Source organism: Trachemys scripta, chromosome 9, assembly GCF_013100865.1.
Source record: "Trachemys scripta elegans isolate TJP31775 chromosome 9, CAS_Tse_1.0, whole genome shotgun sequence".
In the NCBI taxonomy this organism is placed as follows: domain Eukaryota; kingdom Metazoa; phylum Chordata; order Testudines; family Emydidae; genus Trachemys; species Trachemys scripta.
The window spans coordinates 77,821,022-77,893,110 of record NC_048306.1 but is presented as its reverse complement, the minus strand read 5'-3'; the positions used below and the strand labels follow the sequence as shown (position 1 = coordinate 77,893,110).

General features: G+C 42.7%; 1 protein-coding gene and 1 long non-coding RNA gene across 5 annotated transcripts; one reads left to right on the top strand and one right to left on the bottom strand.

Moving 5' to 3' along the window:
- Positions 1-17,159: 17,159 nt before the first annotated feature.
- AADAC (arylacetamide deacetylase) lies at positions 17,160-57,988 on the bottom strand. 4 transcript variants are annotated; one of them, XM_034781856.1, is made up of 5 exons: positions 57,629-57,988; positions 29,149-29,371; positions 26,771-26,840; positions 20,773-20,944; positions 17,160-19,225 (listed from the first exon to the last, which is right to left on the bottom strand). In XM_034781856.1, exons 1-5 carry the CDS (start codon positions 57,764-57,766, stop codon positions 18,617-18,619), a joined length of 1,212 nt encoding a protein of 403 aa, XP_034637747.1. In that variant the 5' UTR covers positions 57,767-57,988; the 3' UTR covers positions 17,160-18,616. The 4 variants fall into 4 exon arrangements, with proteins under 4 accessions (XP_034637747.1, XP_034637749.1, XP_034637748.1 ...); XM_034781858.1 differs by lacking the exon at positions 57,629-57,988 and adding an exon at positions 56,623-56,785; XM_034781857.1 differs by lacking the exon at positions 57,629-57,988 and adding an exon at positions 53,045-53,357.
- Positions 36,490-46,788, top strand: LOC117882962. Its single transcript, XR_004647148.1, has 3 exons — positions 36,490-36,572; positions 37,919-38,025; positions 45,270-46,788. It is a non-coding gene; the product is annotated as an uncharacterized LOC117882962 (long non-coding RNA).
- Positions 57,989-72,089: the final 14,101 nt, after the last annotated feature.

The following is a 72,089-nucleotide window of genomic DNA, read 5'->3' as shown; positions in this document are numbered from 1 at the left end:
AGATCAAAAACTTATACATAATTACACGCACACACAAGCCATGTCTAAATATCACCACCACAGGAATGAGAGAAATAAAACTTATTTTATTACTCCCAATTTGTAGATTGTGACTATTGCTCTCAGTTAGCATGAACAGATTCAAAAGCGGCTTTTTAATTTTGCTTTCAAGTCACATCTCCTTTTAAGTGATTTGCATTTAAGATATTGGCAGATAGGATAAAATATAATTTTATACCCCACAGAGCTAACCTTTCTCTGGAGAGACGAGCCCCATTAGCTCAGCTAATATTTAAAAGCAATATGCTGTTGAAAAGTTACCTACACATCTGCTAAATATTTTCTTTATTCGTTTAGAAAGATGAATGGATTTATGTGAACTATACAAAAGTATTCACATATAATCACGATTTGATCGCATTTCTTTTGTAAGGTTAAGTCTGGCTTATTGATTACTGCAATAGCAGACAAACTATAAAGGATACTCCCATTACACTACCCAGTCACTCACATACTAAACAGCTGCTAAATATTTTGCCGCTTCAGGCAACCAGGTAGAGTGAGGCCTGAATAAACCAGCGGGTTTCTTCCATGTAGTAATAATGTACAGACACTCTTTTCTTAACCTGTGTACGAGATAATTTTTTTAACATTAGCTTTAATAAAATGTTATATCTTCAAGCCAAAGAAATGACAACATAACAACATCCTTTTCAGAAATGAACCTGTTTGAAAATGCACATACGTCTATAAAAATGTGCCTTTGCACATGCATGTGCACATTATTGACATGTACACATCAGGCAAAGTTTTAGTGTTGCTGGGTAGGTTTGTTTCTTTATTTCTTAATTAGGGTAAAGGCAAGGTGAAGGAAAATGGCAGGAAAGAGGGACTGAGTAAGGGCAAGGGAGAAGGTAAAAATGGAAGGGGAAAAGGGGTGAAATTGCACCTCATCAGCTGTCTAGCCATGATCAGCAGGTAGAGTTTATAGGCATCACAGCACAAATGATGGAGCTTAAGGGAATGACAGTAAAGATTTTTTTCAGGGAGTCTTCACCATGCATACAAGGTGGTTCAGGAGAAAGTGCAGAGCCATTTGAGGTAGACGCTTACTGGTAGATGATAAAGGCTAGGAACGCTTGCTGAGTGAAGGTGTGGCGTGCCATTGTGATAAATTAGTAGAGCCCCTAAGCAGGTCAGGGCTAAGTATTGCTTAGTCATCACTCTCTCAGAAAGTTGAAAGTAGTTGTTCTATTTTGATATTGTATCTTCAAGTTGACTGTTGGTATGTTATGTAAAGTCATTTTGTCCATTTCCTTTAGCAAATATCAGTTCTCTTTTATGCTTTGAATGGAACTAAAATGAAGCAGATTTAAAAAAGAAAAGAAAAAGAAAAGAGGAACTTTACTTATTTGCAGGTTTTCTGTGCCAAAATGTCTTTGTTTGTTCACCAGCATCTTTGGCTGATGTCAGAATAGCTAATAGAGTTTGTCAATTAATTGGAAACACAGAAACAGCAGGATGGGACAAAACACAGGGCTAGATGTATTATGCCTGCTATGAGGTCCGCACCAGGGACATATTTGTCTATTGCATTTTTTGTTTTATTTTATTTTTATTTACAGCTAAGGTTAGGGGCCTTTTTATCATTATTGTTTTACTTTAAATATTTATAAGTCAGAGGAGTTTCTCCTTCCATTACTATTATCACCATCATCATCAAATTTTGAGCCTGCAGTCCAGACTTTCCTCCTATGAACTGCATAGAGCCCACTACACATGAGAACATGCAACAACGTGCTGGTGCTCTGAAGCAAAGAGGCCACAGTCTGACCAAGCTCCCCTTACTCTTGTGTCAAACTGGCTAGAAGTGGCACCTGTCAACAAAAGTATAATATGATGACAAAAGGTTTATTGACTGAAGCTGCCCTCCTTGGGCCCACTTAGCCAAAATGGCTCCTTAAACCATTTGTTCTTAACTGAATCAAACAGAGACATTTCTATTGGTCACTTCTCAGAAGCTGATTTTGTATTCTCCCTTCATGAAAAAATGAAAGGCGCCCCTTCTGCAGAGCTCACCCAGGATTCCTTTCCCTCAGGGTGGATTCTCAGGGTCTCCTTCATGCTTCTTATGACAAATGCCTGACTCTCACTTTCCTCCTGCAGCAAAAATAGCCCACTGTCCCTTCCCAGAAACATTCCATTTGGCTGGTTCCCAACCCAAGGGAGTCAGCCAGCCATCAAAACAGCTCCCCAACCATATTAAGTCCTAAATGTCAGCCCTTTCATGGAGGAAAGTAATGGCCCTTTAGATGTATTATGCCTGCTATGAGGTCTGCACCAGGGACATATTTGTCCATTGCATTTTTTTGTTTTATTTTTAAAACAAGAACCATGATGATATTCAATGGAACCACTACCTCCAAATCAGTAAGAGAGGAATGCATTTGACACTCATGGTGTTTCCTGACAGGCTGAAACCACTCTCTTGTCTCACTGAGTTAAAGTTTAAATTTGTGTTGGGGACAGTTTTTAAGCCACCTGGGATTTTATCATTATGGTAACCAAATGCCTTCAGACTGCTTAAAAAGAGTTGCGTTGATGTGATGCCCGAGTCAGTGAGGAACAAAGCCTCCATTACAATGTGCTGGCTCAGCCCCAGGCACTGCATTACTGCAAGACAAATTCATTTGAGCAGCCTTAGGAGTACAAGATCAGCAGCAATGTCAGGAGGAGGATGCAGACCAACCTGTTCAGAGTGAATCTATGGTCCAAAATGATATTATCCCCATGGCAGTCAGAAAAATGTTTATCTAGTCTGAAACTTTTTTCCTCTGGGACTCATTTGTATTTCAGCATTTATAAATCACCAACCAGTTTTCAAAGAACTTGTTTCAGAGACCTGCAAGGATATCTTATTTCCTTTTTTTGAAAGACAATAGGCTGATGGGCTTGAGGTTTATGGATTTTCCATTACCAGAGTACTTCTAAGTCAGTGATTCTGGTAGCTGTAAAATAATTTCTGACTCGAGATAGGCAAATACTGCAAAACAAAACAGTACAATCTCCCCCCACACACACACACACACACACACACACTCCAACCCTGCAAATATTTGAGTTTTTAAATGAATTCCCTTCATGTTTGTTTCCCTTTTCATTCACTTTCTACAGATATTCTAGCAGACAAATTATTTGAAAAATGTTTCCCAACTCAGTGTGTTTTCAGCAAATATTGGAGACTATCTGTGGAAAACAAATATTGAACCAATAAATGCTGGTATTGGCACCAGGAAACAGATTATAAAAATGTCAAATTGGAACAAAATAACATTCTGACATTCTCCCAAACTCCAACCACAACTCAGACTCATGAGACCAAAATAAGATAACACTTAATTGTGCAGAACTTCATAACCCCAGAATACCTTTACTTTGTGTGCTGTGATCAGCAGTGAAATAGTTAATGTGGACATTTTGATAGCCAGTGTTAGGGTTCAGCATAAACACTCATCTAACATAAAAAGGGGCAGAGCTCACACTATTTTAGGGGCTTAATCTCCTTAATCCCCTAAAATTAAACTAAAGCAAACTAAGGCCACTTTGCTTGTGAATAAGAATTGGGGTTTAATGAGTTTTAACTTCACACCTTTAGTTCATTGGTCTTAACTTTTCTGAGTTTTCCAATGTAAATATGCCCTAGATCTATTGTTTTCAACTGTTGGCCAACATTACCACACTGATTCATATACTGCTTGCTTTTTGATTTTCATTTATTTTTGTATCCAAAATAACTAAAACCATTTTTTGTTAAAAAGGAATATCAGACTCCGGAGCGCAAAATTCAGCCACCAAAAAAAGGTTCCAGCTGGTTGAATGCACAGAAACTTGTCAAGTTTTATCTAAGTCTAAGGAGTTTTCTAATCCAGACAGGGAATTGTAATATACAGTATTGCCCAGCCAAAAATAACCATAGCTTAAATTTCAGCAATAATCAACCTTTTTCCAAACCAAGAATTGTTTGCACAATTCCATGACACTCTTGAACAACACGGGTTACTTTTAGTTTGTATCAAAATTTAAAAGTCTTTCTAAAATCCTTAAGCAAGTCACTTCCCTTCTCCATGCTTTTTTTGCCTCCCACCATTTATCTGTCTTGTCTATTTAAATAGTAAGCTCTTTGAGGTAGGGAATGTCTGTTACTATACGTTTGTACAGCATCTAGCATAATAAGGCCCTATCCTCAGTAGGAGCTTCTAGGCCATCCCATTATACAATAGCTGCTACTGTACAGTGTTAGCAAATTTAGTAACAGAAGGTGTAATTCTTTCGTTGCCTTCTTTTGTGATCTTCATTGGCAGAAAATACCAATACAATGTGGTCCATACACACTATTAAATGAAAAAAAATATTCCCCATCTTCCACGGTGTATTTATCCTGTGGAATTCAGAGTTGCAGGACACTGCTGAGAGAAATGGAAGAACAGCATCATCTAGTTCAGTGGCTCTCAACCTTTCCAGACTACTGTATTCTTTTCAGGAGTCTGATTTGTCTTACGTACCCTCAAGTTACACCTCACTTAAAAACTACTTGCTTACAAAATCAGACATAAAAATACAAAAGTGACACAGCACGCTATTACCGAACATTTGCTGACTTTCTCATTCTTACCATATAATTATAAATCAATTGGAATAGAAGTATTGTACTTACACTTCAGTGTATAATACATAGAGCAGTATCAACAAGTCACTGTCTGTATGAAATTTTAGTTTGTACTGACTTCAGTAGTGCTTTTTTTGTAGCCTGTTGTAAAACTAGGCAAATATCTAGATGAATTGATGTACCCCCTGGAAGTCCTCTGCATACTCCCAGATGTATGAGTACCCTTGGTTGAGAACCACTGGTCTAGTTGATAGGGCATAGTTTAAACTCAGGAGAGATGGATCTAGTTCCACTCTGCAACTGATTTGCTGTGTGTGATGTGAGGCAAGTCAGTTCGCCTCATTTCCTTTCCCACCCTTTTGTCTATCTTGTGCAGTTAGGGTTCGAGACTGTAAGGATCTCTCAGCTAGGAACCTAGGAGCTTACAGGATCGAGCCCTTGGACTGTAAGGTACCTGGGACAGTTACTGCGTCTTACAAGTTTGTAAGAGTTAGTGTTTGTACAGCACGGCAGCAGTTGGGGCCTGCCGGTGCTATCATAATACAAATAATGCTGAGGATAATAACCTCCACAGCTTATCTGCACATTTCCAAAATTCTCTAGAATTGGTCTGAAAACTGGAGTTCTTGTGAACACAGGGCTGCCTTGGAAGATTTCTAAGCATTCATCATTTCCGTCTGATAAGAAATGCCACAAGAAAGAAATAGCTGCTACTTCACTTCTCACTTCAGCACATACCAACATGTGTGCACAGACGCACAAAAATTTTAAAGAAAAAAAACAAGTTAACCAACGCCTAAAAATGACTAGGCTGAATTCAAATCCTGTGTGAAGATGTCCGTTCTACAGCACCAAGCACAATGGGATGCTTGTCTGTGGCTAAGGCTTCTAGGCCCTAATACAAATAATACATAACAGCTGAACAGATGTTTCCCCAACCCTAATTATTGTTAGGCAAATTCGTTAGCAAATCTGTGTAAAAAAAAAAAAAGTTTAGACATAGTTATATCAAAAGAAATAATGTCTGTAATTACACTAGCTTCTGTAGATTTGAGAGTCACAAAGGATATCGGTCCTTATATTTCAAGATATGAACCAATTGCCAGCTGGGATCTAAAAGGAGGTTTCACCAGATGCACACAGCCTTCCTCTGAAATGTCACATGAAAGCCACTGCTACAAGCAGCTATACTAAGCCTGATGGGCCGACAGTCTGGTCTTATATGACTATTCCTAAAAGAATACTTGGTCACACACTTCAGCCTATGTGTAAAGCATTCCGAGACATTTTGCTCTTATTACTAGTGCACTATGCATGTTTACCCACAACTTTGTCATGATTTTTAGTTTTGGTGTTATATACATGGAAATTTCCCAAAACTGTTTATGGCTACAGTGGCCTATTTTCCCATGAATTTATATAGCTTTTTTGTTGTTGTTGTTTTTAAGGTTGGTGCAAGTCCTGGGCCTGGTTTTAGGCTAAGATATAATCTTCAATTTTCTCCAGGCCACCAATGTATTAATTTACTCTCCTTTTCAGGAAAACATTTCATGTTATAATACTCATGTATTATAGCAGATAAACAAATTTAATGTATCACAGCAATGCTGTTTGTCATATACTTTTGTGGTATACTGTCCTCTACTGGCTGTTCTTTCAGCACTAGGTTTATGGCTAAAGTTATTGAAAATACAACTTGAATGGTTAGTTCTCACTTTGAATGACATCTTGGTTGTCTTTATAATAAACCCCAATCCTGCAAACTCTGAGTACTGGCATAATGTTAACAGCAGCAAGTAGTCCCACAGAACTCAATAAAAGAAGAACAGGAGTACTTGTGGCACCTTAGAGACTAACAAATTTATTAGAGCATAAGCTTTCGTGGACTACAGTGGGCTGTAGTCCACGAAAGCTTATGCTCTAATAAATTTGTTAGTCTCTAAGGTGCCACAAGTACTCCTGTTCTTCTTTTGCGGATACAGACTAACACGGCTGTTACTCTGAAACAGAACTCAATGTGCACTAAACATGCCATGTGGTAGTAAGCGTTAGCATGCAGAAAGTCTCAAAGCTGTAAGGTTCTCCTTTTCCAAATACTGTATATACCCGACTTTCAGAACACTTGATGAAAGCACGCACATTGAAATTTACACATACTTCTTATATACTTAGGTAAACTCTGCAGGGACCATCTTTCCACTCTATGTCTGTTCAGTGCCTACAATAATGGTCCTGATCAGGACCTTTAGTTACTACAAGAGTAGACATAATAAATAACATCAGTAAATCAGAGATTTGCTGATTTACGCCACCTGACAATCCTACCTAAAGTTGAGCAAGAAAGACTGAGCTAAACACAGACATGCAATAACATGTGACAGGGAACATAGAAGTCATACCAAAGCAAACTGGAGAGATGATACTCATCACCACTGTGTGGTTACTATGCTGGTACCCAAAAGATTAGGCAATAAAAGGTAACTTCTAACTGGATATTAACAGCTGCATTAACAGTTCCAAGAATAAACACAAACAGAAATTTCCCATGGACATTTTTTAATTCATATACAAACTTATATGGACTATGGCCACTCTAGTTTTTCATGTCAATGAGGCCTCAAGCCTTTCTCCATTATTAAATGCAGTAACTGTGTGGCTTTTGAGTTAAAAGTTCTAATTTCCTGAGCCAGTCAAGCTCCAGTGCTTATGCTTAAATTTGATGTACACTAATGAACATTTTTCTGAAGCCTTTATGGTAAGCATAGTTCATTTGACTGGCCATCTCTCTGAACATGTAAAAAAATGCTTTCACAGATGAATACTCTGCCAATGGGTTTTAGAGCTATATTTACTGTCTGTACAGTGCTTAGGCAGTACATTAAGTAGTATAACAGCAGTTTTATAATTAAAGAAAAAGAATTTGAGGAGATATTGTATTTCCCACCTCTAACCCCCCGTTTGCAAGTACAAACTAGTTCGCTTTTTTCCACATACAACCATCATTGTATAAATAATGCTTTGATGAAAGGATTGGACATGAAATATAGCACTGCACTCAGTAACTTCCACTTGAAGCAAGGTCAGTTCTGAGCTGATGGTTGTACAGTATCATTAAAACATGTCTGACAGTAAGAAAAGCTGCCTTCTGTTTTTAAAACTCCTTCTTAAAAGGAAGCACAAGATGCCCTGTAAGGTGGAGGATTGGAAGATCACAGAACATTCCTTTTGACTCTGGTTAGCCCTGCCAACTGCTAATTAGAATTTCACTTTTTCATTATGTAAATTTAATAGCAGTTTTTCCCTGTCAGAAAAATGAGACCTTTTTTGGAGATGGCACATACAGTTAAGTCAGAAGTTAGCATTGTCTCTGCTAGCTTGACTGTGTCAGATGTGTTTATTTATGACACATCTGGAACAATTCCCTTAGCCAGCTAAGCTACTAGGCCACAGTAGAGGCTTCCTTTTTTGTATAGGGTTTTCAAAAGCATCCAAATGCCTTAGCAGTCTCCTTGACTTTTAGTAGATGGGAAGGTCCCAGGTTCAAATCCTGCTATGTGATGTAACTGAGGCTTGTGTCCTAATGTATACAAGCACATAGAGTTAAGGTTCATGGTCCACATTAGTACTAGCATTTTCTAATTTTTGAGTGATTGACTTTGCAACCTGAATGTTCTTCCATGGGGGATTTTAATACAAGAATTCCTGGGGTGTGAGCTTTTGACTTAGCACCTGGGCTCCCGCGGCTATTGAAAGGGCTGGGGCAGTGGAAGCAGGGGATCCCTGGGCCCTTTAAATAGCCCCCGAGCCCCGGGCTGCTGCTACCCCAGTGTGGGAGGGAGGAGGAGGAGGGGGCACTTACCATACAGGGTGGGCTGTACCCACACCCTCTGCCCGCACCAGCCCCGCATCCCCTGCCCTGCCCGCAGCCAGCTCCTGCCTCCAGCCAGCCCTGCACCCCCTGCCCTGCCTCCAGCCAGCCTGTCTCCAGCCAGCCCCGCACCCCCTGCCCTGCCCGCAGCCAGCCTCTGTCTCCAGCCAGCCCTGCACCCCCCTGCCTGCAGCCAGCCCCTGCCACATCCCCTGCCCTGCACCCCCGTCTTGCCTGCAGCAGCCCTGCACCCCCTACCCTGCTGCTGCCCGCAGCCAGCCCCTCACCCCCTGCCCACAGCCAGCCCCTGCCACACCCCCGACCCTGTCTCCAGCCAACCCCTGCCGCACCCCCCTGCAGCCCTGCCCAAAGCCGGCCAGCCCCACAGACACCCCTTCCCGCACCAGCCTGAATTGACAGCTCTGCCCACTCCCTCCAAGCCTCCTTCCGGCTCTGCCCTGCCTCGTTCCTAAACCCCTGGCAGCCACCCCATCACTCTGCCTGCCCTGCACTCCGGGTTCCTGGTGGGGGTGAGTCAGCTGTGGCCCCAGCAAGCCGGGGAATAGGCCTCTAGTGGCAGGTGGCCTGCCCCCCCTGCCCTGCCTGTAGCCAACCCCGCATCCCCTGCCCTGTCTCCAGCCAACCCCTGCCGCACCCCCGTGCCTGAAGCCAGCCAGTCCCGCACTCCTCTATCTCCAGCCCTGCCAACCCCTGCAGCCCTGCCTGAAGCCAGCCAGCTCACCCCACACCCCCCTGTCTCCAGCCAGACTCGCACCCCTTGCCCTGTCTGCAGCCAGACCCTACCTCCAGTCTAGGGTTACCATACGTCCGGATTTTCCCGGACATGTCCGGCTTTTTGGGCCTCAAATCCCTGTCTGGGGGAAATCCCAAAAAGCCGAACATGTCCGGGAAAATCGGGACATGCGGGTCCGGCGGTGCTGGGCCGGGGGCTGGGGCCGGGCCAGGGGCCGGGCCGGCGGTGCTGAGCCACGTCAGGCTTTTTGGTTCTTAAATCGCCATCCAGGAGGAAATACGGATGTATGGTAACCCTATTGGTATAAAAAATACATACTGTGGCACATCCCTTAAATCAGAACTTTTTATAGGGAATCGGTTGCTAAGTAATGAAAGGCTTTTTTTTACATGTTTTTTTTTTTTTTAGCCATCCCTGCCGGGGCCCCGCCGAAAATGTTCGAATTGGGCCCCGCATTTCCTAAAGCCGGCCCTGCACAGGATGCAAGTGTTTCCCTCAGGACTGGCTTCCACCCTAAGTGAATGTGACTGGCTGTCACTACTCATGCACCCTGGGACAGTACAGCAGGCAAATCTCATTTTTAGCCTCATAAGTGGGGTGTTACAGTGTTTGTGCCATTGCTACTGTGCTTTGAGACCCTTCCGGAATATGACTGGCAGCAATGATTGCTAGAAGAGTTTCCACAAACATGTCAGGCTAGAGATGTGACTGTTTCACTGCTCAAGCTTACCAAGTATTTCCAATCTTGAAACCTCCTTTAGGATTCTAGTCAAGAAAATGTTTATAAACTTACAATTTGACTAAACTTTTAATACATATATAACTTAGTGCTGGTGGTTATACTAATTTTACTTGTGTTCTTTTAAGCCTGCTTCGGTTTTCCTTTTCTATACACTTGTATAGATCTCATTATTACTGTATTTACACACACACACACACACACACACGGGCTGTCAAGCGATTAAAAAAATTGATCTCGATTAGTCACACTATTAAACAATAGAGTACCATGTATATAAATATTTTTGGATGTTTTCCACATTTTCAAATATATTGATTTCAATTACAACACAGAATACAAAGTGTACAATGCTCACTTGATATTTATTTTTATTACAAATATTTGCACTGTAAAAATAAAAGGAATAGTATTTTTCAATTCACAATACAAGTACTCTAGTGCAATCTCTTCATCATGAAAGTTGAACTTACAAATGTAGAATTATGTACAAAAAATAACTGCATTCAAAAATAAAACAGTGTAAAACTTGAGAACCTACAACTCAGTCCTACTTCAGCCAATTGCTCAGACAAACAAGTTTGATTACAATTTGCAGGAGATAATGCTGCCCGCTTCTTGCTTACAATGTCACCTGAAAGTGAGAACAGGCATGGCACTGTTGAAGCCGGCATTGCAAGATATTTACGTGCCAGATGCGCTAAAGATTCATATGTCCCTTCATGCTTCAACCACCATTCCAGAGGGCATGCATCCATGCTGATGACGGGTTCTGCTCAATAACTATCCAAAGCAATGCAGACCGACACACGTTCATTTTCATTACCTGAGTCAGATGCCACCAGCAGAAGGTTGATTTTCTTTTTTGGCGGTTGGGGTTCTGTAGTTTCTACATCAGAGTGTTGCACTTTTAAGATTTCTGAAAGCATGCTCCACTCCTCATCCCTCTCAGATCAGAAAGGCACTTCAGATTCTTAAACCTTGGGTCAAGTGCTGTAGCTAGCTTTAGAGATCTCATATTAATACCTTCTTTGCTTTTTGTTAAATCTACAGAGAAAGTGTTCTTAAAACGAACAACATGCTGGAGTATCATCTCAGACTGCTATAACATGAAATATATGGCAGAATGCAGGTGTAAGGGGACTGTTGCCCCCTTACTAACATTCAGTGGGGTGTTTTGGTTGGCTAGCTCCCAGCACTGAAAGGGGAAGGGTCGATGGCAAATCAGGAGCCTGAGACTGACAGTCCCCAGGGGCAATGGGGAGAGGCCAATGCTCCAGATCAGCCTGATTGACAGGGTGGGCAGGCTAATCAGGGAGTCAGGAGGCCAGAGGGGGTCCCGTCCTCCGTGTGAACTGGAATGGCCTGAGTCAGACAGAGTGGGGCCGAGCTAAGGAGAGGGCAGGGGCCCGAGCTAAGCTGCTGGAAGCAGAGCTGCAGCCCCAAAGCCAGAGCACAGCCCGGAAAGAGCAGACCTGCCCTGGGACCAGAGCTGTAGCAACCAGAGCCAGAGGGGCCAGACAAGCAGCCAGGAAGCAGGTCAGAGCTGGGAGCAGAGTCACAGAAGCAGCCTGCAGAGCAGAGCTGTGCTGGGGGCAGAGCTGCAGCAACCAGAGCCAGAGGGGCCAGACAAGCAGCCCAGGGAGCTGAAGGCAGAGCAGCAGCAGCAGCCGTGCTGAGGCAGAGTGGAGCTGGAGCTGGAGCTGGGGCTGGAGCAGTCCAGAGCTGGAGCTGAGGCAGTCCGGAGCCGTGTGCAGTCCGAGTGCAGTGAGCAGCTGGGGAGAGTGAGGGGGACCCTGGGCAGTGGGCCCAGCACAGGGAGACGCCTCAGCCAAGAGGCCTTGCAGGCCAGACTTGCAGGGGGATCATAACCCCGACTGGGCAGGGGCGACGCTGGGAAAAAGGGTCCTGCCACCTAGAGCCTGAGAGCGTGTGGCCACCGCCAGAGCAAGTGTCCAATCCACAGCGTCTCTGCAGCACGGCCAGGGCCTGAGAAGCAGGCCTGGGACCTACAAGGAACAGATTGAACTGCCCTGACGTTCCAGAGACACTGGTTGTAATGTTCCCTGCCACAGAGCAGGGTGATGTGTTTTCCTCTAACCTTTCCCATTTTTCCTTATTCTTTTTTTAAAATTAATTGTTAATTAAACAACTTGTATTTGCTTTAAATTGTATGAAATGATCAGTGGGTCAGGGAGGTGCCCAGTGCAGAGAGAGTACCCCGGAGTGGGGACACCCTAGCCCCTGTCCTGGGTGACCACCACAGGGTTGGGGGTCGAGCCCCCCAGGAATCCTGGGCCCAGCCTTGTCGGGGTTTATGAGGACTCTGCCAGACAGGAGAGTGGAAGGGAAGTCCTCAAGGGCAGGGAGGCCTCTGGGTAAAGGAAGTGGGAGCGAGGACTCGGATCCTTTCGCTAGCCCTCTTCACCGGGGTAGTGCAGAAGCCAGGAAAATTCCCCACAATAGCGGGACCATTCCCCCGCTTACACAGGTAAAACACAGAGCAGGAGCATACAATTCTCCCCCAAGGAGTTCAGTCACAAATTTAATTAACGCATTATTTTTTTAACAAGTGTCATCAGCATGGAAGCATGTCCTCTGGAATGGTGGCCAAAGGATGAAGGGCCATACGAATGATTAATATATTTGGCACGTAAATACCTTGCAATGCTGGCTACAAAAGTGCCATGTGAATCTCTGTTCTCACTTTCTGGTGACATTGTAAATAAGAAGAGGGCAGCATTATCTCCCGTAAATGTAAACAAACTTGTTTGTCTTAGCGACTGGCTGAACAAGAAGTAGGACTGAGTGGACTTGTAGGCTCTAAAGTTTTACATTGTTTTGTTTTTGAGTGCAGTTATGTAAAAAAAAATTCTACATTTGTAAGTTGCGCTTTCATGATAAAGAGATTGCACTGAGGTACTTGTATAAGGTGAATTGAAAAATACAATTTCTTTTGTCATTTTTACAGGGCAAATATTTATAATAAAAATAAAATAAAGTGAGCACTGTACACTTTGTATTCTGTGTTGTAACTGAAGTCAATATATTTGAAAATGTAGCAAAACATCCAAAATATTTAATAAATTTCAATTGGTATTCTATTGTTTAACAGTTGGATTAAAACTGCGATTAATCATGATTAATTTTTTTAATCGCGATTCATTTTTTTGTTAATTGTGTGAATTAACTGTGATTGATTGACAGCCCTAATATATACAGACATACTTATAGTCTTTCCCTTACCTTGTAGCTACAACAAAATAATCAAACAAACATACTAATGGGGAGAGTCAAACCTGGCCATCTTCAAGTCCGCCTATTGTTCATAAAAGCGATCACCACACCTCCTACAGCAAGGAGTCACTTACAATTAAAGGGGACAAATAAAGTGTCTTAATATGCAAAATCTTTTCTTTTTATAGGGCAGGGAACAGTCATAATAGCTGCTTTGCTTAGCAGGGAAACTGGCAGGTTCACAATTCTCTCGTCAGCATGGTCCAAATAAACACAGCTAGTTTTCCTTTGTAATGGTGGGTTCTCTTTTAGCAGGGTCTAAAAACAGTATAGTTCTGAGCCTCCTTTTTGGTAGAAAAATAAGCATAAAAAGCACCCTTCTGAGCAGGGTGGAATAAAAAAATCCAGATCTTCCTTTACAGAAGGAAAGGGGAGGGGGAAAGGAGAGACGAGTGACAACCCAAGAGTCTTATACTTTTGGCTCCAGAGAACAAGAGTCCTACATCCTCTGAATGAACTTCAGCACCAGAGCAAACAAGTCCACGTACCCACAACCTCATCCCTCTTTACAGATGATTCAGCACAAAGCTGCACCAAGACCCTTTTTCCTAGTAAGGAGCAGAGCAGGATCTCCTTTCATGCCATCTTACCCACTTTCCTTTCTCCCAGACAATATCCTCACTGCCCTACCACCTCTCTCAGGCCCTCTGGCCTCAATTCTGATCTAACCACCTAGTGAAGCCATCCTTCAATCACTCTGCCCTTACCATTTCCCTATGCTCCTCCCTCACTCCTCTATTCCCCCCCCCCCCGAAATACCACCTGTAGTAGGTTCGCGCCGGGGCTCTACCCTCCGGGACGGAGGGGCACCACACCGACTCACTACAGCACAGGCAGTCAAAGCTCAGGTCCCTTTACGCAGGGGCTGAGCGACCCACAGTTCAGGGAGCTCAGGCCCTCAGGCAGGGCTGAGCAAACAATCAGCTAGCTCAGGCCCTTTGGTGCAGGGGCTGAGCAATAATCAACAGTTTAAAGTAGGCCCAGGCCCTGGATCAGGACGGGGCACAAACAGTCACAGCTCAGGCCCTTTGATGCGGGAGCTGAGCAACAGTCAGTTAAGGGGCTCAGGCCCTCTGGTGCGGGGGCTGAGCAACAATACACTTGGGGGAGGCCCAGGTTCCTACCTGAGCGTTGGGTGAGGGGGAAGCCTGCCACCCGTGAGTGGGGGTGGCGGGGGGGGACGCAGGTCCACCCACTTCATTGCGTCCCAGCCCGGGGCCCTAGCAGCGGTTACTGCCGCTGCTGGTCAGTGGGGTGTCCTGACCGAAACACACTGACATCGGCTCACATGTCTCTGCAGCCTGACTGGGGTCGGCTACCCCAGGGCTACTTCTGTGTTCCCCCTCGGGGCCTACCTCGTTGGCGACGCCAGGTTCAGGCCAGTCCAACAGCATCGGTTCCTCTGGTGCAGGGCTTGGGGGCAGGTCCGGCAGCTCTCCACCAGGGTAGCTGGCCCGGGGCAGGCTTGGCCAGTCCTCCTCGGGGTAGCTGGCCTGGGGCAGGCTTGGCCAGTCCTCCTCGGGGTAGTGGGTCCGGGGCAGGCTTGGCCAGTCCTCCTCGGGGTACCTGGCGAGACCAGCGCGGTGGGGTGGCAGGTGGCTCGCGGCCTGCGGCTGTCTCCCAAGCGGGAGCTTGGCCCGGGACGTCTGCTCTCTCTGCCAGCCTGGGCTCCACTGAGCTCTGCAGGCGGGCTTTTATACTTCCGGGTCAGGGCCGTGACCTCGGAGGGGCGGGCGCCGGACCCGGTGGCTCCGCCCATGTTGGGGTTAGGGGAAGTTCGGCCCTATGCGGGACGGAGCGGCGCCACACCACCTCACTACACCACCCCATGTTACCAACCCACTGCCCACCTATACAACGCTTCCTGCTACCTTCCATGCACTTTTAGTAGCTAAGAAAAGCCACACAAACCCAGTTACATTGTAATTAGAGTATGCATCTCCTAACCAAGCATAGTATGTCAATTAAAAGAAAAAAACACTAAAAACTATGGAAGTCACAATTGTCAAAGTTAGACTCAGGACTCCTAGTTTGTCAGACCACTCTGTTTTATTAGCACAGCGCTCTGCTAATACATTCAGATAATGTGAGCCCCCATGCAAGATTCAAACAGTCTTATTTATACAGATAAAAGGGTGCGAACTAAACAAAGGGACAGAGAGAGCAAAATTGTAAAATTTGCATGGGGCACAATATGCATATCCTGCTTCCTTATTAACTTTTATCCATCTAAGGTTAATGCTTCACCAGTTGCCCTTAAGTGGGGCAATTCATTAAGCAGTTAATGTCTGCTTTCCTGCCACATGGATTGCAGCATTTCTCATTTCTACTTAAAGGTACATACAGCATTCTTTAATTCATTCTATTTCTTTAATATATTCATTTCACTTTCACACCTTCTAAATTTAACTATACAATCCTGACCAATTTAACTCCAGTATTCAGTGACACAAAACCATAGATTAGAAATATTGGTAAGGCCAACCCTCTGCCTAATTCCAGTCTTTCCCTCTTTGTTGCTTTCACACCGAAAGCCTAACACTAGACACCTTTACACAGTGAAGGGACAAATCAGTTCTAATAGCAATGCCCTGAATTAGTGTTGTGTTGGGAAGTGTGTTTTTTCTCTCCAAATCCAACAAAATATTTAAGGCTTAAAATTAACTGATGTTTGTTTTCCAGCATAAGCCACATTGTATATTTTCCAGACTCTCAAGAACCAAAAAGCAAAGACAATGCAGTCTTTTTCTATCTAGGTCAGAGTTGATCACGTGTGCAAAACCAGCTGTGCTTTAAGACATTAGCACCTTGTAAGTCAGTATGTACCCAAATCTCAGTCCCTGCGGGGGAACAACCACTCCTCTGTTTGTTATTTGATTTCTTCTAACAGACTGAATGAGGAGTGACCTTTTCTAAACATTTTCAATCAGAATAATGTCATTTTATCAGCAGTGCTTTGGTGCTTGTGTGGATGAAAACAATTAAAAATAATAAGTAACAATGGCCATAAAATTCAGCGTCTGACTGCTGATCTCCATGTTTGTGGTTAGTTGTGCACCTCCTCCCTTTTTCCTGAGCTAATATCCATAAAGATCTATATCTATAGCCTCACTCTGAAACCAGCTTTTTCTATTGCTGAAACTAGAGGAAAGGCCAATTTCTGTTGTATACCATTTTGAGCAAGGATAATAGAATGGGGATAAAATATGACCTATTCAGAGCATGCCTTAGTATTTTTAGATGTGCCTATGACAATATTCTACCCCAAAACCAAAGTATAGGCAACTCCACTGCACATGATTATATCACAATAAAAAGGTCAGCCTGAAGATGTAGGTGAGCGTTAGCAAGATAATTCCTTGGAAAAACACCCAAACTTAACTGTCTAATTTCCAATGACAGAGAGCAAGAGAGAATTCTTCAGTTCCATCCAGCCTTCTGCTGTTGGAGAAGAGGAATCCTGCTTCTTGTGCTTGCAGCTATGTCTGGTTGTCAACATTGTACAAAGCTTTGTAAGGAACATTTCTCCAAATACATGGAGGGTTCCAGCTCTGAACCTACTATAATTCATATGTAATTCCAGGCTCTCAGCACTTTTTTTTGTTGATAAAAAGAAATCTTTTCAACCACTTTCCTTTCAGAAGAGACAAGAGTCCTCAAGAGTCATGGTGGTTAAGAGGTGCACCCACAACTCCACTGAAATCAATGCTGGAGGTCCGTCATCTAATAGGATTTGGCCCAAACTAGTTATATTGATTATTTTTATATATGCAAAGTGAGCTTCTTTATCATCTCCTGTAAATGCAAAGTTTGAAAGACGTACAGTACATTGTGGTAGAATCAAAGGCAAGTTTAATTTTGATAACAATAATGATGAAAATTGAGGAAAAATATGATAATCATTGCACACACATTCTGTTTTTATACATAGCTGTAAAAATGTTGACTTCTTGAAGACTGTGTGTTTTTCTTAGGGAGAAAATACAGCATGTTACTAGCACATCAAAAAACAATAAATATTCAAATAGATGCCACATGTACAAATAAACAACAAACAAACACTCAGGGCTGTGACTTTTCATGATTCCAAAACCTTTAGGACACATTTTTAATGTACAAAACATTTATGTTTGTGTTAAAACATATTCATGCAATATAGACTGACTGAGATTTGTGTCTTGTTTGAGTCCATATGATGTCTAAGCCTAGATTTTAAAATGTGCTGTGTGCAAGTGTTATACTAATGGAATAAATACAGCTAACTTAAAATCATAAGGCTTACCATATAATGAGTAATAAGAGAAACACAAGCCACAAAATGGTGTTATTGCAAGGCTGTAATCTTCAGCGTTTTATTTTTTTTTTTGATCATACAGTATCCAATGCTGTTAAATTACACTTTGTTTTTTGCAGTAAACAAAAAAGTTGATGAATGTGATTAGACAAAGTCTAATAATGGCACCAAAACCTAATTACATATTTATAACAACTGTCATATTCACAGCCATTCAAATTCAGTTATGTTTTCAACTGCTTCCTTGCATTCTGCCGAGAAGAGAAACATACCCACACAAGTGCCAGCTACAAAGGCTTCTCAGGCTTACACAAAATTGTGTCCTTACCTCAGCCATGGAATTTGGTCCCTGCCCTGCCCTTCATCTCCACCTCCCCTGGTACTCCAGACTCGTTTCTCACTAATGACTATGGGAACTGACCACCACTGATGATATTAAATGGGCTAACACAAACATTCTATTGTTAAGTGATCCCACTGATATCCATTCAAGGGTGGGGGGAAGGACACTAAGATGGATCAGCACACATACAGGCTTATGAGGCATGGAGCATGGATTGTAATAGAGAAGTCCTGAAAGATAAAGACACTTTGGGAAGTATGATTTGCTGTGATAGGTTAGCAGCAGAACCCATAGTATAGAAAGAAAGGAGGTGGACAGAGTGGGTAGGGGTAATTAGGTGTAAAAGGATCTGGTGCAGGGGAACTTGTATTCTTGTGTAGAGAAATTCAAGGCTCGTAACTGATGGCAGTAAGGGCGATTGTACTTGGATTTTGTATCTCAGTGATGAAAGAGCACTTAGATTAGAGACAGCCTAAGTCACCTGCCAGAGTAGGCAAGAAGCCAACCTGAACCCAAACATTGTAGAAAAATGTACAGTTTCAGTATGGCAATTTCACATCCACAATTTTCACCAGGGATCCTTTTCTCTCCAAATACAGTGTTTCACCCAGACCCAGTGAATAAGAGCCAAATGCATTAAATATTCTTTTTCACTTTATAAGTTTATATTTAACCACTCAATATATTTATTTGCTGCTCTATGTCCTAGAGCTAAATCAGTTGGACTTGTAATAAACATTAGAGCCCCATGAATTGCATCCTCAATGTGGTCATGTATTACTTCAATTCCTACTTCCCTAAGTCGTGAGACATACATGATTCCATCATCCCTCAAGACATCATGTTGACACGTAAGGACATATGTCACAGGTAAGCCAAGTAACTTGGTATCATCAACCAAGAGTGGTGCAGCTCTTGGATCCAGAAATCCTGGATATTTTTTTCCAAGCCTGGAACTTCCATAAATGGGGCTGGCATAAACATGATCCTTTTTAAACTTTTCAGGCAGCAAATTGCTCCAGTTTACCAACCTAAACAAATGGCTTGATTCTGCAGGGACATGACTATTGGAAGCCATAGCTTCTTGAAGAGAGACATCAGTAGTAAAGTATTCACTCCAGAATCTGACCATCAATGACTTGGGCAGAATTGGCTTGTTCTCATTATCTTTATAGGAGGGCAAATCCAGATCAAGAGTCTGAAGAGCAGGGTAAAGTAAAGCTTGGATCTTAAGTTTAACTTTAACTTCAAGGTCATCTAGCAGCTGTAAAAAATTAAAATGTTTACACAATCAATTAAAGGTTTCAGTTCCCTGACAATGACTGAAGATCCTACAAGAAATTTTACAGTATAAGCAAAATAAAACAAAATAAAACAGATTAATAAAAATCATTAGTTCAGAGGAAGGTCACCCAAGACTACATTGTTGTATAAGCATATCTTGAATGATATTAACAGTTTTCCCATGTAAAGTTCTAATTAAAGAAATAGTTCCATATTATTTCTTGTGCTGAATAAAAATAATACATCTGAAAATGTTCTTCTTTAAAGGGCATTAATTAGAAGTCACGGGTGCATTTCTAACTAGTAAAAAATGCTATTTTGTAATATCCATGATTTATGAAGCACAGACTTTTGAGACTTCATTAATTATTTTGCACTACATAAGCTTTATTCACTCTGTCTTATTAAATCTGAGGAGAGATTTAGGGCTCTAATAATTGAGCTTTCATCCATCTTTAACACATGGAGAACAAAATGAGAGTATATGAAATTAATTCAACACCATGGTTGCTTAAATGTCATCCTAGCCTTCTCCTAGCTGTACTGACCACCATGAACTTGGAACATTTCCAAAGCAGCAACTTTACAAAATACAAATAATTTCTTCTCAGGGCAGTAACATCTTCACTTCAGTACAGAATACCTTAACTAAACAGAACAACCCGCTTACAAGGCTGTACTACACTGACCAGTTCCTAACATTTAAGCACCTTTTGCAGTAGCACTTTAATCAAAATGGACCAAATTCTGCAATTATTTTTAAAAAGTCCCCATTTCATGGGGTTTCACCTGAATAAGGGCTGCATGATTTGACACTAATTATTATATTATTAAGTAGAGCTTTTTTCTGCAGGGGTATGCAGATTTGGGAGGTCTCCCCGCACCAGCAGGTTGTGACACCAGCTGCAGCATTTATCAGTTAGTGCTACAGTGTTATTAAGGCTAGGTCTACACTACCCGCCTGAATCGGCGGGTAGAAATCGACCTCTCGGGGATCGATTTATCGCGTCCCGTCGGGATGCGACAATCGATCCCCGAATCAACGCTCTTACTCCACCAGCGGAGGTGGGAGTAAGCGCCGTCGACGGGAAGCCGCAGAGGTCGATTTTGCCGCCGTCCCTACAGCGCGGTAAGTCGGCTGCGATACGTCGAATTCAGCTACGCTATTCACGTAGCTGAATTTGCGTATCTTAAATCGACCCCCCCCTGTAGTGTAGATGTAGCCTCAGTGGCAGCATTAGTAAGAGCAACTAAAGTAAATCACGCTGAGGCAGTTTGTTCAATCTGAGATACAAAAACCACATTCACCAACCTGAGAACTGATGTTTTTTATCTACTCACTTATGTGTGATTCAGTTCTCACTGACACCAGCATAAATAGAAGTGAAAAATAACTGGGAGGCATATTTTTCTTTAATGAACTGAGATATTTAAGATATTTAAATTTAAGAGATATTTTGCTAAATCACCCTGGTAAGAAAAATGAGCAGAACAAATCTCTAGACCTGTAAAATATAAACAACATACCTGCTGTGCCACTGCTGCAGCTAAGTTACCTCCTGCACTATCTCCTGAAATACAGATCCGATTTGGGTCCACCCCATATTGCGCAAGAACACTGTTTTGTAGGAAGAACTTCACTACAGTGTACACATCTTCAAACTGAACTGGAAAATGATACGTCGGTGCTAATCTGTACCTTTGGGGGAAAAAACAAATGTGTTAGTTGGAGCTGCTAGGCAAAACAAACACATTTTAAAGATGCTAATTTTCATGAAAATTCACACATTAATCCAGTAGCAAAATTTTACCATTTCCACCTTTTTTTTTTCAACCTGACAGTAAAAAGGTTGAAATTTGTTTCTTGGGGTCATGTGTCAATTTTCATCAGAGTTAGTTGAAATGGCAATATTTTGCCAGTGGGCCTTTTCTCTCCTACTGAAGATATAAACAAATCATGGTCCTGGTAGTTATTGCCCTAACATATTCAAAATTAGCAGTGAACTTCCATTGTTCTGCAATTACCCTCTGACTACAATACATACATTGATTTGTTTCACTTCTATCATGCTCTCTCTGTTCCAGGGGTTGTGATAAGAAGTACTACTAAATGTGACTGGTTTGATGTTATTGTGATTAAAGAAATTCCCCTCGCATATTTTGAGAACATTCTAATGCTATGTAAATATATTCATTGCATTGTCACTGTTCTACAGATCTGTGTAATGACAATAATTGCATACCAGCATATATCACTGGTTACAATAATTGTGCTGCTAGAGAAAACATGGAGAAAAATCCCATCACCTCTGGGTGGTTACTGATTTAAACAAAGGTTTCAGAGTAACAGCCGTGTTAGTCTGTATCCGCAAAAAGAAGAACAGGAGTACTTGTGGCACCTTAGAGACTAACAAATTTATTAGAGCATAAGCTTTCGTGGACTACAGCCCACTTCTTCGGATGCATATAGAATGGAACATATATGGATTTCCATTCCATACGGCTAAATGCAGTGCCTTGCATAATGACAAGTTTCAAAGCAACAGCCGTGTTAGTCTGTATCCGCAAAAAGAAGAACAGGAGTACTTGTGGCACCTTAGAGACTAACAAATTTATTAGAGCATAAGCTTTCGTGGACTACAGCCCACTTCTTCAGATGCATATATGTATAAGTTACCTCCTGCACTATCTCCTGAAATACAGATCCGATTTGGGTCCACCCCATATATGCATCCGAAGAAGTGGGCTGTAGTCCACGAAAGCTTATGCTCTAATAAATTTGTTAGTCTCTAAGGTGCCACAAGTACTCCTGTTCTTCTTTTTGATTTAAACAAAGTTCATGAATGATGAAGCCACTACTGGGAGTTGAAGCACAACTCTGTCCCAAGCAGACAACTAGCCAAATGCATAAAATACTATGAAACACTCTACTCGTCCATCACTGAAGACACCAGAAGGACAGGCTAGGTCCTGGACAGGGATGCATTATGTTCAAGTGGTTGGATGGGGAGATTGTATTTATTTCCAGACTGGGGCCCAGAGGGCAAAAAAATAAATCAGTAAAAAAATTATTTCAGTCACTAAAGTTAGCAGATGGGGCTCTAAACATACACACAGGGAATAGATTTGTGGTATAAGAAGGCACCATTTTCCACAGTTACTGTTCAAAGTATTTTACATTTTTAAAGAAATTTTAGAAACTAGGAGGGGGGGGGGGGGAAAGATGAATGATGCTCGTGCCATGGTGAGTCCCTGAGACAGCCTATTGATAGGATGGCTCAGAAAAGCCCTGGTGGAATGGGCTGTGTACTGAGTCTTAGTCCAGATCTAAAAAGAGACAGACAGCACAAACAATTCTGTGAGTGCCTGCAGCATATGTACAGTGGAAACAGTAACGTAATCGCCTCAAGCTGCCTGGCTGTGGCCCTTGGGGTGACAGATCACTGGCGGATACATTACTTCCTATTGCTTCCTCTAATCCTGCTCACCTGCATGCAGAAGTGTGCAAAAAGCAAAGAGCCTCCTTGCATCCTTTCCCTGGAGTGCATCCAGGACACAGGGTAAAATGCTGTCCTATCAGAGCAGTACTGTTGCTCTCCCTACTCCTGCTCTCTTTCAAATTTAATGTCCCAGCCCTTCATTTCTTATCTGGCATATTTTAAAATAAAAATAGGGTATTTGCAGAGGAAAACTTAATCCCTTGATTGATGAACAGCCATATCACCATGGCTGACAGTTAGGGTTGGTGCCTGGGAAACCTTGATTCACAGTATAAGGCGATTAACATGAGTTCTACCAATCTAATGGAGTGCCTGTTAATTTAATGTTAGTTTTACAAGACAATGTAATTACTACAGTGGAGTCTAGTGTGCCAAGCCAATTTCCTATTGCAAAGAGGCAGGTACGGAAACAATGGCAATCCTAGAAGTAGTCTTCAATTGATTACATTATTGTGTTCTTAATACCCACTACTGCAGTTTTTTCTATAATTAGGCCACCCATGGTCATCAGTGGTTTGCTCAGCATTGCAAATGGCTCTTTGATAGTGACATTTGGATGGTGATCTGAAAGTAAAATCCATGTTTGACATTTAATAATGAACTTCCTATGGGCAATCCTTTTAAAAAAGATACACAGACCTTGGGTTCTGTGGACGCATTTGTATTGTATAGCTACATAACTATCTTGAGTAATTACACATGACAGCCTAAGTCCAAAGCAGATTGTGAAGAGTTACAAAGGGATCCCACAAAACTGGGTGAGTGGGACACAAAATGGCAGATGAAATTAAATGTTGATAAATGCAAAGTAATGCACATTGGAAAATATAATCCCCACTATACATATAATATGATGGAGTCTGAATTAGCTGTTACCACTCAGGAAAGATCTTGGAGTCATTGTGGAAAATTGTCTGAAAACATCTGCTCAATGTGCAGAGGCAGTCAAAAAAGTGAACAGAATGTTTGGAACCATTAGGACAGGGATCGATAATAAGACAGAAAATATCATAAGGCCATTATACAAAGCCACGATACACCCACGCATTGACTACTGCATGCAGTTCTGGTAACTCCAGCTCAACAAAGATATATTAGAATTGGAAAGAGTACAGAGAAGGGCAACAAAAATGATTAGGGGTATGGAACAGCTTCCATATGAGGAGTTTTAAAAGGCTGGGACTTTTCAGCTTGGAAAAAGAGGACTAAGTAGAGATATGACTGAGGTTTATAAAGTCATGAATGGTGTGGAGAAAGTGAAAGTGTTGTTTACCCCTTCACATCATACAAGAACCAGGAGTCACTCAATGAAATTAATAGGCAGCAGGTTTAAAACAAAAGGAAGTACTGCTTCACACAACCAACAGTCAACCTGTGGAACTCATTGCCAGGGGATGTTGTGAAGGCCAAAAGTATAATTGGGTTCAAAAAAGAATTAGATGAGTTCATGGAGGATAGGTCCATCAATGGCTATCAGCCAAAATGGTCAGAGATGGAACCCCAAGCTCTGGGTGTCCCTAAGCTTCTGACTGTCAGATGCTGGTGTACAGGGAGACTTTGGCAAACCAGTAAAGTGCTTGAAACCACTATGGCTTATTGTTAAAAAGCAACCTAGTCAGCAAGCTGTAAATTGGCCAGTCAGCAAACTCAGCTTGACCAAGGCAGGAGGGGAAGGGGTTTTGGGGTGCCACGAAAGGGGCAGCTTGATCCCGCATCCTTCCTGATAAGAATTATGTTGAAGTTGCTGATACATGCATTTTAAAAGAGCAGGAATGTCTATTGGGGTCTCAGAGCTGCAGACTCTGGAAAAACCCACACCTGGTTAATCAATAATCAGAAGGAGCCTCTTGCTTGAAACTGCTTACTTGACGAGGTTTCTTTAAGGGACATGTCATCGTATTACTAATGTATAAATAAGGGGGAAAAGCTTGAGATGGGGGGACTCTTCGGGACTGGCCTCTCCCTCTGGATGCATCTTGTGTTCCCCCAGCAGCAGATGGGCTGCCACTGTGCCACTCGAGAGCCACACTCAGCTTTGGTCATTATCAAGGGTTGGGGGTGTTTTACTAATCTTGTTGCGGACGTGTGTAAGTGCTTGAGTCTAAGTAAAGTTTAGCTTTAAGTGAAAGCACTCTTGTGTTGTCCTGTTTGTGCCAGCCATCTATCGGTCAGACAGCCATGTCTTCCCTGATTTATTTCCTGACACTTCCTCGCACAGAGTAAAAGTTACCAAGAGCTTTGGGTTGAAAGAACCCCGGGTAACACTGGGACTGGACAACAGGTATCACATGATAATGCTGTTCTGTTCATTCCCTCTGAAGCGTCTGGCACTGGCCACTGTCTGAAGACAGGATAATGAGCTAGATGGATTGTTGATCTAATATGTCCATTCTTATGCTTTACTTACACCATTAAATATAATGGATGTGCACTGCCAGAGAGCAGGGCTGGGGTACTGCCGGGGTCAGAGCTATTACAGAGGCACAGATACCACTGGCCACTTGCAGATTTCTAGAGATTCACATGAATACATGGGGGTTTAATCAAGTTTGGGGTGGCCACTGCAATCTTTTCTTGGGGAGGGAAATGCCATGTTCCACTCCCTTACACCAGTCTGGCGGGGAAAGACTCAGTAAAGAGATCATGGAAACTTCCTTCCTTTGCAACCCTTTCCATGGACTTTTCTGCAAGAAGGAGTGATCTGGTGTAGGCTTTTCTACTATGCCCAACACCCTAGTAATGGAGTGCCTGTGATAAATCTCTTGCTTCAAGGATGTAGAATTCAACTATAAAAATCTATTCCTGGTGTGAACTTGGTTAAAATGAAGAGTCATAATTTTCTAAATAAAATCAAACTGTATATTTCAAAGTTACAAAAATGTAAAACCTGAGATATGGAAAAAGGAGAAACAGAGCAGCTTCAAATGCCTTTTAAAAGTGCAAAAAATGGCTTCCAAACTTTAGCTGATTTTTTCCCATATTGTATATGCCTCTTGAACATGGACCCATTCTTTTTAATAGACAAAGACACAACTAAATAAAATACTGAGCTAATTGAAAATCAGCTTATCTCATCATCACCCTAGGGTGGCCAGGTGCCCAATTTTCAACCAGAACGTCCAGTTGAAAAGGGAACCTGACAGTGTCCAGTCAGTTCCACTGACCAGACACCCAAAGTCCGGTTACTGTGGGAGAGGGAAGTGGGGAGGCACTGGGTCATCACCCGCGCCAGCCCCTACTCAGCTGGGGCAGCTCCCAGCCCCGGCTCCGCAGGGGAGTCTCTCCTCATTCAAGTGGGGAGGGAAGGGTTTGCGTAGGGGGGAAAAGCAGCGAGCGACGAGGGGGAAGGGGAAAGAGGAGTGGATGGGGCGGAGCCTGGGGTGGAAGAGGCGGGGCTGGATAAATTCCAGCACTCCTGCTTGAGTGTCCAGTTTTTAAATATTACCAAGTTGGCAACCCTTCCTCCCCCCTGCACATACCAATAGAATTTAATTTCATTTTGTAATGGCATTATAAAGATGTGGATTCCATGCAAGTCTTTCCAGCTATTTGAATGAGCTGCTTTGGATCAGGCCCTCTGGAAGGAGAAGGGAAAGCATTCAGGAAGGATGCTGCTCTTTTCCTCCCTAACCCATTCCATGGAAAGGGATCTGCAGGTCTTGGCTCTTGTCTGTTCACTTTTCTGCAGGGAAGTACGGGACCCACTGTAAGTGAAAAAACTGACATAAAGAGGAGTGCTAACATTTATCCTAATTAGAAAGTGCCTATAACTATGGGCTGGGCAAATCTGGACAAATAGGCATTATCCCTGCCTAGGACACAGAGCAGAAGGTTAGCTACCACCCCCCTCACAAAAGAATACCCATGCACCACCATCGGGACAGTGTTCACTATTAAAATCTTTGAAGCTTTTGTTTGCAAGTAATTATTGTTAACCACATAAAACACATACCCCAACACAAATATATAGCAAAGGGTCATTTATCCCAACCCCTAGTTCAGTCTAGAAACAGAATCGCTCTTACTCGACTGATATGACAACAGCATTTAGCTTGTTTGCAGTCCATCTTGACAGGAGGTCATAGGGCTCCATGGCTGCAATGAAATAAGTCACTTAAAGCATATTTGATTGCACTTATAAACAAATACGTAAACAGCTCCACATTTCTCTTAGCAGAAGTCCTCTGGTCCCTTTCCAAAATCTCCACAGTTCAGTGCCTTCACAGCAATGCAATTCAACTGTTGTACATACAACTTTATCGAGAAGCCCAAAGTAAATAAATGATTCAACTGGTGCTTGAACACTATCCAAGAAGACACCCATAAAAGAGCTGTGCATTATTTATCATGAAAGCTTGGATTTTATGACAGACAAAAGAGGAATGAAAATTACACCAAGGAGGAGATTTATCTCTCGTCACATGCGTGCAACCATGCTGAAATTAAAGGGGTTGCATGTGTGTGAGAGAAGAGAAATTTGTCTCAGTCTCTGGCAGACTAGCAACCACCTTCCTTAGTACATAGGGAGCAATGAAATGTGATCATTAGGAATTTAAGCCATAGATGCTTTTGTTTGTGATACCAGTCTGGCTGCTCATCCTAAAATGGTAATTTATAATCATTTATTACAGTCATTAAAGTACATTAAGAAGAAGCAGAGAATGTTTGCGACGGGGGAAAACATGGCTGGGTGTGAGTGCGAGGGACAAGAGAAATCATTCCAATTAAATAATACTAGCAAAAGCATAGCACAAAAAATCAAAACATTTTAAAATGCCTTGTTGGAAGTAATGTGGAAGAAGACTAAGCAAAAACAAGCAGGGAGATAGTCTCTATAGCAAACTGAAACAAAAGAGATCTACTTTTCCTTCTTCCAGGAGAATGCACAGCATCAGAAATGCCGACCTGATAGGAAAAGCTTTCCCTAAATAGAAGAGACCCTTTTAAATTACACATGTGGTTTGAATTTATTTATACAACATAGCACCCCAGGGGAACCATGGCATACATGGAGAAATATAATTAATGCAGTGGTACCTGAAGAAGCAAGGTCAGTTACAATGTCTTTTCTCTTTTTTTTCGGTAATACATTTTCCCTGCCAGTGAAAACACAAGACAGACAGGGCTCTTGCTCTAATTTCTGAAAATGATCTCCTAATTCAGGCCTTTCCTAGAGGCACAGTACTAAAATCGCCCTCAGTGGTGAAAGAAATGTAACATATAAGTTAATGGATAACTCTGCCTTCTCGTGAGGAAAAGGGGACCTTCCACACATTGACTTATTAGGAATGCTTCCTAATTCTGGCATTCTGAATACGTACCTTCTAACAGAAGATGTAGAGTAACCATAAGAAGGGCCTAACAACCTCTGCATTGCACCATTTCATTTCTTCCCATTTTCTCTCTATGGTCATTCTTAAAAGGCATGGGGAATCTAAGGATCTGGGCCAATCAAAATAGACTTTAAATGACAAAAGATACCAGGCTGCCCTCTAGGTTATCAGAGAGAGACTGATGGTTGCTTTCCCTCTCCTCCTGTGGAGACAGCAGAATCATGTGGAGAACAGGGCTGGCTCCAGGCACCAGCTTAACAAGCAGGTGCTTGGGGCGGCCAAGGGAGAAGGGCGGCACCTGCGGCAATTCGGGGGCGGCAGGTGCCTCACTCCCTCTAGGAGCGAAGGACCTGCTGCTGAACTGCCGCCGCCGATCGCGGCTTTTTTTTTTTTTGCTTGGGGCGGCAGAAATGCTGGAGACGGTCCTGGTGGAGAAGCATCTGGTAGCCAGAGCTCCTTTCTACCTCCCATTCCTTTCCCCTAGGTTGTCTCTGCGCTTTTCCCTGTGAGATGCTGATGACTCCAGGACACTTCTCTCCCCTGCACTCAGCCCATTTTCATGAACACCCACCCATCACTCACACTTAACGCAAGAGAAACTCAGTCCCTCCCTTGTGATGGACACTTCTCCCTCCCCATGAGGCTCCACCATGAGCACTGTCCTATCTGTGGGTCAGCCTTTCACAGGGTTTTCCTCCTCTGGGAGGCACCTGACTTCCCCATTTAGATGCTCTTCTCCCTTATGAGGGGCCTGGCCATTCCCGTTCTTGCTCCTTTCTCCTGTTTTTGTTAATGTAACAAATCCATGTGCTGCAGATAACATTTACGTGATCACATACACAGGAATGTGGAACTAGAACCTTTATTCTTCTCCTCAAAAGACACTGACCTGTGTCACCTGAGCTACAAAAGAGCTTTCGCAACTGTGATTAGTAGCAGGTCCCTTATCGGTTTTGTGGGCCAGTGACTAGAAAGCAATATTGTATACAAAAAACTACCACCTTACAACAGTAAGTGAGACCTTTGGTACAAGACTCTAGTTAGTGAAAAGAAGAGCCCCTTGTATTTACCTGAGCCTCCTACACACCAGCCTCCACCGTGAATATAAATCACTGCCCTTTTCAGCCCACTGGATTGCTTCCTGGGTATGTACAAACGGGCTGGAACATTGTTAAATTTTGTGTCAGTGACAGTCACATTTTCATCTGATATTGGTGCAGTGTACTCAATACTTGTGATCATCATCAGAACTTCCATGTAGTGCATCAGACCCAGCCACTCAGCAAACTCAGCCTAAGGTCAAAGGAAATGAAAACAAAGTAAGTTTTAACATCAGTACATCAATTATAGACTGAATCCTACCTGTACAGTCCATACTATGTACAATAAGGGCCGTCCTTTGCTTTATTTAAGTCAATAGGAGTTTTGCCATTAATCCTTCTCACACTGAATTCATTCTGTAAACTAGTGGTTGCCAACTTTTCTGGGCAACTGTATCAGTTTGCCATACTAGGAGCCAAGGTGTACCACCCACTGCCCACTATTCCCCATCTCTTTTGTGTGTTCTCATCTGTAGTGGAACTTAGGCTTTTCCAAAACCCAGCCTCATAACAGAATGGAAGGTGGGCAGAGGGAGAACTCCAGCACCCAGTGCACAAGCATTAAGATAGAGAGCAGGAGCTGGACTTCTAGGGTGAAGGGGGTGTGGCTAGAATGCTGATGTGCTCCCGGCAGCCTGGTCTGCCGGAACAGCCTGTTTGGCGCTGTTGCAGCCCCAAAACAAAGCAACGATTTGAGTCGATCTAGGAACTGGACTGATGTCTGGTATTCATTTGTGCCCTTTTGAGACCCCCCCCCAGGATCAGAACCTACTCCCAAAACATGGAAGGACAAGTACTGTTAAGCACTGGCTGGAAATCACTGTCCTAAGAATTAGATAATTAAAAACAACAACAACAAAAACAATACACATACACCTACCAAAGCCGCCTCTCTGTTTGGAAATATTGATTTTAACGGTTTGTCTTTTCATGGTGTCTTGTAATAGCAAAAATGATGTACAATAAACTGAACTCAAATCTTTCATCTGAATCTTAATTAGCATGGGACGTTCTACACCAGAGGTAGGCAACCCATGGCACGCATGCCGAAGGCAGCACACAAGCTGATTTTCAGTGGTACTCACATTGCCGGGGTCCTGGCCACCGGTCCAGGGGGCTCTGCATTTTAATTTAATTTTAAATTAAGCTTCTTAAACATTTTAAAAACCTTATTTACTTTACGTACAACAATAGTTTAGTTATATATTAAAGATGTATAGAAAGAGACCTGCTAACAATGTTAAAATGTATTACTGGCACGTGAAACCCTAAATTAGAGTGAATAAACGAAGACTCGGCACACCACTTCTGAAAGGTTGCTGACCCCTGTTCTACACTATCAGTTATTAAGGCGAACTCTTTACTAATTTCATTGTAGTTCTACTTAAAAACTGATGTTACAATATGGTCCTGCATATTTATTTTATTTTGTCTACATGTATTACATGTTTTATACCTTCATTTCTGTAGAAATACATAGAAACAAATACAAAAACACCACATGAATCAATCAATACAAAAACAAACAAATTACAAGTGAGATAGGCCTTATATGCCAACAGGATAAGAGGGAAGATGTGGCCAATGGAAGTCTTTGATCCTTCCTGAGGGATCAGCAGGAAATGTATAGGGAGACTTTTGGTGGCTCTCCTCTCCACACCCAAAAGGAATAGGAATTTCAAATGAAGCCACATCTTCTCTCACAGGAGAAGAAATTCCCTCTGGGTTGGAGAGACAATAAGAATAGTTCACTCAATCTCTTCATCAAAAGTATCCCTTCCTTATTAATACATACAGTATTCTGCAGCAATAGTCATAAGGGAGCTGCTGCCTTTGGATTTTACCTGTGTGGGAACATTACATGCTTTGTAGATTCATATTAGGGGAGGGGGAACTCTACCGCTGTTATTAGGAATGCAGATGAACAAAAACAGAAGATCCAGTAGATAACCTTTCACTACCAGCATTCCACACTGCCTGAAACATATCAGCCTGCATTCTTTCTCCCTCCAAACATTCTGTAAATAGATTTTAACGAGCTCTTGGAAGCTTATCTGTTAGGACAGTTTCAACCCCCAGGAGTGTTTAAAATGAAATTCCCCACCATAAATCTCTCTGACTTACTTAACTGCCCAGAACCAGCCCTGTCTGTTTTATTACATACAAACACAAAAATGTTATAGACAATGACACAGCAAAAGAGTAACTTAACAATACAAACCAAACAGAACTGGCATTGGACATAAAAATATCCATAGCTTCCAGGTATCTGAGAGCAGGCAACATACAGTATGCTATTATGGTCTTGGTTTTGGGGGGGGAGGGGGAAGGGTTGGGATTTTTTTTTCAATGGTACAGCTGACAGTGGCCAGCAATTGACTTCATCCTCCACTGATTATAAGGATCTAATAATTAGACACTATATCCACCTTGCTTAAGGTCAAACTGCTAATTAATGGAATCTGTGCCACTGGGGCCCTCAGGAGTAATGGGAATACTAACTGCTCTTGCTGCAGGGGGCTGCCCTTGAGGGAGGAGCAAGTAGAAGACCAGGACATATTGCAGTACTAAACTAGTTGATCACAATAGTCTTAAAATCTATGACGCTTTTTGGTTAATTGGTTAACAACAAATCAATAACTGTCAAATGTTTGAAATAGTCTCTGTTCCCGACAACTGGAGGAAATTAAGACTGAAGAACTTCATGATGGTGAATATGTCTCTGGTTTGGTGGGTACCAACATGTGCCAAGTGGGAGGGCATATGGTTTGTGACTGGGAAAAGCAGGAAAGCAGGATGCTCCAGTGCTTAGGGCACTACCCTAGGACTCCGGAGTCCCAAGTTTCACTTCTTGCTCCACCAGTCTTCTTGTGATGCTTAGCATCTCTGTGCCTCAGTTCCCAGTGTGTGAAAAGAGGAATAAAGAAGTTCCCTACCTCCCCAGGGTATTGTGAGGATACATTAGACTGTGAGGAGTTCAGATATTACAGTATTGGGAGCCATGTAATTACGCTCTCCTTGTTACCAGACACCACTGAAGCTTCTCTGTATAGATATTCTCCTACACAGGTGGAGATAGGGAGAGTGGCAACATGCTAGAAGAGACACTTGAGGTCTTGTAGGAATGTCTTGTTAAAATTCTGCCACCAAGTCAAGGGAAAGTTGGGCTAATTTCACTACTTCTGCTGTCATTCACCCCCTCTCTGGGGGTTCCCACAAAATGTCCATAGTACAATCACTGTGGCATAGAGAGGTGCTGAGGAGCAGTCTGTCTTCACAGTGTACTTCCTGTGAGTTTGGGTGGCTTTCCAGTTGGAACACATCTACTGAGAATATACAGAGCTATTCCTCATGATCTTGGAAACGCAGATATGATGGACTAAAGTTTACTCCTAACTAGGAAAACGAAGATTTCATTGCATGAAAAATTGGGAGGTTTCTTTTGTTTTTGTTTTGGTGCAGAACAAAACTGTCTGTGTGAAACACATACATTCAAGTCCTTACTCCAAATGAGGCAGAACAGGGACTTGACACTGTCTCTTCCACATTTCATGTGAACACCCTTACCACTGGGTTATTGGGTATCTAGGGGTCACTCTCTCTCCTTCCTGTTTTGACCAGAAATTACATCCTGGATCTGAGCAACCTTCCCAAAAAGTTTTGGTTTTCACAAATTGGCATTTGTCAATAAAATGTTTTATCTGAAAACACTCTCTTCATTTTGGTGCAAGGATAGTTAAACCCAGTAGGTGAACTATATGCTCCAGCCTTTTCAGCACACACCACCTTTCTCATTGCTTTGAAGATCTGTGGGTATCTAGTTATGGGATTGGTGTATGTCCTCTCTCAATCTTTGACAAATTATTTCTACCACATTCAGTTAAATGGCTTCAAAAGCCAGGAGGATTTTGGAGACAAAACCTTTGAGGAAGAACAACCCTCAGAAAAGTGTACACAGTACTATGCATGCCCTTGCTGTTCTTTAGATGTTACATTGAATCTTCTGAAAGAGGCGATTGAATCCAGCTATGAAATGCAAATTTAGGTCACAGCGTTCTTGCTGCTAGTTCGAAGAGTTAAAGTACGTGTATAGTAATGTTTCTAGAACATTTGAAAAGTCTTTAGAAGTTGATTTTAGAAATATATATATTGTTAGTACTGCAAAGAATTATATGATTTTTCACTGTTTCCCTACGTAACTCCTGTAAGGTAACCAACAACATATTTCAGTTCCTCATAGTGTTCTGCCCACACCAATATTAAGCATAACTACTTTTTAAAACCTGCCTTTTAGAACTCGAAATGGCCCAGTTCAGCATGTAAGCTTATCTACTTTTGTATTCATTTATAACTTCAGTTGCATGCTAGCCAGCCGATCTTAGACAAGCACTAAAATAGCAGAGTCATGATATATACATAACAAACAACATTGATATTTTATTAAATACCTTTACTTAGCTTATTGAAGTTGTTCTGGGGAGGCAAAAATTGGTTTCCATATCAGAGGGTCTCAATGTATTTGAATATGACAGAATGGCCTTATTACAGTGGAAGGCATATTATAAATGACTCCACTGGTCTACACATGGAGAGATCAAACAATCTCATTAGCTTTTCAGTCTAGAGTTTTGCAGGGCCTGCTGTTCAGTACCTATCTGTGACCATTAGCTGTTCCAAGCAGTAGCTGGAAAAACATTAACATTTTCCAAATAATCCCTGATTATTTCAGAGATTGTCACCATTTAGGGGCAATTGTCTATGTGACTGATTTAATATTTGGTACTCAAAATCAAAATAGCAGAAGAATTAGGAACCCAGGAATTGCCATATTGGATCAGACTCAAGGTCCATCTAGTCCAATATCCTGTCTCTGACCATAGCCAGCACTCAGATGCTTCAGAAGAAGGTGCAAGAAAACCTCACATTAGGTAGAGGTGGGATAATGAGAGACCACATTGCGGTCCTCTTAATCCCTTACAGTTAGAAAAGGACTTAAACCCTGAAGCATAAAGTTTTATACCTCTTCCAAAATTTAGGCTACCATTTACTACTATAACACTGGATATGCTTGTTATTGGTATACACATCCAACCTTTCTCTGACTCTTGCTAAGGTTTTGCCCTCAGTGACATCTGCTGGCAATGAGTTCTACAGTCTAATTTCATGTAGTGTGAAAAGCTTGGTTTTGAAGCCTTTAGCTTCCTTGAATTTCACCTTATTTTAATGTTGCGAGAGAGGGAGAACCAAAGCTACCAATGTTTCTTCTCAAGATCATTAGAGACTTTTATTATGTCCGTTCTTGTTTGTTCGTTTCATTTTGAAGTTAAACAATCCCAGTCTTTTCCATTTCTGTTCATAGGAGAGTTTTTCCCATGCCCATAATCATTTTTGTTGCCCTTTTCTGAATCCCCTCTATTCTGCAATCTCCTTTTTGAAATGGGTGACCAATACTGAATGACATATTCTGGATGAAGCCACACTGTTGATGTATAGATTTACTTTTCTAGAACTGTTTACTTATGTAGATATTGGGTAAAAACTCTGGTGTAACTCCATTGACCCCTACTGAATGTTACCCATTGTCTCCTTTGAAATCATATACAGAGCTTTGGGACAACTTTTTTCTTCTTTTTGTTTTGCAGAATGCTAAGAACCGTTGTTATTGCTATCAGTATATAGGCTGCCTGCAAAAATGATGCACCTCCTTGGATTATAATTCTTTGCTCCTGAGGGAAGGCTATGTTACCTTCCATTTCTCCTTTCCATCTGCAGCAACAGTCTTCCACAGCTCTAGTTACACTCACATTGTGCATGGAGCTGACTGTAAAAGCAAAAGGGGAAAGGACAGGAGTTTGGGTCAAATTCTGTTGCAACCAATTGATCTTTTTTAAAGCTTTGAATAATGCAGCTACTCTTTCCTGTTTTGTTTGCCTGAACTGAGCATTAAAAACAATTTTAACCTGTAAATAATCCAGATAATGAAGAGATTATATGCCAGGACATGTATGTCATGAGGCTGTCTCTGTTTCAGCATTCTACTTCTGCCTCACCAGTCATGTGTTACACACATGAATTTTTCTCCCCAGTCCTGCAGAGAACCACTGACTGAACTCTACCTGTGGTGCTGATTCAATGATGCCTATAGTGTAATGCTCTCTTTGCCTGATTTAAGTAGTCTGCCAACCACAGGGCATGAATAATAAGATCCAAAACATCTCTAATATAACATTAGTGCCCCTGTGTGCCCTTTCCCCATTATTTTTTACTTTTCCAATTCTGTCCAGGATAATGAATGCACCAACTACTTAGTATTCTATTCCATTCCTAAGAAGGATAAGATAACTTACTTTCCATTGTTATAAGCCAGTTCAGTAGATTTTGATAGAAATACCTAGACACCAGGGTTATTCCTTATTCTGCTGAAAAGTGCCAGCAGAACTGCCATCCCAGATGGACAGAGGGATTGAAATTTACCCAGTTCATCTGAAGCTTGGGATTGATAAGGGTGTAACAGCGCTGGTGTAACAGTTGGGGAAAGGCCACGGTCATGATGTTTCCCTTTCTCTGCCATACCACATGAATATAAATGTAAACATTCTGAATTTTCTGTAGTAGCTCAGTTATATCACACATCTTTTGAAAAAACAAACCGGTTTCTCCAGCTGAAGTGGTTAGTGGTAAGCACAGGCTATTTCACATTCTTTGCTCACCACCAGTCTAACATCTCAGTTCAGAAGCCAGGGATTTCACAAATAATAATTGTCAAAGTATTTATGTTAGTCATAGCAATAGCATTACTCTTCACTGCGTTGGACACACACATCCTACAACTAATCTCTCCAAAATCAAACATTCAGGTAAAGTAGATGTAAAGTTTCCTCAGTGCTGTTTCTGAATGCACCAGTGTAAACAGAGAGGATATAAGCTTAAAAAAAATCTGCCTTGTGTTTTCTCTGGCTTGTTTCTTCTTCCACTTGCTTTTCCTCCCTACCCCCCTTCCAGTGGATCTCTGGGTTTTAAAAATATTGAAACCTAGTTCTTATGTTGCTTTAAAATGTTTAGCAAGAACATGATTAGATTATGATACATGAGCAATGGAATAACAGAGCAATGCCACAGTGGTTGGCAAGCAAATCAAGGATTCAGCTTCTGAAATTAAAATCAGACTCTTAGAATTAGACACTATCTAACTGTTATCATACAAGGCTTATCACAAGTGATTCTGGGGGGCTGAGGGAGAGACATTGGGCCAGATTCTGATGTCACTTATGTGGAGTGATTATTATGCTGTCTCCATATCATGTGCTGGCTCCTTGAAATTGTAGCACATTTTGGCAATGAGTTATTGGTATTTTCTTTCAGCTGAAGGAACCACATATAGTCTGGACCATAAAGTGAGTATTATTCATGATTTGTGGGCATTACAGTGTAGTTCTAATTGCCACTGAGACAACTAACAATAACTTTGTTGTAATCATGGTCTGGCACATGCCAGTAGCAGAATTTGCAGTTTATTGTGAACATTTAATATATGATCTGGAAAGCAGAACTCATGCTAAGAATTATATATTGGTCCCCTTCCTCCATCTCGTTTTCATTGACCCAGGGGTGGTGGCCATGCAGCTGTGTGAACAGAAATGCAGTTTGCCAGTACTTTTCCTTATTCTCTTTCACTTTGTTCTCTTCTTCCCCTTATTGGATTTATATTTTAATAACTGACTATCCTTTTGTGTAAGGTAGCACCCTCTACCTTATATCATTTAGTCTATGTAATCTGGATCAGAGTTCCCATATTATGAGAAACGCCCACAAGAAGGGGCTGGAGAAGAGAAGGAACTCCATGAGTTTCCTACTGCAAATGTTACTTGCATCATCATCATCATCTTAGGTGGGTAGGTGGGCTACAATTTTGGAGACCATGAACCCTCCTGGCCCTCTGTACCTCCTGAAAAAGGAACTGCCTCCCATGAGCTGTTCCACAGGAATGACTAGTGCTTCATTGACCTTGGCCCCAAGGGAAGTTTGGTATCAACAACAGCAGCATAGTTCTAGTATTAGTAAAACTAGACACCAATTACTGATACCTGAGTAACCTGTGAGTAGGTAACAGGCCACATTCAGAAGTGACATATAGAAGTTGGAGGTAAGCAATAAAATAGTGTCATTTATACTAACTTGGATGTGCAAAATGAGTAACTTACATGCAAAGGGGACTGAAGAGAAGTGTCACAGAAAAAGCATCTCTCTCCCCGCTGCTGTTATTCCTTCAGGTAGTTACTTTTCCTGCTAAACAGCAACTTCCACATCCTCAATATGTAAGTTACTCATTTTACACATGCACAAAATGCCAGATCTGTGCAAGTGACACTTTTGCCATTTACATATTTTACAATCAATCAATTTACACCACACATGCAACTTTTGCACCACTGTTTAACTCACTGCTGAATTTAGCCCAGCAAACCAGAGTTTGATCTCAATTACACCAACATAAATCCATGAAGCTTCACTGATGTTTGTGGAGCTATTTTAGATTCACATTTTAATGTTACTAAATAGACCCAAGGATCCGCCATCATGTATTTTGATTTAATAGTAAGATATAGTTTTCAATAATTGGATGGGTTTAATCCAAATCATTTAACAAAGCTCAGGAGAATGTGTTGAAGAAAGCAATACTGTGTTGGCAGATGGATTGAATAAGATCACATAACAGGTCTTTTCTGTCTTTAATTTCTAGGATTCTGCCAGAGGTAAAAATACATACAAGGAGGTACCTTTGTTGGATTTTCAATAAATTCACTTAATTTTCAAAAGAATGTTCTCCAGTGACACCTTTTTTAAAAGGTAAGAGTTTATTTGATACTATATTAAACCCCAGAATTATAAAGAATTAGTTAAAATACAGAATTGAGGCCGATGGGGAAAGCTGTATTAGAAATGCAAGGCCTTGTTGTGAATTGCTTTTAGAGTAGAATTCAAGAAGATCACATGCTTCTCAGGTTACAGTCAGTTTATTTTTAAATCTGCCCACAGAGTTCATGTTTAAGAGCCCTTTGCTTCATTCCCCTGGAGCAAATAACATTAAAATGTATTAAAAACACCAGAAAAGTAGCAGAGGAGAAATAGTGGCTTCTTAACGTCATACTCCTTCACTCACTGTGACGCCTATGCCAACCAACTCTGTACTGCAGGGCCTCTGCAGGGTTTCAGAGAAAGGTCTGAGCAGAAACTTGTCAATGGTCTCTTTGTGGCATTTCCCCCCTCTCTGAAGCTTATGCTGGCCCCTAGGCATCTGCTATTCTCTCAAGATGGGCAGTTGAACCAGCCAATGAAGTAGAGGCAGTGAGTGCATTTCCTCTGAGGGAGCTACACTGCCAAAAATTATGAGGAGGTTGAGCAAATCAACAGAACAGCTGGTACTCTACAGGTTTCCAGCTTCCTTTTCCATTTGGTCCAGAGGATCTGCAGGATTAAGAGGCTAAACCCTCTCTCTCTCTCTCCCATCCTCAAATCTCTCCCATTGTTGGGAGCATGCATCAGTATCTCCGCAAGGTGAGCCAAATGGAGTTTCTGGGGCTCTCTCTTCTCCTGTGGGTTCTATCACCAGGGAGAGGGTAGTGTGTGCCTTTACATTTTACCTCCCTGTACTAGAGCCTAAAGAGTGATGGATCCAAAACAAATCCTCAAATGCAGCTTACTAAAAGGTGCATGCTTTATTCTTATCACTATCTGAGGATGCTTAAACCTAACTGAAGTTTCAAACGAAAGTCCCCACAACTCAAGTATCAGCTTTGAGAGTTCTCTAATGGCTGAAACCAGTTAAATGTATTAACTCCATTTAATTGAAATTAATACCTTAATTTCTTGAGTAAACTTCAAAAATGTGTTTCAGCTAAATTTCTCCTTGGCAAAGGTATAGGTCTGAAGTGTCATTTCTTAAATTTATTCAGATTTGCAATTGAATATATTGCAGTAAAAGCTATATCAGAAAGGACCACAGATTCGACTAGTGCAATTAAAAACCAAACCGTGGATATACTTTTGCAGTTGCAACACAGAAAATATGGAGCTTATTAGTAACAAAAATGTTATATAAATTCATGCATAGCCCAGAATCTTTTGCATAAAACAGGTGTCAGCTTTTTTTAAAAAGATAACCAAACAGCAGACACTGCTTCTATTTTTCACACCCAGAAGATTGAGGGTATGTCTACACTGACAAAGTTACAGCGCCGGAAGTTACAGCATCGCTCAGAGAGCGCAGAAGGGAAACCACGGTTCTGTGTTCACACTGACAGCTGCCTGCGCAATTGCGTGTTCACACTTGCGGCACTTGCAGCAGCAGGGCCGGCTTTAGGAAGTGCGGGGCCCAATTCAAACAGTTTCGATGGGGCCCCGACAGGGATGACTAAAAAAAAAAACCACATAAAAAAAAACACACGAGGCTTGTACTAACCCGGCCGCGCTCCTAGTCTTTGGCGGCGGGTCCTTCACTCGCTCCGGGTCTTCGGCGGCACTGAAGGACCCGCCGCCAAGGTGCCGCCAAAGACCCGGAGTGCCTCCAGGTGAGTAAAAATTAAAAAGGTGCCTCTAGCCAGGGAAGGGATTCTCTGCCACTTGCCCCCCACTCTGGGCGGCCCTGCCACTGGGCGCGGGGCCCTCTTAGGTGCGGGGCCCGATTCGGGGGAATTGGTGGAATTGGCCTAAAGCCGGCCCTGTGCAGCAGTATTTGGAGCGGTGCACTCTGGGCAGCTATCCCACAGAGCACCTCTTTCTCTTCTGCTGTTAAGACTTGTGGGAAGGAGGGGGGCGGTCACAGGGCATCCTGGGTCCTGTCCCAATGCACCGGGATGCATTTTCTGGCATCCCATCAATGCCTGTGCTTCCGTCCACATTTGGCGCCATCTTTCAATGGTTTGTGTATTGTGTGCCCTACCTCTTTCGGGAAGCAGGATGGATCCTGAACTGCTGCTCTCTCTGACCAACATGTCACGAGTGGCAGTGGAGTTATTCCTTAAACTACAAAGGCAAGAGGAGTGCGACATTGATCTCGCCACACGTAGTACGACACTAGATTGCTTGTGGCATTCACGGAGGTGCTGACCACAGTGGTACACTGCTTATGGGCTCAGGAAACAAGCACTGAGTGGTGGGATCACATCATGATGCATGTCTGGGATGACGAGCAGTGGCTGCAGAACTTTCGCATGAAGAAAGCCACATTCATGGGCGGTGCAAGGACACAAGAATGAGAGCTGCCCTACCTTTGGAAAAGCACGTGGCAATTGCACTGTGGAAGCTGACTATTCCAGACTGCTACTGATCGGTCTATAACCAGTTTGGAGAGGGAAAGTCGACCGTTGGAGTCGTGTTGATGGAAGTGTGCAGGGCCATTAATTGCATCTTGTTCTGAAAAACCATGACTCTGAGCAACGTGTGTGACATTGTGGATGGCTTTGCACAAATGGGCTTCCCTAACTGTGGCGGGGGGATAGATGGCACGCAAATTCCAATTCTGGCACCAAACCACCTAGCCACCAAGTACATTAATCGCAAGGTGTATTTCTCAATGGTTCTCCAGGCGCTTGTGGATCAACGTGGGCATTTCACAGACATTAATGCAGGCAGTCTGGAACACTGCCCTGTTCAAGAAGTGCAAGCAGGGACTTTCTTCCCGGACCAGAAGATCACCGTAGGGGAAGTCGAAATGCCCATTGTGATCCTGGGAGACCCCGCCTACCCCTTAATGCTGTGGCTTATGAAGCCATACATGGGGCAACTTGACAGCAGCAAGGAGCGGTTCAACAACAGGCTAAGCAAGTGTAGAATGACTGTTCAGTGTGCATTTGGCTGTTTAAAAGCCCGCTGGTGATGCCTGTAAGCTGGACCTTACAGAAGCCGATGACAATATTCCTATACTTATAGCCGCGTGCTGTACGCTCCATAATGTTTGTGAAGGGAAGGGTGAAAGCTTGACTCAGGGCTGGACCACAGAGGCTCAGTGCCTGGAGGCTGAGTTTGAACAGCCAGAGACCAGGGCTATTAGAGGGATGCAGCGCGGGGCCATAAGGATCAGGGATGACTTGAGGCAGCAGTTTGAAGCTGAAAGCCACTAATATCTGTTGCTATGCTTGGGATTGCAGTGCTTGTAAAATGCTCGGAAGTGATTGGTGCACATGATGCAAGAAGGGGGTTTAACATAATTGCCTGTTGCTTTGCATGCTCTTTTTGCTTTCACTTAGAGAATAAAGATTGCTTTCAAACCAACTGTCATAACTATAAAGGGAAGGGTAACAGCTGTCCTGTGTACAGTACTATAAAATCCCTCCTGGCCAGAGACTCCAAAATCCTTTTCCCTGTAAAGGGTTAAGAAGCTCAGGTAACCTGGCTGGCATCTGACCCAAAGGACCAATAAGGGGACAAGATACTTTCAAATCTTGGAGGGGGGGAGGAAGGCTTTTGTTTGTGCTCTTTGTTTGGGTTGTTCGTTCGCTCTTGGGACTGAGAGGGACCAGACATCAATCCAGGTTCTCCACATCTTTCTAAACAAGTCTCTCCTATTTCAAACTTGTAAGTAAAAAGCCAGGCAAGGCGTCTTAGTTTTACTTTGTTTTTCTCAACTTGTAAATGTACCTTTTACTAGAGTGTTTATCTTTGTTTGCTGTACTTTGAACCTAAGACTAGAGAGGAGTTCTCTGAGCTCTTTAAGTTTGATTAAAGTTATTTTCCATACTGATTTTACAGAGATGATTTTTACCTTTTTCTTTAATTAAAAGCCTTCTTTTTAAGAACCTGATTGATTTTTCCTTGTTTTAGATCCAAGGGGGTTGGATCCGTATTCACCAGGAGTTGGTGGGAGGAAGGAGGGGGAATGGTTAATTTCTCCTTGTTTTAAGATCCAAGGGGTTTGGATCTGTATTCACCAGGGAATTGGTGAAGGTTTCTCAAGGCTTCCCAGGGATGGGAATTCTTGGGATGGTGGCAGTGGACCAGAGCTAAGCTGGTAGTTAAGCTTAGAAGTTTTCATGCAGGCCCCTACATTTGTACCCTAAAGTTCAAAGTGGGGATACAGCCTTGACACCAACACAATTCTTTTATTAAAAGACAACAAATGGAGGAGAGAGTCAAACGAAAAAATTTATCAGCAGGGAGGGAAATGGGGTCTTAAGAGGAGGAGGGGTCCCAGGACTGCTATAGATTTGTATATGTCCAGAGATCATACCCAACCTTCTCCTTTGGTGTATAATGCAGCGGGTGCTGGACTTCAGCATGGCCAAACTGCAGAGGGATGAGTGTTGAGTGTAGTGGGTACTGGCAGTCCACAGTGCTGGACTGTGAAGAGGGAGGAGTGGAATGCTGTGGGTAGAGAGTGAAGCCAGGAGGTTGATAACAGTGTGTTGGCAGTGTGTTGGGGGGGGGGGCACATGCTTTGAGCAGGGGGTTGGACTAGATGACCTCTTGAGGTCCCTTCCAACTCTGATATTCTATGATTCTATGGGAAAGAGTTTTGCAACAGTGGCTGCAGCGGATGGCGGGCACGGAGCTGCTCGGTTTGAAGAGCTAGTATTGCCTGGAACGTGTCCACTTGGCGCTCCATAACCTTTCAGAGCTTCTCCATGGCTTCTTTCTGGTGTGCCGGACAATCCCTCTTCTCATTGTCTCGCCACTCCTTCAATTCCTGTTTCTCGGCAGTGGAGTGCATCAAAACCTCACAGAGACAGTCCTCCTTAGTTCTTCCTGGCTGCTTTCTAATTCTGTGCAGCCATTCTGCCGCCGACAACAAAGAGGGAGGCTGGACTCCGAAGGTCATCTCTGTGAAGTTTAAATGTAACATTTTACAGAAGCAGTATTGTTTGCAACACAGACAACAGTGAATCAGTGCTTTAAAACACAGCCAGTTCTCACACCCTGGATACTAACTGGCTGACCCCAGGTAAGCACACATGAGCCACAAGACCCCCACAATGGTGAGTAGCCACAGGGGCAGGGTAAATCACTGTTCCTGGATGCTGCTGTACACTGGGCACATGGCTCCTGGGGAGAGCTAGCACTGTGGAGGGGGCGGGGGGGCTGATAATCATTCCTGGTCCCAAACTCTCCACAGCATGTGATCATTGTGGAAGACAGTTCACTGCTGAGGGTGAGCAGGGATTCAAGAGAGGGTCTTCTCCAAGCCTGTGGCTTCCGTCCTGGCCCCTATGCAACTCGCCTGAGTGCAGCAATGGTTCCCCCTTCCCCCTCCATGATGGTAAAGCGGAGTGGGAAAGTTACCGTTAATGGGGCAAGAAACAAAGCAGCTCTGCCGAGGAACCTGCAGGAGCGGATTGCCCAGCATCTCTATGAGAGTTTCCTGGAGATCTCTGAGGGAGATTCCTGTGAAGTGAGGGAGTCAACAGTCTGTTCCACTGCTCAGACTAGGAATGTGGTGGTAGACAAGCCTGCTTTCTGCAACCCTCCTGCCCCCAACAACTCACTTCAGCATGTCCCAAAATCAGATCCACTTACCAGGGGCCTCCTCTTCTGTTTGTGCTTCGCCAAGATCCAACTGCTGTGACTGGCTAGGCTCCTCCAGGGTAGAAAAGAGCTCTTGACTGCATGCATCTCTGGCCTCCAAGTCATCCTCTGCCCCTGGGTCCCCCTCCCCCTCTTCATCCAAGATTTCCTCCTCTTGGCTTGGTCCACTCTCGACTGGCACGCGAGCCAACGAAGTATCCACAGGGGCCTTCACAGTGGAGGTGGGGTCGCTGCCAAGTAACGCATCGAGCTCTTTGTAGAACTGGAAGCTCGTGGGCACAGCACCGGAGTGGCGGTTTGCCTCCCACACCTTGTGGTAGGTATTCCGCAGCTCCTTCACTTTTACCCTACCCTGCAATGTGTCCCGGTCATGGACCCTTTTTATCATGTATCGTGAAATCTGTCCTTAGGTATCAGAATTCCTATGGCTGGAGTGCTGCTGGGACTGGACAGCCTCCTCTCCTCAAATGCCAATGAGGTCCAGCAGCTCGGCATTGCTCCAAGCGGGGGATCGCTTGGTGCATGGAGCAGGCATGGCCACCTGGAAATATGCGCTGAGACCACTGCACGCATCACGGAGCAAACAGGGAGGGGACTTTCAAAATTCCAAAGGAATGTACGGGGATGATGGTTGGTCACCTGAGGGCAGGGCAGTAGAGTTCAAACCAATGACCAGAGAGGTGAGAACAGGCATTGTGGGACACCTCCCGAAGGCCAATCGCAGCGCTTCTAATCACCACGGTGTCTACGCTGGCACTGCAGCACTGTAGCCCCAGCGCAGAAAGCTGTATGTCTTTCATCAGAGTGGTTTTTTTAGAGCGCTACAACTGTGCAGTTTCTGAGCACTATATGGCTTGGCAGTGTGTACACCTTGGGAGTTACAGCACAGAAAGCTGCTTTACTGTGCAGAAACTTGCCAGTGTCGACAAGGCCTTAGTAACTACAGCAGCTAATTAGCTAGTCAACCACAAACCCTTGCAAAATTATGATGTAACTTCTTCTGTTACCTTTTTTCCTATTTTGTATACTTTATGCCTGTAAATTAGTAACAGAGTAGATCACATTATTATATTTGTTACAGTATCACAAGTTATAATCCTGAAAGATGACAATTAAGATTTAAAAAACTGTATCAAAAGATTAAAGCTATAAAAGTATTAACAGTTTGAGTATCCTTCAGTTTGAGGATGCTGCATTTCAGTTTGTGGCCTAGGCAACCACAGAAGTACTGCAAGCAGTCTGGACCATGCTGTCAATTTTAAATAGAAATGTGATCTATACTTATATAAAAATAAATCTTTAATGATAATATCTAAGGAGGTATTTATTTTGCATGAAAGAAACCGAGACATTCAAATGGCATGTTTGAGAAGCCAATGTGAGGTGTAAATCTTTGAGCTGAATCACCAAAAGTTTTATAAGCCCTGATCAACCATATGTTTGGCACATATACAGACTAGGATCATTTCATAGCCAGGACTCCCTCACCTTGCCACTGAAGTTCTGGGACTGTAGTGGTGCAGAATTGTGTCCAGCTGTTTTGTATGATTTCTTTCATTGTTCTTTCCTTTTAGGGATTGACCAAGCACAACACCTAGCACAACGTGTCCTGGTCCATAATTAGCAGTCCTAGCGCTACAGTAATACAAACAACAAATGGGTCAAATGACTTTATATTGATTTGGGATGAGCTACTAAACCAGGACAACACCATCAAGGAGTGTGATGAGACTTTACATAAAGATTCTATTCAAAGTTCAAAAGTGGTGATGGAAAGAGTATGGAGTCATGCAAATTTGGCCAAAGGATCACACTGCAAATGGGCCCATGGAAAGTAACTGGTGGTAGAGAGTTATTGACTTCAGCTAAGGAAGCAGGTATTCAGCATATGGTTCAACATGTCTTACAAAAACTGCTATGGCATGAGATGTTTTGCACGAAGATACTGGAATTTTCCAGGCAAAGTTGCAAGAAGCCATAAAGGAGACACCCTATTTTCTCACTGGATGCTGAGAAAGGACACCTCAGATTCTGGCTGGACATTTCAAATCTTTATCAGAACCATGGGTCAGTTTCTGATTGGTTCACATCAGCTTTGCCAAAAAGAGGATCCAGGCTATGCCATCCAGCAGAAAAATGTACAAAATACTGGGTTCAATACATCGTGCCCTGAAGCCAAAACATCTGGATGAGAGAGATTGAACAGATATGTTATTGTCTGGCCAGTGAGAGTGACCCTTCTGTTAACAACTAGTCTTGTTATTGTCTAGAAGTTATGCTAAATCAAAAGTAACTGAGCGTTGAAGCAGGGGAAACTCATTACACTAATTAAATCTAATACTATTTAGAAAAGAAAGTAGCAAGAGCTACTGCAAGAAACCTTGAGTCTTTCAGAGCTCTGTGGGATTTTTAGGTTGATTTTGGTCAAAAGAACTAACAGCTTCTTAGACAAAGAGGGAAAGGAGCTTTAAATTGGCTTGCAAGCTAGATATTTATCACTATTTGAATCTTTGGGGTAAATTGGTATAAGAGCTTGCAGTATGGGATATGTTCTAGAGAATTTTGATGCTATTCTACTTTACTACCTCCATATTTTGTTTTTGTTTAATGTGTGATAGTCTTGTACAAGTGACAAAGCTTGGCTGCGAGTATTCATTTGTCAAGGTAATTTTGAACTGAATTAACATTCTTTGATAATTAAGTACCTTGTTTAAAGTTCTAGATTCTACCGTAGAACTGTTTGGTTGAACTGACATGAGCAGTGCCACCATTCCACTGGCAGATAAACTTGATTGGAATTAAGAAAGGATCCATAGTTCCATGTTAGTACCAACAAATCACCTGCCCAAACTGGTACTGAAGTAACACAGAAGTTTGCCTTTGTAAGAAGATTGTGGTAAGATGCTGAATGAATTAAACTGATTTATTATCTCTGAAAAGATGTAACATCCCATGTTGAGTTCAGATTTTGACACTAAACTATTATCTAACCATTCTTAAACTGTAGGTAATTTTTTGTTTGCTTTAAAAGCTATTTTGTCTAATCAAATAAAAATAATAATGATCCTGCCTATAATTTACTTAAGCTAAAAAGATCCAGAGAACAATGAGAAACCTAGTAGAGGTAACTGGTTAATTAAAATGATTTAACCAACGTGTGTTTTCTCTCACATTCCCTGTACGTCCTATTTCTGTTCCCCAGACTATCCATTTAACACCATATTATTTAACATTGTATTCCAGTCATATCCCAATGCCCCATCAGCACTATAGTGCTAGGTGCTGTACAAACATATAGTAGGAAATGGTCCCTAACAGAACAAGCTTGGAATGTAAATGGACAGTAATTGACAAATTTCTGATCCACCAGACAACCTGCTCTGCCACAGCTAAACCTAGGTGCCTAAGTTCATGCACCCAAGTTTGAAAGTCTGCCCTAAATTCAAGAAGGCACATTGAGCTTTAGCAACTATAGGATTTTTTCTTTTTAAAAAAGCATCATGCATTGTCTGCTAAATCCTTTACACTGAGTTTACCTTTAAACCTAATAGGTTTATTTAAACTGGTTCTGCATTAGATGCCTAAGCAACCTCATTTTTGAAAATGTGTTTAATACTTTAATGAATTTATAACCAAACATAATTACTAACTTCCATTTAATTTCTAGAAATAAATCATATAACTCAACATAAGCCCTGAAAGAGGTGTTAAATTACTACAAGCCAGTTTTATCAAAAGGTGATTAGGTGCTTATGAAAATTCAACAAGGCAGCTGAACACCTAACTCTAGGAGTTAGATGCTTTTGAATGTCCCCCTAAGTGCATACATGCATCTTTCGGTGCCTAAAGGCCTTTACAAATCAGGCCCTGCATCTAAATGCACATATAGTGAAATTGTCCAAAGAATGCTAAAACACATTCTGTGGAAAACGTCAAAACAGTTAACAGTGGGAAACCCACAGCAAAACCCTGCACAGTGATTTGCCGAAGGCATGTGAATGGGAACATAAAGATATATTTGACTAAGTCGAATGGTAGAAGTATGTATACAAAGTTCATTTATTAGTGTTTGAATAATGATGACATCATAGCAAAATTTTCAGAAGCATTCTCAATCCCTCACTAATTTCATGGGAGAAATGTTCACTCTGAAAATTTAAAGCTGACTTCTCTCTGCTGCTCCAAATGTGAAAGAAACATTCTCCTGGCATGCATGTCATGTTAACGGGAAGAACTTGTGTGTCACAATGGAAAAATATCTCCACCACCTTTAAACATCCAGCAGCACTTTTAGCTTAAAATGTACTTGCTTCCCTTCTCACCTCTGACACTTGCCCATTTAGTGGAGGTGGTGAAAGGGAAGTGAATATAAGCATTCACAGATCAATAGATTTGGAATGCCAGAAGGGACTACTATGATCATCTAGTCTGATCTCCTGCACAACACAGGCCAGAGAACCTCACCCAGTAAGTTCTGCATCAGACCCATAACTTCTGAGCTAATAGCATATCTTTTTAGTCAGATAGTCAATACTGATTTAAAGACTTTGTGATGGTCCCTAGGTAAGTTGTTCCAATGGTTAAGAATTCTTCAAAATTGTGCTGTATTACTAGTCTGAATTTCTCTAGCTTCAACTTCCAACCAGAGACCTAGAGGTGCCCACTTTGTTTTTTTTTTTTTTCCAGATTGTCAAATACTTTATTATAGTAACAATAATGTTGAGCACTTCTATAGCATTTTCTATCAAAGAGCTTGGCAGATGAATCATCGCAGCACCCGCTCAAGATAGGCAAGTACCATACTAAACTGAGGAAGAAGTGATCATGAAAGTCAATCTGGAATGGAGTAATACCCACGCTCCCAATCTGGTGTTCAGAACATCCTCCCCAAAACACAAAATAACTCAAGATCTGAAAATCTGTTTCAGAAACAAAGATCTAAATACTTCATATCCAAACTACCCAAATAATAGGAGTTAACTGAGAATAAGAGAATGTATCTGTGACTGCTGTTGCAAGTGGTTGTGGATATATGCAGAACAATTCATATTTTCTATCTTGTGTATTTCTACGCAAGTTGAATGTATATTAGGACTGTCAAGCGATTAAAAAAAATAATTGCGATTAATCGTGCAATTAAAAAAATTAATCACACAGTTAAACAATAATTGAATACCATTTATTTAAATATTTTTGCATGTTTTCTACATTTTCAAATAGATTGATTTCAATTACAACACAGAGTACAAAGTGTACAGTGCTCACTTTATATTTATTTTTGATTACAAGTGTTTGCTCTGTAAACAACAAAAGAAATGGTATATTTCAATTCACCTAATATGAGTACTGTAGTGCAATCTCTTCATCATGTAAGTTGAACTATAAATGTAGAATTATGTACAAAAAATAACTGCATTCAAAAATAAAACAATGCAAAACTTGAGAACCTACAACTCAGTCTTACTTCAGCCAATCGCTCAGACAAACAAGTTTGGTTACAATTTGCAGGAGATATTGCTGCCTGCTTCTTGCTTACAATGTCACCTGAAAGTGAGAACAGGCATTCACATGGAACTGTTGTAGCTGGCGTTGCAAGATATTTACGTGCCAGATGTGCTAAAGATTCATATGTCCCTTCGTGCTTCAACCACAATTCCAGAGGACATGCTTCCATGCTGATGCTGGTTCTGCTTGATAACGATCCAAAGCAGAGAGGACCGACACATGTTCATTATCATCTGAGTCAGATGCCACCAGCAGAAGGTTGATTTTCTTTTTTGGTGGTTCGGGTTCTGTAGTTTCTGCATCAGAGTGTTGCTGTTTTAAGACATCTGAAAGCATGCTCCGCACCGCATCCCTCTCAAATTTTGGAAGGCACTTCAGATTCTTAAACCTTGGGTCAAGTGCTGTATCTATCCTTAGAAATCTCACATTGGTACCTTCTTTGTGTTTTGTCAAATCTGCAGTGAAAGTGTTCTTAAAATGAACATGTGCTGGCTCATCATCTGAGACTGCTATAACATGAAATATATGGCAGAATAACAGTAAAACACAGAGCAGGAGACAATTCTCCCCCAAGGAGTTCAGTCACAAATTTAATTAATGCATTTTTTTAACGAGTGTCATCAGCATGGAAGCATGTCCTCTGGAATGGTGGCCAAAGCACGAAGGGGCATACGAATGTTTAGCGCATCTGGCACATAAATATTTCGCAATGCCGGCTACAAAAGAGCCATGCAAATGCCTGTTCTTATTTACAGTGTCCCCAGAAAGTGAGAAGCAGTCAGCAGTATCTCCCGTAAATATAAACAAACTTGTTTGTCTTAGCAATTGGCTGAACAAGAAGTAGGACTGAGTGGACATGTAGGTTCTAAAGTTTTACATTGTTTTGTTTTTGAGTACAGTTATGTAACAAAAAAATCTACATTTGAAAGTTACACTTTCACAATAAAGAGATTGCACTACAGTACTTGTATGAGGTGAATTGAAAAATACTATTTCTTTTGCTTATCATTTTTACAGTGCAAATATTTGTAATAAAAATAATAGAAAGTGAGCTGTACACTTTGTATTTTGTGTTGTAATAGAAATCAATATATTTGAAAATGTAGAAAAGCATCCAAAAATATTTAATAAATGTCAATTGGGATTCTATTGTTTAACAGTGTGATTAAAAGTGATTAATTTTTTTAATCGCAGTTAATATTTTGAGTTAATCGCACGAGTTAACTGTGATTAATCGACAGCCCTAATGTATGTATACACAGAATCTAGGGCCGTCTCCAGGCACCAGCCAAGGAACCAGGTGCTTAGGGCGGCCAATGGAAAGGGGTAGCACGTCCGGGTCTTCGGCGGCGGGTCCCTCAGTCCCTCTCGGAGCAAAGGACCCGCCGCCGAATTGCCACCGAAGAATGAAGCGGCGGCGGTAGAGCTGCCACTGAACTGCCACCGATCGTGGCCTTTCGCTTCGCCACTTGGGGAGGCAAAAAAGCTGGAGCCGGCCCTGACAGAATCTCACCCACCCACCCCTATATTGTATAGTCATACACATTACACAGTTTATATCAACACTCCACCCTTTTATTACTCTCCCTAAAACTAAATACAGTTGGCCAAATTGATCACTGGTACAACTCTATTAATGTACTAAAAATCTGGCCTATCATATGTTCTTGAGAATTTTTCTTAGGTTCAGGGCCGTGAACTTTCTGTTCCTTGTTGATGTTTTTTAAATCCCAAGACGTGTTCAGCCTTTTTACAGAATTTTAATTGTCAGTCCACTTCCTCAGGTTTCAAGGGATATCAGTTAAAAATATCACTTCTATCCCTACTACTATTGTAACACCAGAGATTTCTATAACTGGCAGATAAGAAAACATTTCCTCCATTTTTGCAGTTTCTTTACTTTGTGCATTTGACCGCACTTTGTATATAGTTCCTTTCACAATCTGCCATGAATAGTAAATTAATTTTCCTTTTTTGGTGTGGGTTTTTCCACACAGCAACAGGGAAGAGAAAAATATTTTTAAAAATAGGGAACTCTGATTATAAAGCCCCTAAAATTGCCATGTGCACTGCGCAAATGAGCTTTTAATTGTTCTGGTTCTCTCTCACTGAAAAGACTTCAAGTTCAAGGTGTCCCTTTAAGAGGAAATCCATGTAGCTGAATAAGCAGTCAATTTACCAAAAAGACTGAAGAGAACTCAGGGTACGTCTATACTTACCTCCGGGTTTGGCGGCAAGCAATCGATCTTCTGGGATCGATTTATTGCATCTTGTCTAGACGCGATAAATCGATCCCAGATCGATCTCGGAAGTGCTCGCCGTCAACGCCGGTACTCCTGCTCCGCGAGAGGAGTAGGCGGAGTCGACGGGGGAGCCTGCCTGCCGCGTGTGGACCTTTGGTAAGTACCTTTAAGTTCGAACTAAGGTACTTCGACTTCAGCTATGTTATTCATGTAGCTGAAGTTGCGTATCTTAGTTCAAACTGGCGGGTTAGTGTGGACCAGCCCTCAGTATAGAGGACATTTTAATGGTGGTAGGGAAGGGGGGGCGAATCCAGAGTTCTGAAGGCAAGAAAAATGTTTGAGAAAGTGTAGATTACTCAGGCAACAAAGAAACTCCTCTTTATCAAAACATTTTACAACACTTTATACTGCTTACACACCTTGACTTAACCCTTGTTCACAATTACTTTATTACACGGAGAGAAAACACACCCAGCCCTGGGTAGCCATACACCACACCCAATCTTTCCAGTGTGTTCCCAGAGATCAGACCCCAGCTCTGCTATGAAATAGCTTGGAACTGGAAGACTATCCTTGGTATTAACATATACATGAGCAAACTAAGGTCCACCATCTCGTAATCCGCACCACACAGTTGGAAACCTGTGACCAAAGAGAGCCCCACTGAAATCAGTGGGACTCTGGACAGACATGTGCCTGCTAGTTTGGATCCAATCACAAGATGGAGGTGTAAATCTTCCACTTTACTTCAGAATTCTTGTATCCATTGCAGCATCCTTTTCATACTCAAAGTAGGGGAGAGCAGAACTCAATGGTGTTGGTTTTAAAACTCAACAGCATGCCATATCAATGTGTCCAGGTAAAAGTGAAGCGGAGTATATATTGCATCCACACTCAGGAATAGACAGACTTCAGTGGAGCAATGCTAATTTACATCATCTGAGGATCTGGCCCTTGAAATCTGAAACCAGGAAAATCTTTGCACAATGTGGGCTTGGAAAGCATAGGCTACACTCCCCAGGATATTTGTAAGGAAGAGAGAAAACACTTAAGTTGGCTGTTTCACAGCGTCATTCACCCTTTTATCTTGGTATTTGATGCAATTTGTATTTGTTTGTTTTTTAAATCAAAACAAGAGATTGGAAGGCTCAAAAGACATGCAGCCTTTTAAATTAGATCACCTCTTCACATTCAGACCCATGATTAAGTGACCATAAATCAGTGCCATCTGGTCACATGGTAGTTCAGCAGCACATGCTAAGTGAGCTTGGTGGGGATCTATGGTATTAACCCTAAAGGAAAAACAGGAATACATAAAAAAGACTTTTCTATGGATTGCCTCTTTATTCAGAATGGCTAGAATATGGCATTCCTTCCAGTACAAAGCATCCATTCCTACTGTTAGTAATCTCTAGAGAACCAAAACACGACAGTGCTAAAGACTGCTTTTGACACCAAGCATAGAATACTGTTAATCAGAGCCAGTGGTTACTCTTGAGTTCATAGTAAACAGGAGGCTTAATCACAAAAAACACCATCACAAGTGGAACCCTTGCTGAGAGTCTGATCAATAAAGCCAAGGATTGAGTACAATAACTTACCATCTTGCTTCTAGTGTTTCCCATCCAGAACAGGTTTAAGACATTTTGGACCAGTTTCAGATCTAACTTATACTGGTGTAAATTCAGAGAAACTATCAGAGTCAAAGGAGTCCCTCCAGCTTTGCACTTCTGTTTGTGAGATCATAATCTGGCCAATTGATGTGAGGCAATTTGCACTATTGGTGCAAGAACTGTACCAGTTCTATGGAGAAAGGACGTCAGTCTCAAGTGCAGTTAATGCAACATCCTTCAGAAGTACCAATTCCACTTTAAAAATGAAAAGAAGACACTGCTGTAGTTGTAACAATGCATATTCTCTCCGATTTCTAGGGGCTTGACTCTGTTAAAGTCCAGGAGAGTTCAATGGAAGCAGGATCATGCACTGAATGCACACAACTCCCACAAAGATTAATAGGAGTTACGCATGTGCATGGATTTCTTGCATACTAGACCCAATAATGCTGTCAAACACCGTACTTGCCAAAAAAAAAAAGACCGTATTACCAGAGCTTGTACAGACAATGCTGCCAACTCTACAGCTGCAGGGGGGGTCTTATATACCTCTTAAACAGGTTCAAGTACTAGTGTGATGTTTGATAGCTGTGTTATAACAATGCACACTGTGTTGTGACAAAACTCTGTCATAATAATAACTTGAGCCTATTTTAAAGAGCTCTCGCTTTTATCATTTCCTGGGCTGGGGTATATTGCAGGCTTCTCCTCTTCTAGTTTAACATTAAACCTTTACCAACAACTCCCTCAATTCCCCCCCAAGTCACATACACATCTGTACTAAACACATTACTTATGGCCCATCACCACATGCTATAGAAGTTTGGGATAGGTTAGAGGTGAATGATATTACTCAAGGAATTTTGCCCATGCAATCCAATGAATTTGCAAGCAGAACATCATTCGCTTCAGCTGCATGATTTGCTTCAGCTGCAACATATGTGTAATTATGCACTAACATCTTGAATTATATATATTTCCTTTGTCCCCGCTGAGGTGTCATGAGTTATAAACTTTTAAAAACACTTCCCATTTCTCACTCTATTTTTCCTAGCACATCTGACAGAAGTGACTAGACAAAGAATAATTAGGCTATGTATTATGTCATACATGATATAGAAATCAATTAGTGTATGAGAGAAAATGTTTCCATTTGAAAAAGCCATGCTATGTTTTTCTGTTACAACATTATAAACATCTCTACATTTTAAGTACTGTTCAAACTAACTGTTTAATCCACAGTGCTCCTGAGAGGCAGATCGGATGCCTATTGTACAGATGGGGGAATTGAAGCACAGAGAGATTAACCCATGATTTGCCCAAGGCTACCTAGTGAGTCAGCAGCAGAGCCAGGATTAAAACTCGGGCTCTCCAGACTCTCAGAACTCTAGAACATGCTGCTTTTTTTATTTTATTACACATTATTCATTCACACTCAGGGCCCATGCAGAGTTGTTGAAATCATCCATGTCACTTTGTGTAATCATCATCTTTACAAAAAGAACAGGAGAACTTGTGGCACCTTAGAGACTAACAAATTTATTAGAGCATAAGCTTTTGTGGGCTACAGCCCACTTCTTCGGATGCATATAGAGTGGAACATATATTGAGGAGATGTGTATAAACACACATACAGAGAGCATGAACAGGTGGGAGTTGTCTTACCAACTCTGAGGCCTGGTCCCCACTTAGTCCGGACTTCGGACTAAGGTACGCAAATTCAGCTACGTTAATAACGTAGCTGAATTCGAAGTACCTTAGTCTGAACTTACCGCGGTCCAGACGTGGCCGGAAGTCTCCCCCCGTCAACGCCGCGTACTCCTCTCGGCGAGCTGGAGTACCGGCGCCGACTGTGAGCACTTCCGGGATCGATCCGGGATCAATTTATCGCGTCTTAACCAGACGCGATAAATCGATCCCAGAACATCGATGGCGTGCCGCTGGACCAGCCGGTAAGTGAAGACTAGGCCTGAGAGGCCAATTAAGTAAGTGAAAAGAAAACTTTTGAAGTGATAATCAAGCTAGCCCAGTACAGACAGTTTGATAAGTATTCTCACAAGGGGAGATAGATTCAATGTTTGTAATGGCTCAGCCATTCCCCATCCTTATTCAATCCTAAATTGATTGTATTTAGTTTGCATATCAATTCCAGCTCAGCAGTCTCTCCTTGGAGTCTGTTTTTGAAGTTTTTCTGTCAATGACAGACCTGCGGGTGGCTATCTTACAACAGAAAAACTCCCCCTGGAAACAAACTCATACTCTAATGTGTTTCTGCCCACAAACTTTGTCTCTCTCTCTCACACACACACAACACAACTGTTTCCCTGTTATATTACTAATCTTACCCAAATGGGTAAGGACCTATCTGAGTAATCTCCCTCAGACACAGAATCACATCCTATGCATCTTACTTCACGTAATAGACAGTACAGTGTGTCCATTCTGTGTTTGAAAGGACACAATTAGACCCGTCATAGCTTTTCACAATGGGCCCTGTTAAGTAGCCTCTCACTTCTTTATTTCCTTGGACACAAAGAATACCTTTAATAGTATGTCTGGGGACTGAATGTTAGTTTTCCTCTCTCTTTCTTAGCCCTCACCAATCAGACCTCCAAACTCATCTGGTACATGACAAACAAACGTAGGGTGATCAGACATCCCAATATTTGGGGCTTTGTCTTATATAGGCAACTATATCCCATCCCCTGGCTGGGGGAGTGTCCCAATTTTTCACACTTGCTATCTGGTCACCCCAAACAAAACCATAATGAAATTATACCATAGCAACTACTTTAAAATTTGTAGTTTTGCAGCCATCCTACAGTCCCTCTAGCATGGGGGATAACTTGAAATCAGCTCACAATAGAGATTTTACTCCTGGGCGGAGGGCTCTCTAATGAAGGTTTTCAGGCTTGCAAAGTCCATAAGGCAAACAAGAGTTATCCTGCACACAGACGAGATTTGGAACAGATCAGACAAGCTAGTGCAGGATGAATGAGATACGGAGACCAAATCAAAACAAAAGCTCATCAAAGAGCAGAGTCCAGTTTATTTATAAATTAACTAAATGATTGTTTCCCCCCTCCTAGACCCCACAACTCACTTCCCAACTAATACCAATAAGAGATCGCCCACCACCCCAAAAACTTTTTCTCTCGGGCCAAAGTGCTCAAAATTGGACAATGATTTTGAGTGACCAAATCCAGACACGCAGGGCTTAGATTTCAGAGATAAGCACCGTCAACTCCTACCGAAGTCAGTGAAAGATGCGCGGCACTTTTGCAAATCATACCCCCCGCATCTCAAGCTGGGCACCAAAGGGGTGAAACAACGAGCTCCCCCTCCCCCAAAATAAGAGAGCACGTCTGAAACTTGAGCCCTAGTGTTTACAGCCTCAGCCGAGCAACCTTTCAGTTTTACCCTTTCAAGCTAAGTTCGTAACCTCCCCTCCTCGGTGTTTACCTAGTACTGTGTGTATTCCTAACAGAGCGAAGCAAAAAGCCACCATCTAGACAGCTCAACACATAGGCTTACACCTCCCCGTCCCCCCAGCAACAACCACCAACCTTCATAGCTAGCGCCGACAAAAGTGTATAACAAAAAGATCATCATTGCTGCAGCCTCTGCTGATTCGCAAATGCAGGTTGCGTTTGAGGCCAGGGGGAGCTTGAGTAGATCAGAAGTTTAAGATGTATGTTTCTTAAACTGTACCGCGCACAATACTTCTACAGATTTGACAGTACTAGCCAGAGCTGGAAACTACAGCCCTGTTTATGCACACAGGAAGAAACGCCCTGGTATGTATACACGGTGTGCAAGAGTTAGTGATGACTAAAATGAAGCCCAAAATGTAATAAATAGAGACAAACGCGTAGGTGTACATCAGAATACATTTAAATGTGTCCTGTATAGCCATTATAGCCACACTACTCTACCGATCATTTCTAGAAGGCTGCACATCGTTCTGTGCTGCGGAGTTAGCCATCTCTCCCGTTATCACACAGGATTACAATTAGATCTTGCATCAGTACCCAGGGAAAGTGATTAGAAAGTCTCAGAGCTTTATATGTGATTGATTACATTAGCACTTCTATAATTAGCTGGTGTTTATTCATAACCTCACCCATGCGCGCATGGACTATGTAAATCCCCAATGATGTACCATATTTAAATGCACCTCTCGCTTTCCTTCCTCCGACGTCTGACACAGTATTTCTAATTAGGCTCAGGAGGGAAGAAAAAACAAACAGCAATAATTTAGCTATACAGGATTGTAGAGTAAATTGCAAATCAACTACAAGTTTGCACTTCCTCATCTCCATTCAAATTAATATATTTCTATTATTGTATATACTTATGTTCGTAGATTTCATTTTTCTCTAATAGTTTATTTAGTGTCAGGGTTACAGTTCCTTGATTGGTTTCAGGTATTCTTAGATATAATTTTGGATATTACTTAACCAGACACTGATATTATTCTTTGATCTGTATTTTTCTTTTCTCCACATTAATACATTACTTGAACTCAATTTCATACATAAGCACCTGGAGTAAATAAAATTCTAAACTTACCACATGTGCTACAGTTCTAAAGCCAGCATTTATGAGCATCAGTTTCCAGCGTTCCTCAATATTCTCTGGAATGGGTGTGTAAACATAATATGCTACCAGAACAGACGCCAAAAGAAGGCACAGGGATTTAGTTCCCATGTTCTACTATCCACTTCTTTCAAGACTGATCAGATTAAACGTTCTCACTGACTCTTAACAGTTGCAAATCAGGACACGCTGATAGGGCAAAGTTAATCTGTCGTTATGTTTGGATCACGCCCAGGAGGTGAGTTCTCATGCGATCACCCTGAACAGAGGTCGTTCTGCTACACAGAAGGGAAACGTGTGTTTAAGTGGAAAGCATTCAGCTACAATATTTAAATGTAAAGATTAAACATCAGAGAAAATACATGGATGTCATGCAGGGGCTCTTCTAGCAAGAGCCACAGCTCTGAAAGACTGGAGAGGAAAATGCAGTTACAAAAATAAGTACAGAGTGCAGCATATGAATTAAGAGTTGCAGGAAAAGTGATGATCATAGACAAAAAAGCCCCTGGAAGGTCCACCTGTCTGATAAGTTTGTTCTTCATCACTATGCAGGGAGCTTGAAATAAATGCAAACACTTGAGACACAGAATTTACTGTAACAGATCAGACCATACATCCTTCTAGTCTAGTATCTCTTCTGACAGTGGTCAATACCTTAGACTTCACATTTCACAGTGGTAGTCGTGTTAGTCTGTATCAGCAAAAACAATGAGGCGCCCTTGTGGCACCTTAGAGACTAACAAATATATTTGGGCATAAGCTTTCATGAGCTAGAACCCACTACATTAGATACATGGAGTGGAAAATACAGTAGCAGGTATAAATACACAGCACATGAAAGGATGGGAGTTGCCTTACCAAGTGGGAGGTCAGTCTAATGAGACAATTCAATTAACTGTAGGATACCAAGGGAGGAAAAATCACTTTTGTAATGGTAATGAGGGTGGCCCATTTCAAACAGTTGAGAAGAAGGTGTGAGTAACAGTAGGCGAAAATTTGTATGGGGGAAATTAGGTTTAGATTTTGCACAGCTACAGCTATTACTTATAAAAATATTCAGCTATTTTAAATATCCATGATATTCAACTTAATAGATTCTTGTTGCAATGAACTCATGTGGACACTATTGGAAAATATAAACTTTTGTCTGCTCAAGATCAAAAGAGCTTCTGAAATGAAAATGTGTGTTCCAAATGAAACCCCTTCCGTGAAATTCACCTCTGTGCAGAGGAACAGCATGGGATTCTACATACCACTTAGCACCTTTGAAATCAGAGCTCAGATCTAGGTCAGGAGTGGCGTATAGGATTGACAACCAGGTTTACTAGCAGGAAGCTAAAGAAGCTTGCATGTCACCTGCGTCATCTTTACCTGTCCTTTAAATTGGCTTCTGTACCCAATGACTGGAAGTTAGCTAATGTAACGCCAATGTTTAAAAAGGGCTCTAGAGGTGATCCCGGCAATTACAGACCGGTAAGTCTAACGTCTGTACCGGGCAAATTAGTCGAAACAATAGTTAAGAATAAAATTGTCCGACACATAGAAAAACATAAACTGTTGAGCAATAGTCAACATGGTTTCTGTAAAGGGAAATCGTGTCTTAGAATTCTTTGAAGGGGTCAACAAACATGTGGACAAAGGGGATCCAGTGGACATAGTGTACTTAGATTTCCAGAAAGCCTTTGACAAGGTCCCTCACCAAAGGCTCTTACGTAAATTAAGCTGCCATGGGTTAAAAGGGAAGGTCCTTTCATGGACTGAGAACTGGTTAAAAGAGAGGGAACAAAGGGTAGGAATAAATGGTAAATTCTCAGAATGGAGAGGGGTAACTGGTGGTGTTCCCCAAGGGTCAGTCCTCGGACTGATCCTATTCAACTTATTCATAAATGATCTGGAGAAAGGGGTAAACAGTGAGGTGGCAAAGTTTGCAGATGATACTAAACTGCTAAAGATAGTTAAGTCCAAAGCAGACCGCGAAGAACTTCAAAAAGATCTCACAAAACTAAGTGATTGGGCAACAAAATGGCAAATGAAATTTAATGTGGATAAATGTAAAGTAATGCACATTGGAAAAAATAACCCCAACTATACATACAATATGATGAGGGCTAATTTAGCTACAACAAGTCAGGAAAAAGATCTTGGAGCCATCGTGGATAGTTCTCTGAAAATGTCCACGCAGTGTGCAGAGGCGGTCAAAAAAGCAAACAGGATGTTAGGAATCATTAAAAAGGGGATAGAGAATAAGACTGAGAATATATTATTGCCCTTATATAAAATGATGGTACGCCCTCATCTTGAATACTATATACAGAAGTGGTCTCCTCATCTCAAAAAAGATATACTGGCACTAGAAAAGGTTCAGAAAAGGGCAACTAAAATGATTAGGGGTTTGGAACGGGTCCCATATGAGAAGAGATTAAAGAGGCTAGGACTCTTCAGCTTGGAAAAGAGGAGACTAAGGGGGGATATGATAGAGGTATATAAAATCATCAGTGATGTGGAGAAAGTGGATAAGGAAAAGTTATTTACTTATTCCCGTAATACAAGAACTAGGGGTCATCAAATGAAATTAATAGGCAGCAGGTTTAAAACAAATAAAAGGAAGTTCTTCTTCACGCAGCACACAGTCAACTTGTGGAACTCCTTACCTGAGAAGGTTGTGTAGGCTAGGACTATAACAGAGTTTAAAAGAGAACTGGATAAATTCATGGTGATTAAGTCCATTAATGGCTATTAGCCAGGATGGGTAAGGAATGGTGTCCCTAGCCTCTGTCTGTCAGAGGATGGAGATGGATGACAGGAGAGAGATCACTAGATCATTGCCTGTTAGGTTCACTCCCTCTGGGGCACCTGGCATTGGCCACTGTCGGTAGACAGGATACTGGGCTAGATGGACCTTTGGTCTGACCCGGTACGGCCTTTCTTATGTTCTCCACAGGGGAAGACAATCTGTAGCGCTACAGTGACGGATCCACAGTTGGATTCACCAGTCAGCATCCTGCCATAGAATCATAGAAGATTAGGGTTGGAAGAGACCTCAGGAGGTCATCTGGTCCAGTGCTTCTCAAAGCCGGTCCGCCGCTTGTTCAGGGAAAGCTCCTGGGGGTCCGGGCTGGTTTGTTTACCTGCCGCGTCCGCAGGTTCAGCCAATCGCAGCTACCACTAGTCGCGGTTCACCGCTCCAGGCCAATGGGGGCTGCGGGAAAGGCAGCCAGCACATCCCTCGGCCCACGCCACTTCCCACAGCCCCCATTGGCCTGGAGCGGCGAACCGTGGCCAGTGGGAGCAGTGATCGGCCGAACCTGCAGACGCGGCAGGTAAACAAACCTGCCCAGACCGCCAGGGACTTTCCCTGAACAAGCGGTGTCCCGACTTTGAGAAGAACTGATCTAGTCCAACCCCCTGCTCAAAGCAGGACCAATACCAACTAAATCATCCAAGCCAGTGCTCTGTTAAGCCAGGCCTTAAAAACCTTTAAGGATGGAGATCCCACAACCTCCCTAGATAATCCATTCCAGTGCTTCACCACCTTCCTAGGCCTGGTCTACACTACGAGTTTAGGTCGAATTTAGCAGCATTAAATCGAATTAAGCCTGGACACGTCCACACGACGAAGCCCTTTTTTTCGACTTAAAGGGCCCTTTAAACCGTTTTTTTTACTCCACCTCCGATGAGGGGATTAGCGATAAAATTCGCCTTTGCAGGTCGGATTTGGGGTAGTGTGGACAGAATTCAACGTTATTGGCCTCCGGGAGCTATCCCACAGTGCTTCATTGTGACCGCTCTGGACAGCACTCTCAACTCAGATGCACTGACCAGGTAGACAGGAAAAGCCCCGCGAACTTTTGAATTTCATTTCCTGTTTGCCCAGCGTGGAGAGCACAGGTGACCACGCAGAGCTCATCAGCACAGGTAACCATGATAGAGTCCCAGGATCGCAAAAGAGCTCCAGCATGGACAGAACGGGAGGTATGGGATCTGCTCGCCATATGGGGAGATGAATCAGTGCTAGCTGAACTCCATAGCAGTAAACGAAATGGCAAAATATTAGAAGGAGGAAGGGGGAAGCAAATGAATACAGAACAAATCTGATCCACCTATTTTTTACATCTTAAACTGGCAGCAGACGGTGCAGCATGACTGATAGCCATCGGCATCTTCTGGGTGCTTGGCAGAAGATGCTGTACTACGACTGCTAGCCATCATCGTCAAGATGGTTCAATAGGACTGCCGGCAGGACTGAGTCTCCAGGAGACAAAACATGTCTGCCCAGGTGCCTCTGATCGAACTCACTGAGGAATATGACGATGATGGATATCAATCGTAATACACCATCTACTGCCAAAAGGCAAGGAGCTGCTGCTGTATAGCAATGCAGTACCACGTCTGCCAGCACCCAGATGACATATGGTGACGGTGAGCTGAGCTGAGCTGAGCAGGCTCCATGCTTGCCGTGGTTTGTCGTCTGCACAGGTAACCCAGGTAAAAAGGCGCGAATCCATTGTCTGCCGTTGCTCTGATGGAGGGAGAGGGGCCTGACGACATGTACCCAGAACCCCCCGCGATACTGTTTTTGCATCATCAGGCATTGGGATCTCAATCCAGAATTCCAATGGGTGGCGGAGACTGCAGGAACTGTGGGATAGCTACTCACAGTGCAATGCTCCGGAAGTCGACGCTAGCCTCGGTACTGTGGACGCGGTCCGTCAACTTAATGCACTTAGAGCATTTTATGTGGGGACACACACAATCGACTGTTTAAACCGATTTCTATAAAACCGGCTTCTATAAATTTGACCTAATTTCGTAGTGTAGACATGCCCCTAGTGAAATAGTGTTTCCTAATATCCAACCTAGACCTCCCTCACTGTAACTTGAGACCATTGCTTCTTGTTCTGTCATCTGCCACCACTGAGAACAGCCTAGCTCCATCCTCTTTGGAACCCCACTTCAGGTAGCTGAAGGCTGCTATCAAATCCCCCCTCACTCTTCTCTTCTGCAGACTAAACAAGCCCAGTTCCCTCAGCCTCTCCTCGTAAGTCACGTGCCCCAGCCCCTGCCCTGATCATTTTCGTTGCCCTCCGCTGGACTCTCTCCACTTTGCCCACATCCTTTCTGTAGTGGGGGGCCCAAAACTGGACGCAATACTCTAGATGTGGCCTCACCAGTGCCGAATAGAGGGGAATAATCACTTCCCTCAATCTGCTGGCAACGCTCCTACTAATGCAGCCCAATATGCCATGAGCCTTCTTGGCAAAAAGGGCACACTGCTGACTCATCCCCAGGTGCTTTTCTGCAGAACTGCTGCTTAGCCAGTCGTTGTGTAGGGGAAATTATCTGGGAAAGAAGAGCAGGAGTTGTCCTTTACACAAATGGGATGTCGCTCTTAAGATAGCTCTAAACAGCTTTTACTTCTTTTCCAGTCCTGGGCAAAATAAAGTACAGAATGTCACACATTGGTTTTAAGTTAAACTAACTCTTAAATCTCAAAGCAGTGTGTGTTCAGGTCATATAGTTAGATTTTTTTTTTTGTCTGAGCCAGTTGAGTGAGACCTTGTACATTCTGTAAATATTAATTTGTAGTATCCTGGATATCTATATCTGTATAGTCCAAGGGTTGTGTTTGAATCTGTTGATAGATACCACCTCATTATATGTAGCTAATTATATTGAGTATAGATTACTCTGGCTCAGTGGGTGGATATTTATTTTTCCATTTCTTCACAGAACCATTTTGTCATGGTCAGTTCCCTAGTTAACCACCTCCTATGTACCTACCATATTTCTGTTAAGACAGAATGATCAACGAAGGGGGATGCAGTTTTGCGACTCCCATGCGGGCCTCGGTATTAATTTCCTCCTCAAATTTCTGGATCTCTTCACAACTACATAAACATAAGAAGGAAACATATTGCAATAAGCCTGCTGACTCATTACCCGGCACAGTTTAACACTCCCTCCTCATCAGATTTCAATATCCACCTCCATAAACCCAGAGTACAAGAAAGTGAAGTATAACCTGGTTCAGGCATAGGAAAAATACTGAGGGTTTGTAAGAGCAGAGGAGGCAGGCTAGAGGAAGCAGCCTGGTAGCTGACTGTGGACAGAAGGGCTGGTTGTAGGCAGCTAGGAAGGCCAAGAGCTGGGCAGAGACACACCTTGTTGCTATCAGGGGCCTGGCAATAGCTGCAGCAGGAACATGCAGGCAGCAGACTGCACACAGGCAGGACAGTATGTAGAGATTACCAGAAGACACAATTATCCTATACCCCTCTCTTGGAATGCTCCCAGAGACTGGTTAGGATCTGTTATTGTGATCTTCATTGTACTGTAAGAAAGTCACTGCACTTAGGGCACTTGTAGATTTTACTTCTGGCTAGAGTGACCAGATTGCAAGAGTGAAATATCAGGACACATTGGGCGAGTGGGGCGGGGGGAGGACGACAATGACAGACATAGGTGCACAGAGCCATGAGAGGGGGCCCTAGAAAGCAGCAAGACGGGGCCCTAGGAAACTGCAAGAGGGGTTGTATGGCCCCTGCTGCAGCCCGCACCACAAGCCACAGGGCAAGGACACCTATTGAATTCAATGAGAATTTTGCATGTGAATTGATGTTCCTAGTTCTGAGATTATAAAGCCAGAAGGGATCCGGTGATCACCTGGTCTCACTGCCTGTATAGCACATACATAGAACTTTCCCAAAATAATTCCTAGAGGATAGCTTTTAGAAAAAGCTTTTAGAAAAACACCATGACCCTTAGTATATTGTTAATCGTTAATTACTCTTACCATTGAAAAGGTATGCCTTCTATCCAGTCTGAATTTGTCTAGCTGCAACTTCCAACCATTGGCTCATACTCTACCTTTCTCTGCTAGACTGAAGTGCCCATTATTAACTATTTGTTCCCCATGTAGATACTTACAGTCTATAACCAAGTCACTTCTTAACCTTCTTTTTGTTAAGCTAAATAGATTGAGGTCCTTGAGTCGATCACTTAAGGCATGTTTTATAATCCTTTAATCGGTCTTGTGACTCTTCTCTGAACACTCTCCAATTTATCAATATCCTTATTAAATTGTGCACACCAGAACTGGACACAGTATTCCAGCAGTGGTTGCACCAGTGCCAAATACAGAGATAAAATAACCTCTCTACTCCTGCTTGAGATTCCCCTATTTAGGCATCTGGTCACCCTATTTCTGTATGCATTTCCCCAGTTTTTTTTTTGTAAAAATCAAAACTGAACTGCCCCAGAAATTCTGGCATGTGGAATCATCGTGAAACTCATATGGCTCCAACCCTGCCGATGAACCTTTAGATCCACTGCACAGACTTCTGCCACTTGAGCTAATGGATTAAATGATGGCAGAGGCAGTAGGTTGTCATCCTATATGTGATAGATCAGCTCTATAGGGGGATGAGACACTTTTTTTGCCACTGGGTTTCACAGATATCTGCTGACAGAAGAGTGAAACTCAGGAATCCTGAGTCTATTCCAGGTTCCTGAATGGAGTGGTCTCTAGTAGTCAAAGACCCTTCTTCCCCGTCCCCTGCAGTCTATGTCTATCCTATTGCTGTCTAACCCGCCCCAGCTCCTCATCTGATTTCAACTGCCCCCCACTACCGCTCTGGATTCCTTGTCCCAGTTTCCTGGTCATGTCTCACTCTCTTCTCTCCCCGCCCCCATCCCTCAGATGGGATGTTCATTCCAGACTGGCAAAATTATAAGGTTTCCCAACATTTCAACACTTCCCATTCTAAATTTTCGGTTGCTTAACTATAGGCTAGCTCTGCCTACAACAAAGCATATTCAGAACCTCTGATTACAGGGATTATAAGTGTAGCAACCTCCATCATAGCTAGTCACCAAAGATTGAACCTGAGCCATCCAGACTTAAAAGCATGAGCTTCTACTACTTGAGTTCAAGATATAACTCCTTAGCTGGTAGCTATACAGTTATCCTCTAAAAATCCACCAGAGGAGGGCACAAAACACATGTTGGACAGTGAATTACAAAAGTGCCAAATATTATTATTCGACCTGCAATACTTTTCACAGTGAACATCAGCGGGGGATAAACTGAGAGTTTAAAAATATTTGGAAAACAATTTTAGAATAACATTCAGTGCTGTGGTTTAAAAGAAAAAAAACTTGTTAAAACTCATAACTTAGCAGCATTCAGTGTTTGAAAAAAAACCAACTTCTAGGAGCTATGGGATACAAGTTAAGAATGTTGAAACAGGAAGATGTTATGCTTAGTTACCACTTGGGCAAGGCGGCGTGCTACGTAATACTTGCAAGATTTCACTGTAATGTTTTACAATATATAGCAGCACAATGCTGATTCCATTGACATTGTTGAGCAATTCATGCTGATTTTATTTCAGCCCACATCTTAATAGTTTTGAATACTATAGATCACAATTTTCAGCTCAGTTGGTCTGAGCATGCAGAGCTTTAAAACTGCTATGCTCTAAATTGTATATTAACTACAATTTTATAAACCTGCATGTCAGAGAACTGTGTGCCACTACTACTAGACAGTGGCACAAGGCAATTCAGTGTGAATCACAGAAATGTAGGACTGGAAGGGACATCAACGGGTCATCTAGTCAAAACCCTGCACTGAGGCAGGACTGAGTAATAACAACACTAGACCATATTTGACAGGTGTTTGTCTAACCTCTTAAAAAACTCCAATGACTGCTATTCCATAACCTCTCTAGGTAATTTGTCCAGTGCTTAACTACCTTTACAGTTAGGAAGTTTTTCCTAATGTCTAACCTAAATCTCTCTTGCTACAATTTAAGCCCATTGCTTCTTTTTCCTGCATGTCCTGAGTGGGACGGGGGTGGGTCCAGGCAGTGGGATTGGGGGGAGGGAGGTCGAGGAAGTCGGTGGGTGTGTGGGGATGGACCAGAGGAAGCAGGGTGGAGGAACTGAGGGGGACAGGACTGGGACTGGGGAAGTCGGGGGGGCTGAGGGGGATGGGACAGGACTGGGATGGGGGAGTAGGGTTGGGGCTGAGGGAAGCATGAATGGGACAGGGTAGAGAGCCGTGTAGAGTGGGGTGGGGTGGGGGAGACAATGGGGCTGGGCTAGAGAGGGTCTGGAGGGGATGAGACAGAGGGGAGCAGGACTGGAATGGGGGGAAGCTGAGGGGGTGGGACAGCAGGGGGAGCGATGGAGGTGGGATGACGGGAGAGGTTGAAGAAGAGATTTGGGGTAAGGCAGGGACTGAGGGCAGTGGGTTCGGGGTGGGAGGTACACGGGGGACTGCGGGGGAGGCTGAGGGAACAGGGTCAGGGTGGGGGCTGAGGGCAGTGAGTCGGGGTTACACTGGCACCTCTCAGCATTGCTGTGCCGGGCAGCAGACCTGCACCAGCGCTACCCTGGTGATGGAAGAGTCCTCAGTGGAAATGCAGACTTCATGACACAGACCCTACTCGTTGGGGCAGAATCCCTGGAGGAGAAGGAAGCTGCTGCCATACCCAAGAGGGGAACCTACACCTGGCTGTCCCACAGCCACAGAAGTGGGAGACCCTGACAAGAAGTGGCCCAGACCACTGGCCGCAGTGTACCCCAAGGAGCCCTGGAAGCGAGAGGTACCAAACCCTGGGAAGGCAGGAAATGGCCCAGGGGCAGCCACGGAGCAGCCGGCTGCGGAGCCAGGTGTGGCCCAGTCGGCGTGCTGCGGCTGGATCCCCGCCGATGCAGGCTCAGCCAATCCTGCCTCTGCCAGGACCTGGGCTGGGGCACAGTGGAGTAGGGTGGGCCTGCGTCCCCCTGCCACTCCACCCTGGAGTGGCTGACTCCCTACACTGTTCAGGGAACCCCATGCTCTGAAGAAGGAGCCTCCCTTACCAGTTCCTTATAGACTGTTGCCTTGTTGGCAGCCTGAGCCTCCTCAAGCCCAGGCCCACACCAGCTCCATAGACTGTGATCGCCTTGCTGGCAGCCGCAGCCCCACCCTGGCCGAAGCCAGCCCCCTGTAGCCAGTGTTTAATTGCTTGCAGCTTGAGCTTCCTCAAGCCCAGGCTAAAGCCTGTCCGTTACTGTCTGGTGCCCAGCCCTATTGTGGGGCTGGGAACTAGGAGACCTGGGGGGCTTTGCTCCACCTCAGGTGGAGATAGGGGCCCTAGACTGTTCTGCAGCTTCATGCCTTGGCCAGACAAGCCCGAAGGCAACCTGAACAAGTGGCCTCCCTCCGAGCGGGAGAGCGAGGGTCCACTACATGGACCAAATACAGTGATGAATCCTGGTCCCATGCCACTTGAGGCACGTGTATAAACACTAAGAAGAATATAAGGCTCTTTCCTGAGACATGCCACCACTGTGCTTGGCACAATTCTAGAAGTGGGATACAATGATGGTATGCCAGCTCTGCGGACAGTTACACTGCTACTTTGTGCCCCTAGAGTAGGGGAGGATTGGGGCTATTATTTTGTGTGACAAGTTGTACCTCTAGGGCACCCCCTTGGAGTGAGGCTGGGGTGCCTCTCTCATCACCAACATCTCTCTCAGGCGGTAGGTGATGCTGTAATGCGTGTTTGGAGTGCAGGATATAGTCTCCCAACTGCAAGTCTCAGGAAGGCAGCTCCCCTCCTTCAAGGCATGACCACAAGCTAACATGCAAAAGAGGCATACAAAATAATCCTGCAGCCGACAACCGTCTGGGCCAACTGTTCTCTGAGGCAACAGGTAAACAGTGTCTGTGAAGGGGGCTAGGTTCCTAATCCCCTGAGTGTGAGAGGCCCAGGCTGAGCCTTCTGAGATCTAATTAAATTAAATTAATGGAGATATCCTATCTCCTAGAAGTGGAAGGGACCTTGAAAGGTCATTGAGTTGAGTTGAGTCAAGTCCAGCCCCCTGCCTTCACTAGCAGGACCAAGTACTGGTTTTACCCCAGATCCCTAAGTGGCCCCCTCAAGGACTGAACTCACAACCCTGGGTTTAGCAGGCCAATGCTCAAACCACTGAGCTATCCCTCCCCCCATTAAAGCTAGTCCCTTCATCTCTACAGAAGGTCAAGGCTCTTCAGTTGCTTTCCAGGTAAGCGACCCCTTCTCTGTGAGGCTAGGTAGCTCTTTTCTCTACCTCCACTCCCTTCTGTGTGCCATCCTCCACGGGGGCTGGATCCTCCCTTTTAAGGAGCTGCCCCCCTAGGTGCAACAGGCCTTACAGGTGAATCTGACAGGTGGGGCAGATTGTGCCCAGACGAGCTCCTTAACCCATTCCAGACCAAGGTGGGAACCTGCCCCACCAATTTTACTATGCTCATGTGTATCCATCATCCTATTTGTTCAAGTTATTCTGAATTCCATTCCCCGCTTCCTTTGTATTAACAGCTCTCCTGCAGCGTTATGACATCGACTGCTTTCTTCATCTTACAGCACAGTCACTCTTATAGGTCACTAATGCATGAACTTAACAAAATTGTTTGTCACGTTGACCCCAGCAGCACTCCATTAGTCACCTTGCTTACTCTATGCCAAATTGCTTCCATTAAACAATACCTTTTGCTCCTTAATATATTGCTTCTGCTCCGCTAGTTCCTCATTACGTAAGTAGAGATCTTGCAGATTGGTCTTTTATACATATAGTGGTGAACACTGGTCATGTATACATAAGACCTATTGAAATACTGTTAATCTATACAGTAGTATCTGAAATACTGTAGACCTTCCCAATATACCATGGATAAAAATTGTGGTCTCTCAGGTATCACTATGAGTGAACTATCAGCCCAAGCATACTATATTCCCATCTTCGCTCATGAACCCCTTTAATTTCCTCTGAACAGTCTCTGATGACTAGACACACTAGTCCTTGTGTGTCCATATGTACTACTCCTAATAAAATCAAAACTAGCATGAAAATATCTAATTTTCTTAGCATCTCAAAATTACACTGTAGCCAGGTTTTTTTTCTCTGAAAGCAGCGTTCTGCCATAAATTTGAGTTAGGGCCAAATCTAAGCTGGATATAACCAGCCCCAATTAAGTTAATGAATGGAACCTACTTGCTGCAGGCCTGCTTTGGAATCTAGCTTTTAAAGGGGCCTTAAAATCTTCTGTCTTGAGGTAATATTAGCTTTTCTACACTGCCAGAGCCAAACTCTCCTCAAATGTTTCAAATAGCATCTATCACCATCAGTTAGTTTGCAGGATCATCCACCATATTAATGAATTATAAAAAGCTCCCCTAGATGAACTACATAATTTGCCAGTTTACTTTAGGGCTTGTTTGGAATGTTTAGTAGACCGTATCTAATGACTGTTTGATCAAGTGGAAAAGTCAACTGTGACTGACTGTTTACTAACTGTATTTGGTGTTGAATATATAGAATGTCCGGAATTGTCAATAAAATACTAAGAGATGAGTTCAAATGAAATTTCAATTTGACAACAGAGCACAATAGTACTTAGATTTACCTATCTGCTATGAAACAAATCTAGAGACGTCTTAATTTAAAAGCAGTCTTTGTTTTATTGCATCAATCATCTGATGACCATTTGGCACAAGTGACAGACCATGTGGATTTGTTGCTAGGAAAGAAGTTTGCTGACTTCATACAACCCATCTAAATTGAGTTTCCTTAGCAAAGCCATAGGTAGCCAGTAAATGGTACATTTATCAAAAGGCTGCCCTCATCCTATTAAATTCTTTTAGGAACAGATTGCACTGGATTTTTTCTGAGTTATTGTGAGCCCAGAATAATAGTGGTGATCAGGATATTGAGCGTACAAAAAACATATGCCACCAAAATCTATGAATCTGCCTACACCAGAGGGGTAATGGTAAATTAGTTGAAAATTAGCTGTAAAGTGTTATAAAAGTTGAATGTTTCATTACTGCATAAGGATAAGGTAATAGATTACATTTAAATGACATTTAATTATTGTTTACAAAGTGGAATGGGAATTACTTCACAGCAGCAGGTTTAATATTTGCAGATGTTTTTCTGGCAGCAGCAAAAGTCCTCAAGCAATTTGTCTTGAGAATGATACAAAGAACTATGGATTTATAAGGAGAAAGAGGTAACTAGCTGTGTACCATTATCTTCATCACTTTTACAAAATTTATCAGTTTTGTAAAAGTATGCCTTGTGGGGTATCATTTGAAAGCTCATAATTCACTGATCGTTATTGTCCTGGTAAAGTATGTGTGGCAACATTGTATGTAAAGTTTTGACCAGTGCTCAATTTGTAATGAAAAGGTGCTGGGACTCAAGCAATTGTTTTAGCTTCATAACGGACGCAGCAAGTCCAGAGATGCAGGGCTATGAACTGCCAAGCCTGGAGGTACCAAAGCACAACTTAAGCATTGGTTATGACATTTTATTGTATGACATTGCTGAGATGTGCTTTAAGTTTAGAAAAGCAGCCCAGATCAGTTCCTCAGAGACAAAAGATTAGCTCACACCTTGGCGTGGTGTTAACATAATCAAGTGGATTATTACTGAATTAAGTGGCCACTCTTTGGCAGGAAGAAGGCTGTAAACGAGAAAATTACATATTGGCAAACAAACAGCTGGGGGTTCCTGTCCCAAACAGACTTGCGTCACCTGAACCCCAGCTGGAGATAATTCTGAAAGAGGAGGAAAATATAAAAAAAATGAGGAATAGAGGCCCCAAATCACCTTTCTCTTCCCTTTCTCTCTGCTCACAACATCAGCAATGTTTGAAAGACAAAGGAATCACAACGGAACTGAGGGAGTGGTCCTGACTGAAGGAATTTAGCAGTAAGAGCATGTGGTGAGAAAAGCCTTTGCTTTGAATTCACTTAGCTTGTTAAGTTAGGTATTAGTTTGTGTTTTACCTTTTATTTCTTTAAAAAGAACAGGAGTACTTGTGGCATCTTAGAGACTAACAAATTTATTTGAGCATAAGCTTTCGTGGACTACAGCCCACTTCTTCGGATGCTGTAGTCCACGAAAGCTTATGCTCAAATAAATTTGTTAGTCTCTAAGTGCCACAAGTACTCCTGTTCTTTTTACGGATACAGACTAACACGGCTGCTACTCTGAAACCTTTTATTTCTTTGTAACCCATTCTGACTTTTATGCCTCATTTCTTGTAATCACTTAAAATCTATTTTTTCTGTAGTCGCTAAACTTGTTTTATTATTTATCTAAGCCAGTGTGTTTCGATTGAAGTGTTTGGGAAGCTCCATTTGAGAAAACAAGATTTGTGCATAGCTTGTATTGTCTAGAGAGAAAGATGCACATTTCTGGGGACAAGACTGAGACTGGGAATCTGCTGGTGTCATTCTGCAATATAATTCAGGAGTGGCTGGCTAGAAGCACTCATTTAGCTGGAAGTTATTTCATACGCTAGCGGTGGTGTGTTAACAGCAAAGCAGTGTGAAAGGCACCCCAGGTTGGTGGATTGAGAGGACACAGATGTACCCTGGGGAATGTCACACTA

Coding starts and splice junctions, on each gene's coding strand:
- AADAC (XM_034781856.1), bottom strand. CDS start 57,766: ATGGGAACTAAATCCCTGTGCCTTCTTTTGGCGTCTGTTCTGGTAGCA. Junction 26,841..29,148: donor CTGGTGTGTAGGAGGCTCAG/GTAAATACAAGG, acceptor ATTTCATTGCAG/CCATGGAGCCCTATGACCTC. Junction 19,226..20,772: donor CTGCAGCAGTGGCACAGCAG/GTATGTTGTTTA, acceptor AATTTTTTACAG/CTGCTAGATGACCTTGAAGT.